The sequence below is a fragment of the Magnolia sinica genome, chromosome 8 (genome assembly GCF_029962835.1).
Source record: "Magnolia sinica isolate HGM2019 chromosome 8, MsV1, whole genome shotgun sequence".
NCBI classification, from domain to species: domain Eukaryota; kingdom Viridiplantae; phylum Streptophyta; class Magnoliopsida; order Magnoliales; family Magnoliaceae; genus Magnolia; species Magnolia sinica.
The window spans coordinates 90,442,766-90,514,854 of record NC_080580.1 but is presented as its reverse complement, the minus strand read 5'-3'; the positions used below and the strand labels follow the sequence as shown (position 1 = coordinate 90,514,854).

Sequence of the window (72,089 nt, the reverse complement as noted above, 5' to 3'; positions counted from 1 at the left end):
AATCAAATACTCAATATGGTTAATTGGTGAGTTCAATTTCACTAAAAACTTGCCTTGTATAATTGTACTTTAAATATGTCATGTCAAAGGTGGGCTAATTTAACAAGGCAATGCCAGCCGATCTGATGCCAATGCTAGACGCTCTAGCCAATCTGATGCCAATGCTGGACGCTCCACCCGATCTGATGCCAATGTCAGACGCTCCGGCCGCACTCGATGAAGCCCCTGTGTACGATATCTTCCTTCTTTTTGTTGTTTCAGAGAGAGGCTCATCTGAATGAAGTCGTGTCTATGGAGGAAGAGGAGCATTTGACTTTCTAAAGAAACAACTGCATACAGATTCAGACGACTCTGTAAAGGAACAAAAACATTGGACTGGAAATACAAATTCCAATGAGTGAATGTAACACAAATGTTTTTCTTCTTAATGGCACATGATCTAACCTCCATCGTCACCCATTGTGGCTCACACATGATGAGATGGTCTCATTCATCGCTAAGATGTGGTCCCAATGTGCGACGACACATGATATATCATGCATAGCATATATGCTAAATAAATATAATTCTCTCATCCTCTACCACATGATCTACATCACTCTCCACTCGGAGTATCAGTGACGGGTGACTGCTTTATTTTTGTGCATCTTTTTTATTTTGTACAACCCACATGGTTTTGATGTACTATATGTACATATGGATGTTACGATAAACAACTTGTTAGGCCATTCATTGATATAATGTTGAAACTTGGAATCTAATCCTGCACCTTGGTGGTAAATAGTAGCAAGAAAACTATCATTTTTTTTAAGTTGTAAAAAGACATTAATAGTTCATTATATTAATATTTTAATTTATCTCATAGTTTTATAGTTATATGATGATTCATATAATGAATTCTTAAAAACAAATAAATTATGAAGATCAAAATGCTATTGAATTACCATTGCATTAGCTTTTTTCAATATCTCAAATTTTATGGGCGCCAGTTATCAGAAAAAAAAGAAAAAAGAAAAACCCATTCACTTAAAATCATGTGACAAGCTGTAATGTATTATATAATTTCTATATAAAACCAAAACAAGAATAACTGAAGAACATTGGTATGTGATGTTCAAGCAACTATTATTTTCGTTCACTCATTTAATGTGTATGCAAAAATTATTTTCGATAGCTCATCATAGAATGTGCATGTAAATGCGAGAATTACATGAAGAAAAAAAAGGTAGGTAACACATTAAATAAATAAGACTTTATAAAGTGATGGATGAATGTCCAATTCTATGTGGACCGTATACCATGTACTTTTGGAAAATTTATGAAAACAAATATAAAAACCCATTTAATATGGAACTTAAATTTTTGAAAATTATATATATATATATATATAAAATTAATTTATGATTTAAATTCTGTTAATTTCAAGAGAGGAAATGAGTCAGTGGCTAGGGTGGACCCCACCATGAGGTTTATGTAAAATCCACCCAAACCAACATGTGTGTGGCTGGATGGTTTTGATGCAAAAAAGACAAAATGGGATTGAATTTCCACTCATAAGGAGATCCCCCGTGATCCCTTATTGGAAATCACCCAGCGACGATGAACCAGTATGCAAGTCGGGATTGAACTTCGGGAGAGATATGTCCACCTTTAATTTTTACAAGGCCCACCAAGATAATTGTATGAATTCCACTATAATTTAGACCCAAGTCATAAAAGTCAAGCCCGCACCTATAATTTAGACCCAAGTCATAAAAGTCAAGCCCACACCTAATTCGGATGTGCCATACCAAGAGAGTCAGTTATTTTTGGGACATTAACCTAACATGAGGTGACACACCTTGTGGTCTGGGAAGATTTTATATAAACATAATGATAGGACTCACCCAATTAGTGGACCCATCTACTCTCACGCACACCCAGCTACCATTAAAGAAATGACACACAAGTTATTGGAAAGATAATTATATAATTCATAAGATAGTGTTTGAAAACCTTTTAGAAAATTATAAAAAAAAAAAAAAAAAGTACCAAATATCAATTCCATATTAATATGATTTTTTTTTAATTATAAAAAACTACCTTTAAGAAGTAGAAAGACATCAATAATTCAGTATACCGATATATTAACTCATATCATAATTTTATAATTAAATGGTAATTCATATGTTGAATTTTTAAAAATAAATAGAGTATGAAGAAGAAAATACTATTATTGCTATTCCAATGCATTAGTTTCTTCCAATCTCCCAAGTTTTATAAGACCAAGTTATTAAAAAACCCATTCACTTAATATCACAAGCTTGTAATGCATTAAATAATTTTCTATATAAACCACACCAAGAACAATTAGATAAACATGGATTTGTGATGTTCATGCAAACATTATTCTCATTTGCTCATCATGTAATGTGTATGCAAAAACTACTCCCTGTTACTTATCATTGAATGTGTATACAAAATCAGCAATTACACGAAGGCAAAAGGTAGGTAGCCCAGATTAATGAAGAAAGCCTTGCAAAGTGATAGATGTAGACCCAATTCCATGTGAACCTTCAAATTGATCATAATAATGATCAGCTAACAGTTTTACGTTTGAGATGATATGTTGCCTTAGGTCCATCTCTGTTTGGCCACTGACTTCAAACACCTATTCTTAGGTTTTAGATGATATTTTGCCTTAGGGCCATCTCTGTTTGATCTCCAACTTGTAACACCTATTTATAACTCTGTAATATAAGTATATAACAACGAATAGAATAAAATTATTTTACGAAATCATGCATGAGGCCCACCATTTGTTTATATGGCATCCAACCTATTCAGAAGAACGGCCATGCTCTAAAAATATAAGGCCAATCCAACTATCATGTGAACTAACTATTTTCTATGGTGTGCCCTGCTTAGTAATTGAATAGGCCTGATTTTTTTTTTTTTGTTTTTTTTTTTTTGAGCATCCTATCATTTTAGTGGGGTCACTTAATATGTGGGTTGGATGGAGCATATGTAACAAGTAGACTTGGCGCAAGTATAAGCATTTGACTAAGCAAGTGAATTGGTGAATGGGCAACAAGAGTAAATTAGTTACCCAGGTGACATCTTAGTGGGTGTTACACTGACCATGGTACCCACTTTAAGGCATGTGTTGTATGTCCATGCCATCCATCAATTTTTTTTTTCTATCTCATCTTGGGCATGGTCCCAAAAATGAAGCAGATCAAAATCTTAAATGAACCACACGATAGGAAAGCCCACAACTAAAAGTTTCCTAGGGTTCATAATAATGTTTTTATTTGTCATCCAACCTGTTGATAAGGTCACACAAACTTAGATGAAGGAAAACACTAATATCAGCTTGATCCAAAACTCTTGTAGCTCTCAGAAGTTTTTAATGTGGGCATTCAATACCTACTGTATGGTCCACTTGAGATTTGGATCTACTTCATTTTTTGGACCATGCCTTAAAATGAGCTGAAAATACTGATGGATGGTGTGGATATACAACCCATACATCAAGGTTCCCTAGGGTCCAGGAAACACCTACTTAAAACTTAATCCACTACCACAGGGGAGGTGAAAAGAATTTTAAATAACTTTTACACTCATGTTAATCGGTTATAAAATAAACTTATCTGCAACCTGGGTTCAGGTCAACCCAAACCTAATTGACTCAACCTCAGTTCTGGTCAAGTTGTTAAGGTCCTCAGGTTGGAAAATGCTAACCCGATGGTTCAGATTAGGAACCTCAGGTTGGAATTCCGATCGGGTCGGGTTAGGTCACAAATTGGATCCTATAAAGGTTGGATTGATTTCACCCTATTTGCACCCTTATTATCTATTGGCTCTTAGAAGAACATGCCTCAAAGGATCTATGATTAATAAAAATTTGTGACTTATTTTTTGAAAGATGAATAATTTATTTATCAAAAGGAAAACAGCCTAAAGGGGAAAACAAACTTCCAAAAAAAAAACTGAAAACACTAGAAAAATTATAATACACGAATTCTATTATATATATATATAACCTAGAAAGAAAACTTAGGGAGCCCAATCCCTAAACAGCACAAGCACTCATAAGAAAACTTCCACCGCTGAAATTCTCGAATTTCACATGACCCAACCATCCACTTATGGTCGACAAGCGAGCCTGGTCGTGCCCCATATTTTAAGTGGCATCAGATAATAGCTTAATAGGTCAACAAACCATTGATTAATTCATGTATAAAAGGATTAGTGAGCCACTTTCATGAGCTATAGCCAAAAAAATGTACAAATTCTATGTTCATAATAACTAATTAATCACTTTTTTTTAGTGGGAGAAAAGGTTGAATAATCAAGAAAAAGCTAAGGCCATTTTTAAAAATCTCGTTTTAGTTAATTATAATTATAAATTAAATATCATATTTTAGAACTTTGCTAAGCTCACATGAGTGTACAATTCATCTAATACACAAGCCACCACATGCACTAGCGTGGTACACAAGTGAAATACCTAAGCTATCCATCTAGTGGACCACACCATGCAGATATTGCTGGTAAAAGATATACATGGTCCTTAATGATTATAAAACTAGTGGAGTAACTTGATTCTTGAGATAGAGAATATACTAGTGGGAACCTTTTGAAGAATTGCATCTTAGATGATGGTCTGAGCTGGTCATATTCTCATTATTGCCTTATAGAAACTATGATCTATAATCATGATTCCTTAATGATTATAAAACTAGGTCAATATTTTAAATTTATTTTGAATATGATCTTAGACTCATGGTTACTTAATTGACCTTTTGACTTTTGAATTTTGATATGATTTATTTTAAATACATCGGTTGATATTTCAAATTAATATATACATGAGATTTATTTTTTTTCCATATAATTAGCCACTCAAAATTATTACAAATATAAATATCTCCCCATACTAAATAATTCCCATTATTTCAAATGATTTTTATTAATTGAATATAAAAGTCACATATTTACTAGCTATTAAATTGACATAAAAAAAATCAAATACTCAATATGGTTAATCTGTGAGTTAAATTTCACTAAAAACTTGCCTTGTATAATTGCACTTTCAATATGTCACGTCAAAGGTGGGTCACATGATGATGGACCCATAATGGTAGGCCGCAGACAATAAATGGTCCATATAAATGGTGGGACCCACATGATGGATGTTAGACATTGGAGGTGGACCCAAATAATGGACGATTGACATTGAAGGTGGTCCCACATGATGAACAACCTATATTAAAGGTAGGTCATGCAAGATGTATGATCCACATCAAAGGTCCACAGGATGGATGGTGGACTTTGAAGGTGGGCTCACATGATAGACCGTTGACATTGAAGATGTTCTCGCATATGAACGACCCATGTTAAAGGTGGGCTACACACAATAGATGGTCCACATCAAAGGCGGGACCCACTTAATTGATGGTGGACAGTGAAGGTGACCCACATGATAGATGGTTGACATCAGAGTTGGTCACAAATGATGAACAACCCAGATGGAAGGTAGGCCATAAATCATAAATGGTCTACATCAAAGTTCATGGCAGACATTTAAAGTAGGCTTACGTGATGGACGGTTGACATCGAATATGGGCCCACATGATGAACGACTCCAATTGAAGGTGGGCTCCACAAGATGAATGGCCCACAACAAGTTGGTTGCACATAATGTACATTTTACATCAAAGGTGGGGCCCATATGATGAATGAACCACATCAAAGTGTGGGCCCCCATGATGAACATTTTATGGGCCACACCTGATGAACGGTACACATCCAAGGTCTTGCATAATGGTTGACACATATCAAAGGTGTTCTAGGTGGCCCAACATGATGGATGGTTAACATTGAAGTTGTGCCCCACATGATGGACGATAGACATCAAAAGTGCACCCCACATAATGTATGGTGCACACCAAAGGTGGGCCACATGATAGATGGTCCAAATCAAAGTTGGGCCCCACATGATGGGTGACCCAACCATATCAAAGGACGGTCCCACCTTTGGCTGCATGATTTTAGTTATTCAATTGATAGGTAGAAAAATGAAAACTGTAAAAAGAAAAAGAAAAAAGAAGAGAGGCAGAAAAATAAACACCAACATTATATAGTGAAATTGTTGTATTTTTATGAAAATGATGTCAAATATTTTTTATTTTATTTTTTGAGTTTTTATTTGAATGTTTTACCAGCTTATTTCAAATAAATTTTTTTTTTTTTGTTATGAAAATATAATTTTACTAAATAAAATTATTACAAATTATTTATTTGAATGTTTTTTCAAATATACTTATTTTAACTAATAACTTTTTTGGTTATGAAAAAATAATTCTACTAAATGAGATTATTACAAAACAAGAGATAGAACAAAAAGTCATATTTCTCTCTCTCATTAGAGTAAAACTTATTATATTAAATGAGTACAATTGCCAAATAGGCCCAAAGAAAATATGAAGTCATGATATAACAATAATCCAATGAAGATTAACTGCACTGCACCAAAATCTGGTTTAAGATCACCTCCAGCTGAAATGTCTCAATTAAGACTCATATAATTATTATTCTTAATAATATTCCCGTTTGACCTGGAACGTCTTTTATTTATTTTTTATCTCGTCGCTCCTTATCTATAATAATATGACTCAAAGTTCTGACAGTGCTTGGACAAAAAGTTGTATACACATCAGACGAGGATGATGTAAGCAATAACTTGTGATTCGATAGATTCTCATAAATAAAGAATAACGAAGGAAGAATCGTCCCAGAAGTCCATGAATTATTGCACCAATCATCTTGATCTTCAAGCCTCCTAGAGTTATTACACCAATCATCTTAATCTTTTGGCATCCTCCAATATCTTAGACAAATATACATATTAATTGATAAACTATACATAGACAATAATAGAATCAATATGTTAGAGAGAATTTATATAAAAGACAGGCGAAAGTAGGTAATAAACAATGTTGTGTGTGAAGGAATGGAAAGCAATGATATGCTAGACCCAATCATACATTTGTTGTGATTTCTTGAGTTGTTTGGTGTACTTTGGCATTTTCAGATCATATCTTACATTGCAAAATAGGATTCCATCTGATTGGACACCCAGAGCTAATTGTTTTTTTTTTGTAGGTAATAATGTGGTGAATAGAATTAATTTGAATTATAAGGACAATTGATCTCTTCTTCTTCTTTTTTGTACATAATAATATATGATGATGAGAACTAATTTGAATTATAGTGTCTGCTCATCACTTACAACAAATAAAATAGGATGGATTTTGACTAGTTGGGCCCGTAATTAGGGAATACAAACTGCTGATATGATGAGGCTCTTAAGGGATGGGCACTGAAATGTTATGTTTGATCCCATCACTTCAATGTTTCTCCCCTTTTCTACTTAATGCGGACAGTTGCTGTGTTTGTTTTACTCAACGATCCTATTTGCATGCCCCCATATCAAAGAACTGAGATCTTCGAAATGGGATGATTCTGGTGTATCCGTCATTAATATATGATGAGGCCTATTAAATTAAGCATTTTGATCGCAAAACCACAGCCCCCACATGAACAGAGTACAATTCTCAGCAAACAATTTACTTGTTGATGAGGACGATACACAAATCATCAGGTTTTGCTACAATATGATGTGGAATGTTGGAACTATATAGTCATTGGATCTTGGATCATATTTTGATAATCTGAACCACTGATATGACAAGATACATAGCTTATGGTGGCTGCCTCAAAAATCTTCAAGATTTGATAAACATTGTCCACTGAACATTAGTTGAAGAAAATCCAGATTGGAAAGGAAAAGATTTAAATGATCAAAGGCTTTGAAATATTCCAATCTTAGAATTCTTTTTTCTTTTGGTATCCTCCATCCATGTTAAGACCAAATCAATAAACAGCTTGATTCATTGAAACATGACCCCAGATCCCCCAAAGACTACAGCCCAACTTATTCTACAAAAATATATTCATTCAGTTAGATTACCTTGACCCAACTTATTCCATAAAAATATCTTCATTCAGTTAGATTACCTTGACATTCACATTGGCAAATATCAATATCAATTTCAGCACTCAATGATCAACTTAAAAATACACCGTTACATCATTAAGAAGGCTATGATTGCTCATCTACTCTTCTTCTTCTTCTTTTTTTTGGGAGAAGCACTAGTCTAATCTTTTTCACTACTATAAGGTATACGACAAAACAATTACCACAAGTCTACAATGGAGGCAAGAAGCATATTTGAACATAATGGCACTTTATTTTTCTTTTTTTCACATTCAAGCTGCAAGAACAAGCACTTTTATCGTTCCTTGGCTATTTGCAGTTAACATTGTTGGGCTATCGCTCTTCCAACATACTGCGCTAATGAAGTATGATCCACCATCATCGTCCGTGTCGTCCATATCAGAAGAACCAAATTTATGCCAAGCTGCCGGCTTCGAGATGGCCTGTATAGCAGTCCCACAGTGTCAGTGGTTAGCCAAGATAAGGGTAAAAGGGGCCTAGTCCTTGGCCTACAGAAGTCCAATTGTAGTCCACCAGCTAGGCCGTGCAGATCAGTGTACGACCCAGTCAGGAGGTAGGCCCCACCAAGGATAAACCATGGGCGGTCCACCTCCTCTATAAAGATCATAACCATTTGAAATGGACTCAAATGTAAGGCTTGACCATTCCATGATTTTTTAACCAATTGCTGGGATCGTTTCTGGCAAATCATACACTTTGCTTATGGCCTATTCATGGTGGGACCTACCTCTTGAACTGTTCTGATCATCCATATGCATGTCCAAACTAGCAGACAACAAATTCAGTTAACAAGACAAGGGGCGAAGAAAAACATCAAAGCCAAAACACTCAAATGTCAAAGAATAGAAAAAAAAAAAAAGAAGGCTAAACACTAGACTGGTCATGCATGCAGCTCTCTTCAAACTTCACACCAAAGAATCGCAAATAGGCATGTGGGCCATTTACGACTGGAGTATGCAGGTAAATCATGGAAACCAAGTAGGAGTTTTAAAAATATTGCTTACCTTATGGTACACAAATACTTCGTTGGTTTCGCTGCCGCAAGCAATGTACTCACTGTTTACTGTGAGGCCCACAAAGTTCTTCTCGTTCATGTGGCCTTTAAATGTCCGCACCTGAACATATATTATACAAATAAACAATAAGAAGAAGAGTGGGTGCCCTTGTAAGATATTAGACAAATGGTGGAGAGAAGAATGCTAATCGCAAGTGTGGCCTAACTACAAACATCAAACACAAGCACCTCAATTGTTTATGAGATCTTGCATACAAGCAGGGTTGTTATGGACGTTGAAACCCGAGCATTAACTCCTAGAGAGACATGTAAAGCACTCCCAGACAGTTGACACTATATAGTTATGCAAATGATTACTTACTGTTAGAGTATGTCATGAAAGGAGGAATTATAAATCCTCAGCCCAGGGCTTTGCACGGTATACTTGGGTTTTCAATTCCGACGAGTAAGGTGGCCCATGGTTAGATAATGCAGACTGTTCTGTTGCTACATACCACCATCAATCAACCACACACCAAAACTTTTCCATATAAGATGATTTTAGCCATTTACTATTGGTACTTCAGTTGAATATGGAAGTATTTCTCAACTGTCCATTTATGGGCCACAAACCAAAAGGTAAGGATCGCCTTATTCAGAAGAATTTTGGGGCATGTTCATCCATAGTGGGATTCAACCACTTCTTAGAATTGAGGAATGCCTGTACATGGCTCGGATGTCCACTAGAGTGCCTAAGTTAGCACATGCAGCCATGAATAGAGGCACAGGCGGCTTGGCAATGTTCACATGAATAAATCAATAGTTACGGACGGTTAGGCTAAACATTCTCATAGACACAACACATACCAGGCAATTATCCTTCACATCCCACAACCGCAAGGTGCTGTCCGTTGATGCAGATGCAAGCTCATTGGTTGACAAGAATTTCACATATGAAACCGCTTTCCTGTGCCCACTGAAAACATGGAGTGGAACGCTAGCGTTTCTCAAGTCATAATAGTGAATATGGTGATCAGCAGAACCGACCTGCAAAAGTGCCAAACAGTGTTCTGCCTCATAAAACTGCTCACAAAGGCAAGCCACACAAGAACTAGGCTTGATTCAGTCCAGACCTACTAATGACTATCCCGGTCCATTTAATTTTTGGGCCTGGCCCACAGCTACAAAAATTCAGCCCCAAGCCCACTCCATGAACGGCTATAAATGGGTCTGGACAAGGGCTCATCACGACCTCGATCCCAACCTGTATATCTATCTGGCCCTGAATTTAGGCCCAAGCCTGGCCCAGCTGGCTTTATATGTAGCTCAAGCCCTGCCCATGTCAGCCCCACAAGTTGACAGATCAGCCCTAGAAAAGGATGTGGAAGGTAGCATACCGCAATGTAAAAGCTAGATCCTGGATTATACTTGACACAGCAAATATTCGCTTTCATGTCAATGTTGAGTACACTGGCTTCTTGCTTGGTGCACCAAACTTTGACCTGTTCAATATATATAGAGGAAAGACACACGTCGGGTTATTGATTAAAAAAAAAAAAACTTGTTCTCATTCTATATATAAGAAAGAATCATCTCCCAGAGATCATGCATATGATCCTCCGGTGTCAATTTTGTACAAGTGGGGCCCCCTCGCACAAACCGACTGGCCTACCCTGGATAGACCATGCCCCAAAAATCCCCCCAGATCAGAGGATCACAGCCATCCAAATTTCATTCCTTCTCCATTGAATGCCGACCAAAACTGAGGTTGGGACTGTACCCAAGTAAGATTCTTACTTTATGGTGTGTCCATGATGGAACCCATCAAATCAATGGTCTGGGTTGCTGTAAATCCAAAGAATGTCTTTGCTACATTGCACATATGCTATAAGTACACATGTAGAGTACCTTGCAATCATCACTACCAGATACAAGCATTGATGGTTCTGTTCGTGAAAAATCAACACTCCATGCACGCTTTTCATGCTCTTCGTATTCCATCACACTCTGGAAACCAAAGAAAGAAATTCAAAACAACTGGAAAGTATGACACCCTATAGCATAGAAACAACAAAAATGAAAACCAGAATGTCAATAAGGAAAGTTTGCATCGAAATGTGAAAAGTGTCCTGATGCACTCACACGGTACAAATCAGGCTATAGTTCAGTGATCCACATTGTTAATAGGAGTGGACCAACCAAGGATGGGGTTGAGCAAAAATCTTTCTAGATTGGAAGACCCTAGCCAACCAATATTTTGGCCTTTCTTACAGACACTCACTGGCTTTCTTTTTTCTTTTTTTTTCGTCTATTTGTAGTCCACTAATCAAATGACTTGGATCTTCCAATCGAGGAGAAATTTGGGGCATTCCCCATCCATGGTGGTGCACATCAGATCAACTGTTTGGAATGCTGAATCATGGCCCCAGTTGTACGGACTGACACGTCAGGACATTATTCAGGACCTGATGCATTAGGACCCGATACTTCCTCATCATTACCTGCCGAGTTGTTACATCCCAAACAGTAACTATCCCTTCATAATCACTACTTGCTATATGGTTCTTAGTGTACTTGTTCCAACTCAAGCAACTAAGTTTAGATCGTGTGGGCATCTCCACAACAGGGCAGTGCACATCTGCAGGTTCATTTACAACCTGAAAAAAAAAAAATTTTAAAAAAAAAAGGAAGAAAGAATAAAATATACGAAAAGATCAACTGGAACCACTTGAAGAAACTGTTTCCATATTCAGCCTATATGGGAGGATTTCTGAAGGTAAGATGCATACCGTGGAAAACTCAAAGACTTTGATGCGCCTAGAAACTCCAGCAGTAGCAAACAACTCGTCATCACGGTCAAATTCTATGCTGTATTAATAAAAACCCATCTTATAGTTTCAACAAACTTGGTTGGTTTACAAGAACAAAGGAAAAAATTTTAAGAGAAAAAGATAAATGGTAGAAACAACCCAAAGCAAGCAAGTCCCAACATAAATCATGAAAGAGAAATGCTCAGGTAATTCATGCAAAGAGAGGTTGAATAAGTGATTCCCAGCAATGTGCATGAGATCTGAGCCATTCATCAGGTGGGGCCAACCATCAGCGAGTCCATATGACAAAAATAAATGGTTAGATAAAATAACCAACAGTTCATGTTCAACATACATGCCCCGCCCACCTGATCAGAGGACCGGCCTGGCTTTTGGCCTGGGATAGGGGTGCAACTCAGGTGGGTAGGAAGGATCAACGGTCAACCCAAGCCTAAACCGACCCCAAGAGGACCCAACCCGACCCGAATTCCAACCTGAAGTGCCCAACCCAAACCCTATCCGAATTCCTCCATACTTGATCCAACCAAACCCAAACTGCCCAACCCAAACACACTCGATTACTCTGCCCTACCCGAGCCAACCCAAATGCATGATCATTCCACCCAACCTAACCGAACATGAATTTGCTCAACTGAAGCCAGCACATTTTCAAACTGGATCGGCATTGGAACCAAACCCAGGGAACTTGACAACCCAACCAAAACTTGGGTTAAGTCCATCGGGTTTGGGTCCACTCGATAGTTGCAGCCATGGCCAGGGATGTCTCCATGGGCCCCTGGGTCATCTATGAATGGCCAGAATCTGACACTGGCATGCCATGTTAGAAAACCTGCAATCCTCTCCTTGTGCCAATTGCCTTGGCATTTCCAATCATAAAACACGGAGTCCACTTCTATCCCTGAGTACTACATTTTACCCAATGCCATGGCACTATATTTTAATCACCTTGATACAATATTTGCAGAGTGAAAAAGATCTCCATGCCTGAGCTCAGCAATGACCCGCAATCGACTGATTCAAGCAAGCGAGTAATATCAGAAACAAAATAAAACTAGATGTTAAACCCAAAAATAATAATAATAATAATAAGACAGCATATTTGCCATGAAAGAAATTAAGAAGCACGGAATACATAATAAAAACTGTAATGATCTTAAACCTGTATCGAGTAAAGGTAGTGAGTACAGATTGGAAATCCTCAAGACCTGCATGATAACCTTCTCTGTTAATGGCATTTCCATCCCTTTCTTCCTGCTTATGAAGCTGGGTAGGTCCATGACGTCTCTTTTGCAAGTAACACTCTTGCAGATCGTTGAACTGATTGAGCATGTTGAGAAAGGCTATTAACCCCATAAACATTAAAAATAAAATTTAAAAAATAAAAAATAAAGAAGAAGAAGAAAAGGAAACAAACATGATAATCTACCTATGCAATATATAACTCAAGCAGCTTTTGGACTTTTTTGCCCCTGCGATTAGTTTTGTATAGGGGATAACTTTGAATATTCAAAGGATATGGAAAGACATTTTAAATGAAATCAGTAGTATTTTGAGAACTTGAAACTGTAGCTGTTGACTGGCATATGATTTAGATTTCACCTGCAAAAGGTCTACAACGGCTTAGATTTTACCTGCACGGTTTGAGTTCTTTGATGCGAATAACCCACTCGAACTTCTGTGTGTAGCCCGCACAGACCATAGTAGTAGAGAGATTGTCCAAGAAAGGCTCTAAAGGGCCTAATGTGATGATTGTGGGGAATCCACAATGTATACCAGCTGAGCCACCTCATGCCAGCCCAAAAATAAGGCATATCTAAAGCTCAAGTGGACCACAACACAGGAAAAGGTGGAGATGGGTCACCCACCATTGAAACCTATCTTTTCCTCTCTACATGTAACCTGCACCTTTGCTACAATTTCTCCCTTCTTTTCTTCCCCTTTTCAAATTTCTCTTACTTTCTCTCCTCCATCCTCTATCTACATGTGTTGTGCGTGCCACTTCCCTGATTATGGTAATAAGAGTGGCCGACACTTTTCCAAGGATAGGAGCTTCTAGATATGGTTTGTGAATTTCAACAGTATCAGTTCCTTTACAAAAAGTCAGGGAGTTGGGAGTTGGTTTAAGCACCGTTTCAGAAAGGGGCGCAAATGGCAATTGCATCCCATTTAAAAGGCACCCACTTTAAATCAGAGGCAGCCCTTGGTTTGGATGTGTGGAAATCCCATACCACAATGGTGTAAAATGAAGAACACCCATCAAAATGGCGACTGAGGGAATTTCTTTTTTTTTTTCTCTCTCTCTAAAATTGACATTTTTGCCAAATGGCATTCATTCCACTCAATGCAAATATTGGAACTCCCAGACTCATCCTTCACCAAAACCAAGGAATTTGCATTAGACCATATAGTGAGCTACAATGATTCATTAGAAAGAGTGAGGCAAACATACATTAACAATAATGGATAATGGTCGTCAGTTTACAAAGATTGCTTCACACCACTGATGCAGGACAATTAACCACTTGCTCTAAAAGCTCGAACTGTTAGAGTATGGCGAATTAATCCCTTTATCTCATAGCCCAGGCCCCACATCTCATGGGTTTGGACCTCAGCCGAACCCCCCTCGTGGGCCTCAAATCACATGAGTACCGCCTCACACGGGTCGCCCACCTCGAGTGTGTCCCCGCATCCCACAGGCTACCCCACTCGAGCCCGGTATGAAATACGCATTAATCACCCTCGGTGAGGAGTCTCGAACACGAGACCTCCCCCGTGGGCCCCGCCCACCCCGAGTGTGCCCCTGCATTAATTACCCTCGGTGAGGAGTCTCAAACACGAGACCTCCCGCTTTAATACCAATTTGACATAAGACAATTAACCACTTGCTCTAAAAGTTTGAACTATTGGAGTATGGCGAATTAATCCATTTATCTCATAGCTCAGGCCCCACATCTCATGGGTTAGGACCTCGACAGAATCCCCCTCGTGGGCCCCAAATCACATGGGTACCGCCTCACATGGGCCGCCCACCCCGAGTGTATCCCCGCATCCCACGGGCTACCCCATTCGAGCCCGGTGTGAAATGCGCATTAATCACCCCCGGTGAGGAGTCTCGAACGCGAGACCTCCCGCTCTGATACCAATTTGATGCAGGACTATTAACCACTTGCTCTAAAAGCTCGAACTGTTAGAGTATGGCGAATTAATCCCTTTATCTCATAGCCCAGGCCCCACATCTCATGGGTTAGGACCTCGGCCAAACCCCCCTGTGGCCCCGAATCACATGGGCCACCCACCCCGAGTGTCCCTGCATCCCACGGGCTACCCCACTCGAGCCCGGTGTGAAATGCACATTAATCACCCCCGGTGAGGAGTCTCGAACACGAGACCCTTTGCCAAGTGTCAACCCATGAGTTTCTAGTAGTTTTTGCTTTATTAATTATTATAGTGGATTGCAAGGGGGGGAAAGGGGAGCTGTTCCAAACATCCTTAATATGCTTGGAGTTTGGTGTGGCAGTGGCATACATAAAGTGATTTTCTACTTCACTACTTTGGCCACCCAAATCACAAGTTGACACACAAACAGGATGTGCCCGTTCTTATCTCAACACAATTTGGGCATACCACATTAGCCCTTTCTAGAGAACCGGGAACACCCAAAACATATAGAAGAAAAACCATATCAAAGCTACTAACCTGTGAATGTACTCTTTTTTTCCTTGCTACAGCAAGTCCTGACTGAGTTAAAACATTTTGTGGATCTGACCCACTGAAAGCATCCTTTCTCTGGTGTCCTTGGGAGCTTCCTTGAGCCTTTACATCGACTTTCTTGTTCTGAAAATTTCCCGAACATGCCCCACCTTGTGCACTACGAGCACTGGAGATGACTCCACTGTTGTGCTTATCAATGGAAGAGGGCCACACCTTTGTTGCCATAGGGTCGTCCAAAAGCATGCGCAATTTCACTGAGTATCTCTCCCTTGCTCGATACAACTCTATCCTATGTCTCTCGACGGTGTTTATGTCCTCCTTAATATACTGGAGATCAGTTTGTACCTGCAGAGAAGCCAAAACTTATCAATTTAGTATAGCTCTTTCATCATGTAATTTGTCATGTGATCATTTTAAGTGTAACAGAAAAAGCAGGGCAACAGTAGTTCGATAACCAGAAACCCAACTTAATTCCATGACAGGCCGGGTCAGATTTACTCAAAGACTGTCACGTCAACTCAAACATTTGACTCGAAAACGCCATGAATTGACACATGAATGAACCAAATAAGCACAATGCCTCGAGTCCAGAATAAACCCCCTTTTCAACATTTTTTTTTTTTTGTTTAACTCAGTCTGTGAAGTGCCTTGACTCGAAATTGAATGAGGAAGAGTTGACTTGGCTGAGTTCTGAATTAACTCGACATATTAGAACTGTGTCCAACTACAATTGGAAGTTAAAAAGAGGCAGCCTACTAAATTTTAAATACCAGCATTCATCAGTTCCATCCATAAACAAATTCACAAAAGTCAATCAAGGAAACAGAGAATGTTGAGAATGTTGCAAACAACGGACAAGATGACACAATCTAGTTCATGACCAGCCAACCTCGTTCAGCTCTTCAAGCTTTTGCTTCCTTAGGCAGTGCAAGAAGTCGAGCAGAATCTGCATATTCGTTTCCGCCTCTTCTTGCTCCATCTTTCTCTTTTTCTCTGCGAGGAGGGATAATAGGCTATCTAGCTCCTTGACCGACACTTCACAACCCTGTCTAAGACCCACAAGAAAGCGTCACATTAAAAGTCCTCCAAAACAGTATCTGGGCATAAAACTATGTTGCAGTAACATCAAATTGAAGTGTTTGGGGCACTTGATTCAATCATGGATTGAAATATCCATATCATATCAGCTGACGGACGTATTGTATCCATATTGGCTCCTCGATAAGATATACAATATGGGGATGTATTGGCCCCAACTAAAAGAAAAAAATGGACCATATTGGCCAATGCAGAGGGTATTGGCACCGATATGGGACCAGTATGGCCATAAAGGCCCAATTTTGATTTTTTCTAGTTCCAGTTTTTCTCTTCTTTTTTCATTTAAATCATGAAGGAACCTTAAAAGTAATTTTAGATTAGATTTAAGCCTTTCGTGGGGATTATAAAATAAAGATTTGAGTGAGATTAAACAAATCCAAGAGGAATGGACCATTACAGGGAAAAAAATGGCAATCATCACCTTCTTTTGGTGTTCTAATCTTTTTTCCTCTTATGTCAATGTAATGGGCCCTAACTCACAAAATCATGTTTGATTTGTTTTCAATTACAGCCATTTGGTTGAATTTCAACAGGTCAAATTGACAAACAACATTGTCATCAAAGAAAGATCGGATACTCATACAACAATGTATGCATGTCCAAAATACAAAATACAAAAAAAAAAAAAAAAAAGAAAAGAAAAGAAAAAAGAAAAAAGGAAAAAAGGAAAAAAAAAAGGCATAGATTCTTGAATATCACATTGTCCTCCTTTTTCTGATATTTTTCCCTAATTCTTTGCATTAAAAAGAAAATGTTGACCAATAAAGTCGATCGGGCTTATTCAATATCTCCATGGCATATGGACGAGAAATCATAATCAACCAATATAAAACAAATGGAAGAGGTCATTTGTTGGGGATTTTAAGACAAAGATATCATATTACATCAGTGGGGTAAAATCACTCTACATCACCTTAGCAATGGCAGGATCAGTATAATTGTTTAATAGAGAAGTAACAAAGAGTTTGCATGTGTCACTTCTAAAATGTTCCAGCCTCAGAAGTAATGACTGACCTGTTGCAGTGCCATACGAAGATGTTCTACTGGTGATGCAGTTTTGGCTATTTGACGAGCAGAAGTCTTCTTCAATAGCTACAAAATGGGATATGAAGGAATCGTAAAAATAATAATAATAATAATAATAATAATAATATGCAGTATGTCAATTTGGACAATTTTCAACTTGCTATTCATGTCAATTTCAGTACTAGATACAGCCTGATCAATAAACACAAACCAATCCGCCAAAATTATAGTGATTGGAAAGAATTTCAAGGTGCAAGTACAAAGTATGACTTTCATTTGATAGAGCAACATCATCACATTTGTGGATAGTTATAGGATAGAAAAATGAGAGAAAAAAATTGTCACATAGGCGAAGTTCTAGGAGCTGGTTGATTTAAGTATTTGTTTGGTATCAAAATTATATTGGAAGGACCGAAGGAGAGATGAAACAAAAACTGGTATTAAAAGCATGCTTTCTTAGCATAATTGCCACTACTGCATATGATGATTTAGCAACCAAAACACCAGTCTTTCTGGATTTGTATCAAAAAAAAAAAAGGTCTGGAAAAACTCGTATTCAAGGACCTCCCAAACAGGCCCTTAGTGGGTACTGAAACAACTGTAGCTTTGACGTGCATTTCCCAACATATATTCCATGTTGTCCTGCATCATTTTATTGTACACAAGCTCACAAGATGATTGTAGGAGATAGAACTGCTGAAAATCTTGTTTGGGACATTCCAAATTTGATGGGGGGAGTAGACAGAAACCCAGTCATATATCCATCCACAAATAACACATCAATGGATGGCCAGGATTTATGGAGAGAGAGGCTAGGAAGGCATTAGTACTACCAAGTGACTTTTGGCTTTCACGGAAGTAACTAATCAAACAAGTTCTCAAAGGCCCAAAAAGTCTACACTCACTCGGGCCAATCCTCACAATTCAAGGGTAGCATCAAATACCATCCGCCCTCAGAGGTGCAAAGTGACTTCACCACAACTGTTAATATCCCAGATACAAAAAATAAAAAATCAATCACTTATTTTTTGCAATGAGGTGAGTGACATGGCCAACTACCCTGACACCAATAGGATATGCCCTTGTACAAGCTAAACTAGTTTATCATATTCTACTAACTTTCCCTTTTCTTCTTCTAATGAATAATCACTAGCTTTCTTATTTTGTGAGCCAAGTTTGGAGTTTTGTACGGGTTAGGTTGATAGTACATAACTCTGATTTTTTAGCAAAAACTAGAATTTTTAAAAGAAGAAAGCAGCCATATTTCGGATTAGAGGCAAAGAGAAGTCATGTTTGAGTGACCCTATCATTGCTCCATCTTTATCAAGACTACGACAATCCCATTATCCTCTCTTGGGATCCTTAAGAATACAATCCTTCCCTTGCCAATTTAATTTCGGCAAGCAAAAAGCTAGATTCCGAGACCCCACTACTTCTGATGAGGCCCACTTGTAGCATTGTCAGAGCCACCTTCAATGATCTGTTCACCTTCAAAACGTGCGCAAAAGAATTGTAACCCATCCCTTAGTTTGGTTCGACATCTATTCATTCGCTTTGAGGCATCAATTTGCTAAGTTTGCACATTTGATTCATTGAGTTAGCGGCATTTCTTGTTACTGGTGAATAAGACCACCTCGATCCTTGTTCTTCGCTCTAGGACTTCGATTCTAATCTTCTAGGGCTCTAATTTTCATCACACCTGGCAAGCTTTAGATCTTGAGTGCAATCGGGAGTGGGAGTTAAGTAAACTTTTATGAATTTTCATGAAATAGAGGTAGCGTCACATGAGAATTAGATGCAAAATCATGTAAAGGGTTGTTCTTTTGCAAATTGAATTTCCCAAATTCACAGAGAATCGTAAATCAAGTTCCAGCAAATTGTGAACTAGCTCAATTCTCTCGTTTGGAGATCGCAGGAAAATCCGGCTAATTCGCAACTGTGGCTGCGGGTAAAACTATTGCTCCATAAAATTTTCAATCCTTACCTTTTGTGCTGTCCCTAAATACAATTTTCGATCTCAATATAACCAATGACTAAATGGATGCAGGTACCTATGTATCTATATGTGTGTTCATAGAATATTAAATTAACTAAAATGCCATTGAATTTTCCACAAATTCCAATATTTCAATACATACCAACAAAAAGAACGTATGATTCATATGTACATAGTGTGTTTATAGAACATTAAATCAACTAAAATGCCATCAAATTTGCCGCAAATTCTAATATTTCAATGCATATCAACAAAAGGAACCAAACCAAAATCGCCTTTCCTTTTCTAACTTATTGCAATTCAGATCACCAATCCAGATGCCCATTTCTGTAAAGAATCACACGATCCTCAGGCTCCAAGGCTGTAAGGATGGGGCCATGGTTCAGCCATCCAGACCACTTATCCGAATGGATCCAACATGGACAATGGAGGCCTCACAAAAATCTGTAGATTCCTGAGGAACGTGCTCCATTCCATCAGATCCAAAGGTCTGGATCGTCAAACCATGGGCCCCATTTCCTAATAACCACAAAATTCAGCCTGGATAAAGAAATGAGAAGATCATAACTGAGAGCGAGAACCTACCTTGTTGAGTAGGAAATTGGGGAAGAGCTGGTTGTTGGTGAGGTAATGCCCGCAGCACGGGCAATCATTCTTATTGTTGAGATGTGTCACGATACACATGTAGCAGAAGCTGTGGCCACAGGCGGTGAGGAAAGCATCCTTGATTATCTGCATGCAGATAGGGCAGAGAAAGTCCTTATCAAGAACTTCCACACCGCCGCCGCCGCCGCCGCTACTGCTGGCAATTTCAAAACCAGCAGTGGTAGCAGCGGCAGCGGCAGCACCAGTGTTGTTGTCAGACAATACTGCTGCCGCTGTCATAGAAGCGGAGGCGGAAGTTTTCACCTCCGCTTTTACAGATGGTACCAGAGCGCCTATGGAAGAGGTGTCCGCCATCTCTTTTCTCTTTTTTCCTCTCTCTTTTTTTGTCTATCTTTCTATCTTTTAAGATCTTTTGTTTTTGAATTGCATGCTTGTAATTTTGAGGATTTTTGGTGGAGGAAGAAGAGCGAAGGGAAGAGAGGAACGTGAGACTGGTGAAAGAGAGAGTTTTGGTTTTATTTTTAAGAGTCAGTTTTTTTTAAGGGTAGAAACGTCCCACGTATGCGGCGTTAGATGCTTCAGTTGACAGAAAGAAGCTATTCGCATTTCGTACCGGCATCCGTACGCGGCGCACACGTGTGTTAGATCAGAGACGTTCATCAGCAGGGTTGCTTGTGGGGTATATGTCCTGTCTTTGATATGAGGTTTTCGCTCACTTATTAGGTGGTTCGCGCACGTGTGTGCTTTGATATTGGTAATCGTATATCGGTGCACATTTGCCAATACACGTGTGGGCCATCTGATCAGTGGAATAACTGGGGTTATTGGGCTGATGAACGTCCTGCTGCCTCAACGAATGGACGTCTTGGATGTCAAACATGTGTGCCTTTCCGGCACGTGTGCGCATCTTGTGTTTATGTGGTGTCATGCGAGGTTAAAACGGGGAACGTGTTTGACACGCAGAGCTTCGCGGAACGTATGCGCGTGTGCAGTAAGGCTCATGTACACCACACATGTGCCTGCATGGATCTAGTCCATCCACCGTAACGTCACCATTATATTGATGCACTAAACCAAGTACCATGTTGATACACTGGTCAAGTGGGCCACAGTGATGCACTAAACCAAGTAGCATGTTGATACACTGGTCAAGTGGGCCACAGTTTGCAAATATAAATATAAGAGGGAAGACCAACCTGATGGATGGCTAGATCTGGCTAGAATGTGTGGTGCTGCCTCGTGTGGTATATACATCAAGTGTGCGCTTAGCAAAGCTTACAGACTCAAGGATACAATGGGCTGCATTCATGCATCTACAGATTTAGAAGTGAGACCCCATTAGATATTTCATGACCACAAACCTTGCTTATCTAAGTATACATGGATATCTACTCACAGCGTAAGAATAAAAATTTCTGTTTGTTGCATTCTAATTGGGCTATATTTCGCGTTTGCATTTAATGTAGCGGTGCTAATCATGTTAGTAGTCGCATGAACCAATTAAAAAATTTCTTATTTGTGACAAGCAAATAAATAAAGTTATTTCTATCATTGGACATTTATTTAGATGGTACTCTACGAAACCAATGCACATCGACTGTGATGTGCATTTGAAACCTAACTACTTGGTTCATCAATCACATCACTTGATGTTTAGTTAAGAGCTCAAAAATATAACAAACCTAAGTATAAAGTCGGTAACAACTCAATAAATAATAGAAATTGGACATCCAATGTTTTTAAAAAAACATCAAAACCTTTACACTACCATGTAACTTTTGGATGAAGTTGATATTTGTATCTTTTCATTATATTAGTGGGAGTAAAACTAATAGGGGCATCCAAGATAAGTTGGACTGATCTAATAAGAGATTAGCTCACTAGCACAGCCATCCAACAAACAAGATCGACTTACAACTCATATTTTTTTCTTTAACCATAGGAAAAGGATGATTGGAAAGCCTTATATACAAGTATAGGCCGCCCAATGGGCAAGACAGGCCAAGATAGTGTATGCCAGAAGAAGCTCACCACTGTATAGGATAAATGCTTGTTGGATTTCTAGGAAAACACAATGTCGTTTAAGGCAATTTTTCAAAAATTCATGTTTTAGTTTATCCTAAGATCTCGTCTTTGATAGAACTATGTTTCCATAACACTGAATTTACAATTAACTATTTAAATTGTAGCTTGAATGAAATGCATATGTTGTAGATTTCTCAAACAATGTTGATGTCACTTATCCAACAAGGTCTCTTCTTGATTTCCAGATTGAGAGAAAGCAAGAGATCCATATCAACTTCTGGATAGAGGAGAGCAATGTGTACACATCCACACAAGTGGACCTCATGCTCATGTGGAGAAGAAAGAACTTCCCTCTCATGCACTCTCTCTATCCCTAACTTGCACCTAACTCGCTTACCAACCAGGTCTCTACCCTTTGAGACAGGATATGATAAATAATAAGGGGTTTAAGGTTTCAAGGGTATTCCACATATCTGACTCCATCATTGTATAATTTTTCATAACCCATATCCATAAATTGAAATTTATAGCTGCCTTATCGTGCATGTGCTTCTGTTCCAATCATTCTGCTGTTAAGACCATCCATCAAAGATCTATATCTTGTATTGGTCAAATATTAGTTCATTAGATTTTCACCAAGTGCAATCGAAATTGTTTTAATGAATTTTTAATAGTTGAAAAAAAGCATAAAACCTTTTAAACTACTAAACCCATTAATTAAATCTCCGTCATAAATACCTTTATGAGAAACCAGTGGATTCCTTACTGGATTAACAAACCCTAATGGATACACTCAACCGCACCTTCTAATAACCATACAATGGTCTCAAAAAAGTGAGCGAGAGTCATTCAACTAAAATCTTGAACATAGACACATGTCTACGCATCTAAGGAATAATCATCTAAGTATCATGAAGTTTCTTTATAATTCAAGCAAATAGACCTTCGGACTAGTGACTTAATCTCAATCCTCCAATGCAAGTGTCCTCGTATGTGGAGATTGTCCATTGTGTTGTCCAGTGACAGTCTCCTCTACACTGGATAATCATTCCCATATCTATTTTAAAATCTATAATGTTCAATACATGAACAAGGTAATGAGATCTATGAATCACAACTCTCCACTAGTCAATTGCCATTGTGTCCAATCTCAAGCTTTTAACCAAATAAGTCACCCCCTACTAATAATGCTTAATATGTTTAAGGTGACAATACATATTAACTAAGACAGTAATACATTCATATATTAACTAAGAAATGGGAATCCATTCACCAAGGACACTTGGTTATCATAATATACAGCTAAGATCATCATTATCACATCCACACGGCTAATAAATTAGGATCTCATTGGTTTTTTAAGGCACAATTCTAACGCTGTTAGAAGCCAGAAAGTCTGCACATTAGGTAGTGGAAATAGTACATAAAACACTAATCATCATCCAAATTATTTTCCTTAGAGTCGCCCACATGAATCACAAGTGGACTTTGGTTGGAATAGATTTCATACAATCATCACAATGAACCCTATGAAAATTAAGAATCGACATCTCTCTCCTAACTATATCCCTTTGATATGGCCCACCTAAATCCAAGATCAGAATTATTTTTGGAGTTTGGACCTAGCATGGGATTACATACAATCAACGTTTTTTTACACATGCACTCACACTCTACGCATACCCACACACTCACAAACATACAATCAACGTTTTTTTACACATGCACTCACACTCTACGCATACCCGCACACTCACAACACAGTAGGATTTCACCATAGTTGGTACTCAAACACATGACCTCATGTTAAAACTCTTGTGGGTCTCCCATCGAGGCATGAGTAAGGACCCGTGATCATTTACCTAATATATTAAAAAGAAATTTCATGGGATGCTCACCCTTAACTTATTTTTATAGGGCCCACCATGATTTGCGTGTGAGATCCACTCTAATCCTTAGATGTGTCATCCTACATTAGGCCCATGGACAAAAAACCAAGCTGGCTTGTGACTAAAGTGAACCATACTAAAGAAAAAAGTTGGGAGAGAGACATCCACCCTAGGCCCACCATGATTATCATATGAAATCCGCTTCAACCATTAGACGCCACTCCAAAATTTAGACATAGGGCAAAAATGGGCTCATTTGTGATTCAGGTGAGCCACACCAAGAGAAACAATTTGGAGGGTGAGCATTACCTTATTAAGTTTACAATAATATGATCCATACGAATCATGATTGGGGTTGAGTTTTGGGTCCCCAGCATAGCAGGGTGACGTGATTGCTGGTACAGAGTGAATTTCACATCAGCATCATGATAGGGCCCACCTGAGCTGCAATCCCTTTGTCCATGGGCTATAACTCAATCAACTGTTACGGAATTGTAACGAAAAGTATTCAAGTGATAATTACTTGGATCAACAAGGTGGCATAATGAAAACAGTTTTGAAGAAGTTACCAGGATACAAGTCATATATTAATTAGGCAGTTTCTTTTTATCTTTTTTTTCGAAAGCAACGGTGGAAAACCGTCGTTCTCAGAGTACTAAATAACATATGGTGATCTTAGTTGCATCTAGACATTTTGATAATACAAACTACTGATCTAAACTGTTTATTAGGTACGATGCACGTTTCATGGGCTACCATACCAATATCACATTGATTTTACAAATATTAACCATTTGATCAATAGCCACTGTTGAAATGGACGGTCAAAATCATTTACATAGAAATAGGTCCAATGTCAGGGCCATTACGTATTGCTCAATATCTGAAAGAATTACTTTTATTGGAACATGGTAGCAATCCCATCCATGACTTGGAAAGAGGGTGGTTATTATAGAAAATAGGCCGAAAAGGATGGATTGTATTGTCTGATAATTAGTGTAAGTTTTAGATGGCAGTGCATGAAATGTCAAATCTGAAATAATGCACGGTTCAGATTAATTGATTGGACTGTATTGAAGAGATAGAACTAAGAGTAATATTACTTATAGTAAATACTCTTGAGATCACGGGAGCATATCTCTTCGGATTTGGTTTTGCGTCCGGTGCAACATACAACCGGGGCTATGTCGCGCCCAATCAGGCCCACATGATAAGATGACCGAATTATCTAAACCGTCCATATTTTGTTTGCTTCCATAAACAAGCTGTTTCCACACATTATTCACGCTTCAATGATGATCCCAAGCTCTTATTTTAAGATTGCATTCGGGTCACCTATATATTTTTTTTCATTGTTCTGGATGCATCTTCATATTGTGATAGCCACAAAAGTAGACCCAGACTGAGTGCTGGACCCAACTTTATTTGCATATGATGTGATATAATTTTATTAGATAGCAAATTTTAAGAGCCACATAAAGCATGTTTGAAATGAGTCTAGATTGCTTCATGCCACGAGAAGAGATTCCTAAGGTAGCCCATCTAATCAAATCACTATGGCTAAATTCGTTTGAGCTATGGATTGGTCTAATTGTTATTTTTTAGTAGTTCACCGTCCAATCAAATTCCACCACCTGCTTAATTTAATCCATAGCATACCATGGCTTAAAATAATATTCATATGCGCCAAGCATAAATTGCCTAGAGACTACCTGGTGACCTGACTCTATGCCCACCATGTACTCAATTTACCCACATCATCCATCCATTTTTCCATCTCATTTTATAGTATGAGCCGAAAAATTAGACGGGTCCAAAGTTCAAGTGGACCACACTATAAGAAACAGTGGAGATAATGGCACCCAAGGTTGAAAACTTCTTAAAGCTGACCATGATGTTTATTTGCCATGAAACCTGCTAATAAGGTCATGTAAATTTAGATGAAAGAGGAAAACAAATATCAACTTGGTTTGTAAAGGTTTTCAGCCGTAGGCATCCAATTCCTTCTATTTCTTGTGGTGTGGTCTACTTTAGCTTTAGATCTACTTGATTATTTTTTTTAGCTCGTGCCCTAAAATAAGCTGGCAAAATGGGTGGATGACATGGATAAAACACATATATCACAGTAGCCTACACAGCTACGTAGGCAATGACCTCGCCTCCAGGCAATTTGATGGAGACTGTAATATGATAGAAGCATCATTTCCATGCGGTAGGTTAAACCATGGATCTGGACCAAACACCTAACAAATCCTAGCATGTACAACCTATAATTGAAAGTTAAGAAAAAAAATGATGTTTTTAAAGGTTGAATTTGTTGTGGCCCTGAAAATGTTTCGAAAAGACAAATGTGTCTCTGTTTTTTTATTTGACCATACGTATGTCGGCACAGCTATACATGGGGATTCCCACTTTCCTATTTTTCATGTTATTCTCTCTTATAGTGTGTGGTCTATATACAAAAGGCACGGATGAAGAGATGTAGGCTATTTTATTTTATTCATATGTTTAAAAAAATGACTTAGTATTATTTTTTATTTTTATTGTTTTTAGTAAAGAAAAAAGCAATGTATTGTTACTCCGTGAAATAAACATATTTTTGAATTACGTAAATTACTGCGCCTATTAATGTCTTTTATTTTGGTTTAACTATTTAGCTTCTTCTTTGATCCTTTTCTTTTATAATTTGGCTTAGCCTACATTAATCGTGCAATAGTAGTTTTTTCGCAACATTATTAGTGATATTCAAATGAATGGTGGAGATGTAAAAGAGTCTACTGTTGTAGTTCAAAGAAAAGTTGAGAGAATGATGGCTTTTAACCGAGGACGTTAGGTAGACGGTCCCAATCTACTGTCGTCAGGGTAGATGGTGTAAAATGGCTCCCAATCATGAACAGGGAGTTATTAGATACTCTGGCCGGCTCTGACACTTGATGCACAGGCACTTAAAACCTGTACATGTAGCATCCATTACCTCAAAGTAAACCAACTAAATTGTGGACCTTGTTGTTGCTGTTTCCCAATATCAGATTGATTGAACAATCCTAACCTTTGACATGTGGACACTTGTTTCATGACATGGGATTATTGGATATTTTTCACTTCTAACCGTCCGATAAATGTTCACCATTTTAGGAATCGAAATCGTGACTGATGAGTCACCACGCATATGTGTGGGACCCGTAATTTGGACAATTTAATGTGGATTTTCTATATTCACATTTGCAATTTCGAAGGAATTTCTTAGTGCTTTTATCATCTTTGAATAAATCATTCACCTTTAACTGCCCAATAAATGTTCATTAAATGTTCATCTGTCCATTAATTAATATTACAACACGCGTGAGTCATGACCCATACAAAATGGGATCTGAAATTTGGAATTTTGAAAAAAAATTGTTTTGACATTTTGACCCACCTAATTAGTCGACATGCCTTTTTTTTTCTTTCTTTTATTTATTTATTTTATGGATAAGCTTCATGATGGGATCCAATATTTTCATGGCTTAGATCCACCATCGAGATTAAAAAAAGCCATTTTAAAAAAAAATCTTAGAACAACCCAACATAGAGTATATACTAAAAACTGCATGCTTTTAAAAGTTTACTGGATAAACATTTACTTTTAAATACACACCTATATTAAAAAAAATAGCTAATTTGACTAAAAGATAGTTAATGAAGGTGGCAATTATCAACCTAAAAGATAATGAGTCCGTGTCCTTTGTTTGCCACCGGTAGGAATTTCCTGTTTGTTGCAATATGATTAGGCCATATAATCATTGTCTGCATTTAATGCAGCAGTGCCGACAACATTAATAATAACATGGACCAATCACATCATAATAAATAGGAAATCCTTGCTTGTGACAAGTAAAGGACCCAAATTCAAAGATAATTTAGTTTCCACTATTTTCTTTTGATTGCACATTGCCCACGTAGCTTTGGTAAGCCAAAGTTTGGTACGGCCCACTGCGATGTCCTTATCACATCCATATCATCCTTCCATTTACCATCTAATGGTAAGATGTGAACTCAAAAACTAGGCTAATGCTAAATTGAGATACGGCTTGTGGAGGTTTCCATTCTCCCTTGTTTCCTTTGAGGGTGATCCACTTGAGTTTTTTATGTACTTTGCTCTTGGGCTCATGTTCTATCTTCAACTTAAGGTTTTTTTTTTTCTTTTATTTATTTATTTTATGGATAAGCTTCATGATGGGATCCAATATTTTCATGGCTTAGATCTACCGTCGAGATTAAAGAAAGCCATTTTTTAAAAAAATCTTAGGACAACCCAACATAGGGTATATACTAAAAACTGCATGCTTTTAAAAATTTACAGAATAAACATTTACTTTTAAATACACACCTATATTAAAAAAATAGTTAATTTGACTAAAAGATAGTTAATGAAGGCGGCAATTAGCAACCTAAAAGATAATGAGTCCGTATCCTTTGTTTGCCACGGGCAAGAATTTCCTGTTTGTGGCAATATGATTAGGCCATATAATCATTGCTTGCATTTAATGCAGCAGTGCTGGCAACATTAATAATAACGTGGACCGATCACATCATAATAAGCAGGAAATCCTTGCTTGTGACAAGTAGAGGTTCCAAATTCAAAGATAATTTAGTTTCCACTATTTTCCTTTGATTGCACCTTGCCAACATGAGCTCTGGTAAGCCAAAGTTTGGTACGGCCCACTGTAATGTCCTTATCACATCCATATCATCTGTCCATTTACCATATAATGGTAAGATGTAAACTCAAAAATTAGTCTAATGCTAAATTGAGATACGCCTTGTTGAGGTTTCTGTTCTCCCTTGTTTCCTTTGGGGTGATCCACTTGAGTTTTTTTATCTACTTTGCTCCTGGGCTCATGTTCTATCTTCAACTTTGATAGATAGAGTAGATGTCATGGAGATGTAGTGGTAGCCATGGTAGCCATGGTTTCAACAAGTAAGCATTTCCATCTCCCAATCGTCATTTCCCCTATTTGTGGCCCACCTTAGTTTTGGATTACTTAAGAGTTGGCAAAATTGATAGTCATGGTGGGCCTTGCAGAGCTTTGGGTTACAAGAATTTTATATTATGGTATTTCACAAGAGTAAATGACATTTAACTGTGGGCTGGGCATGTAGGCCTTTACAATGGCTTTTTTGTTATTTTAAAAAAATATCATATTTCGTTCTTATGAATTTCCAATGATGAGGGTTATTTTACTAATGGCTTAAAAAGTGAGTATTTATTTGACATAAAAAATTAAAAATAGGCAATTTTCAATATTTATACTAAATGATAGACAAGACATGCCCTAGTTTTTCTTCTCTCTTCTCTTCTCCTTTTTTCTCCTTAGACAACAAGGTACAATTGTTGTTTTGTCCAATCACGTCTGGATTGGGAAGTGCAAGGGAATGTCTGGATTAAAAAACATTCAAACCTTATCTTTTGATCGTAGGACCGGCCACGTATGTTGTCGAGGACACGCCACACCACTGAATATGGCTAGCAAACGAGCGTAGTCCTTATCAGTCAAAAACATTCGCGAGACTAGTGTTGGTAGGGGTGAAGAGAGCATGTTTATCACTTCCGAGGATGATTTATTTGTATGAGATTCACCTTTTTTGTATGTGACAATACCGCATTATGTGCATGAGATACCAAAAATCCGCCTAATTCAACACTCGAGTGGCTTATTGATATGACTAATGAATGAGAATCATCAACCATACCAAGTTGTATCAAACCATAAGACCAAAACATGCCCAAACACGTGCACCCAATTCAAGATGGACATTCTTCTATTAGCAATGGAAGGAAAAAAATAAAGCTCTTATCAATTTTAATGGCATATATCATATGTCTCACGTGTGTAAACATGCAATTGCACAAACCTTGACCAAAGCCTGTAGAAAAGATAAGAAAATATGAAAAGAGCAAAACACTCATATCTACTTAAATGAGTGTAGACACCTCACCAAAAATAAGATTAAACCATTCTATGGCTTTTAGCTAAGCTTCGATAAAGACATCTTTAAAAGATTAAGACTTATTAAAAAAACCATGTTACTCAAATGGAGTACATTTTTGGCCAATCATTAAAACATTTTGATGGACTAAATTGATAGATCAAAGGCTTCAACTACGCACAACATCGATCAGGCCACATTTCCCATACTCCAACAGTTGGGAAATACGAACCGATCAAGTCACAAGGATCCCCTTCGCCTTCTAGAGATAATTATCGGATCTGATCGACCCACGCTAAATAGGGTGAAGAGCATCTCAAGGCTATACATCATAGCTCCCAAAACCTTGAAAAGTCACCTTACATAGCGGTTGACGAGAAGAAAAGGCAAAATTCGCTATAAGGTTATTAAAGGACCGCCAATTCGATAGAAGGTACTTGAAGGACCGTATATCCACATGTAAGCCTCCTTTTTTACTCTCTAATTGTTGTTAATCCCGGAATTTGGAGGTCTTTTCTCTTTATTGCTTCAACCCAAAGGTGGGTTTAAATAACTACTCTACAAGATTATACAATGAAGCTTATTTAAAGATTCTATATATATAGTATATTACAACTAATGATAACTCATATATACAATATTCTCAACCCCCCCCCCCCCCTCCCAAACTGATGTGGGGTAACGAACCAACATCATTTTGCCACGAAGAAACCTATGACAAGATGAGGTCATAGTTTTTGTAAATAAATTAGCAAGTTGTAGCTCAGATATCACGTGAGAAAGATAAATTATTCCAGTTGTGTATTTTTCTCTCACAAAGTGGCAGTTAACTTCAATGTGTTTAATGCGTTCGTGAAATACTGGATTGGAAGCCAACTGAATAGTATTGAGGTTGTCAGCATATAAAGGAGTTGGCAAAGACAAATGAAACCCGAGATATGTCAACAATCCCTGAAACTAAGTAATTTCACTACATACCTCTGTCATTGCACCATATTCGGCTTCTGTGCTAAATCTAGATACCGTTGTTTGCTTCTTACATTTCCAGCTAACCAATGATTTTCTCAAGAAAACATAATAGCCAGTATCATGACTCTGATACCATGTTAATCTCAAAATTTGGAGATCTTTTTCTATATTGTTTTAACCCAAAGGTGAGTTTAAATACCCACTCTATAAGACTATACAAGGAAGCTTATTTAGAGCTTCTGTATATATAGTATATTACAACTAATGATAACCCATATGTACAATATTCTCACAATTGTCATAGCCGATGATAGCTAAAAGCAAGCCTATAAGCCGACAAACGGTCCCTACTATAGGCCACCTTTCTCTAATTACTAAGGGGGACAACAATAACCTTTACAAGCTAGTCGCATATAGGCGGTCTATGTCTATTTAAAGTTTTAAACCACACTCAATGAGCAACCAAGGTAGTTAATAGAGAGGAGTCATGAAAGAGATAATTTATGCCATATAGGATTTTTTGAGTGTGCAAGGTACATGTGCGGTGGTCAGCCAAAATCTTTACTGCTCTAAAACTATGCCCAACTCAAAAGATAACCATAAAAGAAACTGCTAAAAGTCAACAGTATAGTTGGAATCAGGAATATCATACTATCCTTTTGTAGAAATGAGTGTCCGGTCCCCTATTTTTCATCCAATATCTCAATTTAATCTCTATTAATCCACACATTCTAAAAACATCAACAACATACACCCACTTCTTCTTCTTTTTCTTCTTGCAATGTTTCTTCCTTATTTACATTATCCTTTTATTTTATTTTCCTACCTAAGATCCTAAATCCCATGAAGTAAGACTATATGTAATATAGTCATAGTTTTGTTAATTCTCCTAAAAAGTATTAAATCCCATGAAGTAAAGGCCACACACAATATGTGTAGAAAGGGTGCCCAATCCCTTTATTTTCGGTCACCGAGTTCCTCACTCAAAATCTACGGCTACATATCAAATGTAAGAGTCACTTGAGTTAGGGAATATCACGATTCCCTAACCTTTTAAGTGATTTTATAATTTCTAGCTAGTTATAGATTCTAAGTTTCATTTGGCTAGTAGTGAATCTAAGTCAAATGCATTACCATATTAGAGTCAATCTCACACTCACACAGCTCCAAACTAAATAGAGAAATAAAGTTGAGAAAGTGAGGGCATCCACGCTTGTCACGACACCATTTACAACAAAATATAAGTAAAATAAACTAAAATATATCCAAAAATAAAAGAAAAAAATCATAACTTGAGAAGAAATGCCATCAAAAGATACTTTTGTGGACCCAAAAGTGTACCACGGGTGCCAAATGCATGGTTTATTGATGGATCTAAGGATTTTGGTCTCATTGTATAAGGTATTTGGGCACATTTCCACACTCTAATTTATGTTAAAACTCATCGGTAAGTAAATCAACCCAATCCATCAATATTAGGTTGTTTATGTCCTCATCGTCCTCCTCGGGTTGGAAAGGACTCGACCCCAAGTCTGATCCGCAATCCGCTACCAATATTAAATACATTAGAAATGTTTAGTCTAGGTGGTACCTTAATGCGATAGGCGTTGTCATTAATTTGCTTCAAGATCTTGCATGAGTTTTTTTTTTTTTTTCGCTTAACTTATTGTAAGTGTCGGCCCCGAACCGTTTTCTTTTTACGTGGACCCACACCCTATCTCTCTATTCAAAAATCACATTCCGATATTATTTATCTACCGCAAATCTTGCATAGGACAAAAGGCTAACATTCCCATGGTTATAGATTTCGCATGGACCCCTTTTCTCATGGGTTTCAGTACTATTTTCTAATTATCTTTAATGAATATATATGTATTTTTCTACCATCGTGAATTATTCACACAATCGTATTTCCATGGTCAACCAAATAATACATGGCATACGTTCAACCCTTAGACTACGTTGCATCACGTATTGTCATAATAGGTTTTACCAATTGTGAAATAAACAAAGCAACGACGAGAAACCTTTACCTCACCCCCTTCTTAAACCAAGTAAATTTATAAGGAACTAGATACTTCTCAGTTCTCAATCGGAGCTCTTCTACTACCTCTTAATATATGACATTTTCATAGCTGCCACAATCAATGATGACTTGTAGACTTTGACATTCACTATGCAACACATGTAGAAGATATTAGTCTATAACCAATCATCTTCCTTACGTGACTTTGGTGCGAGAAGAACCTTTTAGATCAATAACATTTCTGAACCATCACTATTTTATCTCCATCATCAGTATCATAATTTGCACTATACGTTCTCTCTATGGTCTCACCTTCATCATTAACTAACTATTATCCACATCTGCTTTGGAGCTACCAACCAAATTGACTTGTCGCTGCATACATTCAAAGGCCATTTCGTTGCATCTATCGCACTAATAGTTTTCTAACTTATTTGTACTACCGCCCCATCATTAAAAACTCATGACCTAGGCGTTAGAGTAACATTTTTAACTCGACTCGAACCCCCTATTGACTTACTAATACTACCCACAATAATGGTGAATTGATTAGAAGCTTCCATGCAACTATACTTAGTTTTGTTCCTCTTTTCAATTAAAGTAGCTTGTCTGCATGCTTCTGTAATGATAAACATTAGCTAAATCCCCAACTGATATGCAATAGTGGGCTACAACCTCCCCTTTTTTTTTCTCAACACACGCACACACACCCCCACACACTCACGCCAGTGGGATTTCACCACCTATGGACACTCGAACCCTTGACCGGGTGTTGAAACTCCTAAGAGTCTACCACCGGAGCAAGAGTAAGGATCCGTATTTTTTTGAAACTCAGGAGCTGAGTTGTGCTCGACCCCCAAATTTCAGGACGTTACACTTAGATAAATTATTTCAGGCCACCGGATTATGGAACTATTCCACATACTCCTATATAGTCATGTCCCCATGTCGGATATGCTATAAATGTTGAAAAAGATATTATACATAGTTGATGGGTATAGAGGCCTCTTTTACGAGAGACTTCATTTTCTTCCATTTTTCACTTTAGACTTTTCACACTTGTCTCAAGTGGCCTTAACCTATTCCTACCACGTTGAAACTATGCCTTTCAATTTCATGGCGATTATTTTCACTTTTATTATTATTTTTAAAATTTTTTTTTTTTATAAATGCTTTGTCCATTTCATTGTAATCAAAGATCCTCTATATAGCATCAATCCAATTTAGAAAATTATCCCCGCGCATGCTACTGTAATATTCAAGGATTTCTACCTTCACTTCTAACTCCCTACTTTGATCATGATAATCATTTCTTCCCGCTCGTGCTGCTCAACCAATGATGCTTCATGATGGAATGGGTTAATGCCATTCCTACTCAACCTATTATCATTATTTTCTTGAGTTGATGGTTCATTTCTTGCTAATAGCATGGTGAGTTGTTGGGAGATGGTTTACATTTGCCTCTTGAACATGGAAAATCTCACTTCTTTTGGATATACATCCTCCTCGTCTACTCGTCTTGCATCCTAGCTTTTACCTTTATGCGACATCATTATAAGAGAAAAAGCTCATGCAAGAATGAAATAATGGCATAAATGGAGGCTCTAATATTAAATATGGTGTAGCTAACAAATGAGAATCGTTAACCACATGGAACTGTATTAAACTCTATGACCAAATTATGCCCAAACACATCCAATCCAAGATAGATATTCTTTTACTAGCAATGAAAGGAAAGGGATGGAAAAACCAATGAATAATCAAAACTCTTACTAATTTTGATGCCCTAAATAATAGGCCCCATACGTGCAAACATAAAATTGCACAAACTCTGGCCAGAGCTTGTAGAAAAGATAAGAACATGTCTCAAAAGTTACCAAATAATTTTTGTTATTGAGTTTTATATAAAAGCGAATAAAGAAAAGCCCAATGACTAATTTTAACCTTATGTAAAGTATAAATCATTAGTTAAATGTTATACGTTTAACTTTACAATCTTAATTTAAAAGAAAAAGACTAAAATATCTATATTTACTTATGTGAGACATAAGCAAAATAAAATAAATAAAAATTCTTTTTAAAAAATCATAATTTAAAGAAAATGCAATTAAAAAATACTTGTGTAAATTCAAAATTATATGACAGGTACCATAATGCATGGTCTACCGACGAGTCTACAGATTGTGTCCATTTTCGTGCTGTAATACATGCCAAAACTCATAGGCAAGTAAAATAATTTGATCTATTTTGGATCATTATCTAAGGATAGAAGCCAAAAAAATGAGGATTATAATAATTTAATACTCACCATTTAGAACTTACAGGTCCGCTATAATGTTTATTTGCCATCTAATCTATTGATGAGGTCATATAAATTTGGAGAAGTAAAACACAAGTTTTAGCTAGATGCACAACTTTTATAACCCTAAAAAGTTTTTAATGGGGAATCAATGACCACCATTTCCTGTAGTGCAGTCCACCTGACATTTGAATATGAGTAAGCTGGTAAAATAGTTTGACGGTACAGATAAAACACATACATCAAGGTGGGATCACATAGCACCATCTGGTAGTGTCGGTATGCCATAGGCGTCTGTTGCAGCCTCTATGGTCCCACTGTGATGTATGTGGTAAATCCACTCCATCCATCTTTTTGGCCAAACAGGTCCAAAGCTCAACCAAACCACACATGAAAACTTCGGGGATTAAATGGCCACTGTTAAAAACTTCTTTGGTGCTACCGAAGTTTTGGATAAAACCAATGGTTACATTTTCACTTTATCCAGGTCTTACACAATATGGACGGGTTGGATCACGTATATACATCACGGTCGGTCCTAGAAGATTTGAAGGGTAGGCAGGGAGTGGATTGCCTGTGACCAGGGGTGTACATCCAGTCGAATCGAGTCGAGCTAGCCTCAGCTGGACTCAGCTCGGCCACTAGCCAACCTCAGCTTGAACTCGGCTTGGCTCGGTCCTCGAGCCTGACTGACCAGCTCAACTCGGTTCGTTCAACACCTTGGGCCAGCTCGGGTTGAGTTCGAGCCAAGATCGAGGCGAGTTCACCATTGAAGCATTTTCACAAACACCTGGACTGCACCTTCCAAATCTCACTGTATTTGAGATACCAAGAATGGTTTTACAAGTATTTTATCAAATACCTTCTAAACAACATAAAAATTAAGAAAAAAAAGAGTTTTGGTTTCCTATACATACTTTCCTTGCCACCAGCCATACTTATTTGAGTCATTTCATCAAACACTTGGTGAGCAACATTAATATCAACGTAACCGAGTTACCAAACTGGTTTGATCCGAGTTCGAATTGAGCTGGGTTCAATCCAAGTCGAGTCGAGCTCGGGCCAACTCGAACTCAGCTGGAACTCATTTTCGAGTTCAAAAAATCAGCTCAACTCGGCTCAAACTCTGCTCTGAACCGAGATGATTCGAGCTTTTCAAAGTTCAGTCGAGCTAGGTAGCTAGCGCAGTTTGTGTACACCCCTACCTGTAACCTGGGCACATAGATATCTGTGTGCCCGGGCTGTGTGGAGTTCACAGAGATGTCCATGATAAATCCACTCCGTCCATCTGTTTTGAAAGACCACAATGGAATAGGATTATAAAAATAAGACAGATCCAAAACTCAGGTGGGTCACACCAGCAAAACACTAGGAACAGCAACGTCCACCACCGTTGAAACCTTATTAGATCTGTCCAGGATGTTATATTCCATCTAAACCGTTCATAGAATTATTACCACTCAGATAAACGGTGGGAACAAGTATAATCTGATTCAAAACTTTTGTCACCGCCATGCATTTAATTTAATCCTTTCAATCCCTGTGATTTTAAAAATCCTGTCTTATGGTGGTCTTTCAAAATAGATGTACGGAGTAGATTTAGGCTGTGCTCGGGGCGGCAATCCGCTCCCCATTTCTTATCCCCACTGTTCTTGCAGCGTGGTCCATTGAGCTTTTGATATGCCTCGTGATTGGGTACATATCCTGTGGGGCCATCGTTATAGATTTATCTTATCTAACGCGGTCCATCTATTTTTCCCTATGATTTTAGGGTAAGAGCTTAAAATTGAAGCATAATGAAAGCTCAAGTGGACCACATGGGAGGAAACAGCGTGGGTTATAAATCTACAGTTGAAAACTTCACTACTAAAGTTCGTGTTTTGCCTTCCTTCCAGCCAATGGCTGGTGTCGGTGCTCTGTGGGCCCCACATTGATGTATGTGTTTCATCCATGCCGTCCATTTATTTTTATAGATCATTTTATGGTATGAGACCAAACATTAGGTATATCCCAATCTCAAGTGGACCACATTACAGGAAACGTGTGTTGATTGAACGTCGACCATTAAACATTTTTTGGGGGCCATAAAAGTTTTGGATCAAGCTGATCTTTGTTTTTTTCCCTTCATCTGGGATTGTATCACCTAATCAACAGATTGGATGTAAAATAAATAGTACAGTGGGCCTTAGGAGGATTGCTATGGTGTGGTCCACGTGAGATTTATATCCCTCTCATTTATTTGATCAAACCCTAAAATGATCTGCAAAAATGGATATAATTATCACTACGGTTTCAGGTGGTGTGGTCCATTTGAACTTTGGATATGCTCATGACCTAAAAATGAATCTGGTAAGACGGATGGATTGCGTTGATAAGACATATACGACACGTGTGGGTCTCACAAAGTTGACACCGTATGCTAAAGGGTATGGCGCAAATCCGGCTTTTATTCATGTGCTGGAAACCTAGGTGGGGCCATCGTGATGTTTTTAATAAATCTACCCCGTTTATCCGTTTTCTGAGATCATTTTAGGAATGAAAGAAAAAAGATAAGGATCCAGGACTCAAGTGGGCCGCACTAGAGGAAAAGGTGGGTAAGGAAATTCCTATAGCTGAAACCCCCTGGGTCGAAAGTGATGATTACATACCATCCATGCCGTTCATAACAGCATTCCTGCAGAAACGGATTAGTTACTCCCCCTGCCACTAGCCCTGTGGCTGGTGGTCGGTACTCTGTGGGCCCCACCATGATGTATGTGTTTCGTCCATTCCGTTCATCCAAATTTACAGATTATTTTATTACTTGATCCAAAGAATGAGAGGGATATAAATCTCAAGCGGACCACACCACAGGAAAACAATGGTGATTGGATATCCACCATTAAAATCCTCCTAAGGCCCACTGTACTATTTATTTGACAACCAATCTGTTGATTAGGTCATACAGACCCAGATGAAGGGATCCAAAACTTTTATGGCCCCCAAAAATTTTTTAATGGTCGATGTTCATTCAACACTTTTTCCTGTAATGTGGTCCAATTGAGACTTGAATAAATCTAATTTTTGTTTACATACATAAAATGATCTATAAAAATAGATGGACGGCATGGATGAAACAAATACATCATTTTGGGGCCCACAGAGCACTGAACACCAGCCATGGGCTGGTGGCAGGGGGAGTAGCCAATCCGTTCTCCATTCCTACTGAGATTGGAGTAGGAATATTTCAACTGTGTACGTTCAATACTCACGTTTTAGGCCCACTTGGGTATTTGATCCAGTTCATTTTTGGCCCCATGTCCTAGAATGATCTAGTAAAACGGATGGACGGAGTGGATTACTCACAAACATTACGGTGGGCCCCACCCCACCTAAGTTTCCAGCGCAGGAACTTCCTGCGAAAGCGTCCTATGCGTCCATAAAAATCTGCCAGAGGACCAAATAACTTCGCGGAGTTTTTCTCAGAGAGAGAGAGGGGAGGGAGAGAAGCATATGGAGGGGGAGAAGAAGATAACAGCGGAGGAAGTGATAGCCAAGCTCAAGGACGACGGCGATTTCGACACCCTCCGCCTCAGGATCATTCGCAAGCTCAAAGAAAACGTATCTCTCTCTCTCTCTCTCTCTCTCTCTCTCTCTCTCTCTTTCTTCCAGCATCTGGATAGATGCTGTACGGCACCATACGGTTTTCAGTCAGCATAAGCTGGGCCCATGCTCCTGTGATCTCAACCGTTGATGTGGTGGGCATTGCTGTAGATGGGCTAGGTGCCCGAGATTTCCGGATTTGAAGATCCCAGCTTTATAATATTTTGCCATTTTCTTGGATACCCTGGAACCATTGCGGTATTGCATTCTATTACAGGGTTGGGATTCTTCAAGCACGGAGGATTTTTTAATTTTAATTTTTTATTTTTGAGCAATCTGCAGCATGGCCTACAATGTCAACCGTTTGGATCGCTGAACTGTGGGCCCCACTTACCCCACTTGTGCAAAATAAAGGACCGAACGGTACAGATACAAACAGGCATCATTCGGTGAATCCCGCCATTGATGGAGTATTCCACAGAATTCGAAGTTCCCAGCTACCAATGTCAAGGACCTTTCCTAGTTGGATATGGACCCTTGGTTGTTTATGTCCACATGCCACAAATCGGATGGTTGAGGTTGTCTTTTCAAGGAGATTTTTGAGGCATAGTCCATCCATGGTGGGACACAACAGATCGATGGTCTGGATTAGCGAACCGTGGACCCACTTGTCAAAATTGGTAACCTGTGTATGCTTGTTAAAATGGGAAACCTGTCTATACTGTGTAAAGATGCAGGTTAGGTTTTATATCATATAAGCCCAATTGTGCAAGTGCCTGTTCTTCAGTATTCCAAACTGTTGATTTGATGGGCCCTACTGTGGATGGTCCATGAACCAAAAAATCTCTCAGATGTGATGATTCAATTCAATAGGTGGCTGAGGCTAAGCTTGTTGAATCAGTAGAGTGGTGGTCTTTACATCCTTCAGATTGAGCTTGTCGAATCAGTAAAGTGGTGGTTTCAACATCCCTTGGATCAAGCTCGTCGAATCAGTAGAGTGGTGGTCTCAACATCCTTGGGATTGCGTTTTTCGAATCGGTAGGGTGGTGGTCTCAACATCCTTTGGATCAAGCCTGTCGAATCGGTTGAGAGGTAGTCTCAACATCCTCGGGATTAAGCTTGTTGAATCAGTAGGGTGGTGGTCTCAACATTCTGGGGATTAAGCTTGTTGAATCTGTAGAGTGGTGGTCTCAACATCCTTGGTTGGGATTAAGGTTTTTGAATCAGTAGAGTGGTGGTCTCAACATCCTTGGGATTAAGGTTGTTGAATCAGTAGAGGGTGGTCTCAAAATCATTGGTATCAAGAATCAAGATTGTTGAATCCGTAGAGTGGTGGTCTCAACATCCTTGGGATTAAGCTTGTCGAATCGGTCGAGTGGTGGTCTCAACATCCTTGGGATTAAGCTTGTCGAATTGGTGAAGTGGTGGTCTCAACATCCTTGGGATTAAGCTTGTCGAATCGGTAGAGTGGTGGTCTCAACATCCTTGGGATTAAGCTTGTTGAATCGGTAGAGTGGTGGTCTCAACATCCTTGGGATTAAGCTTGTCGAATCGGTAGAGTGGTGGTCTCAACATCCTGTGGATTTAGCTTGTTTAACCAGTAGAGTGGTTCCAAACTAAGTTCCTTGAGATAAATGAGGATTTTCGTTGTAAGGATTGTTGGATTTAGAGAGCAACATGGCACGGACTAGACATTTGCAAGAGGCTAAGCCTGGTAGAAGTATGTAGGCTGTAGGGATCTCTAGAAGTTTTTAGATTCCTCTAGTGGGTCTTCTAGAAAGAGTTGTGTAGAATCATTTGGAGGAGTTCTAGAATATTCTTGGCCATTGATGATCACCTCATGGCTTCATCCTACCTATCCATGTAAAGTTGGTACAAGTTTCCTAGCCAACATAAGAAGGGCTCCCAATTTGACCGATCTCAGAAACCTCGAAAGTTTTATGATCTTGAGTTCTCCAGTGCAATGCAAATTCTCTTACCTTCAGGCCTCTCTTGTGTGCTTTCTTCTATTCCAAGTAGCTTAGCTACACTTTGTGTAGTAGGTTGACTCGTCCACAAAAGGGATTGTGAGTAAAGTATTGCATGGGATACGCTTGGGGAAGCGCATGTATGCTGTGACAAATGGCCAACTTCGCTAACTAGGTAAAAGAATGGTAGTCCTTTGAACAAATGCACAAAAGAAGTGGGTATTCTACTAAATGGTTGAACCCCCTCGGCATAAATTGTGCTTGAAACACAAAGGATTACTGCCCATAATGGCTGTGGATTCCTTTGCTAGTACATGGCCATCCGGGAAGAATCTTTATTCAGTTGAGAAGTGAGGTGAATCTTGAGATGTTGAAGGTTGAACATTTGGACTATTCTTCAACATGGTCATTCTATGGGGTATGTGATTTTCCATCATCCATAAAATGGACGTGGTTACCTAATTTGAAGAAACTGGGTATCATAAGTCATTATGCTTTCACAAGTTGGTCCAGTGAGGATGCACCAAGCCCCTAGCAGCCAATCTTGTAGAGAGAATCTGTCATTCCTCTGTTTCTTGTATAATACTTCGATTTATGGGTGAAATCTGTACTTGGACATCTCTCTGAAAAAAAATAAATAAATCTGTACTTGCACATTATCCATGCCATATATGTGCATGAGAGACTTTGAGGTTGCCGTGCGTCTTGAATGGTAGAAAGCCTTAACACATAAGGTTGTGCCATCCAACTCAATTCCACTTCGTAGATGCTTCCTTTTCCATGACGTTGATGAATGGAAAATTGGCCGTGAAGGATTTTTTAAGACGATTTTTTTTGGAATAAGCTAATCGCTCTTGCAGAATCTTGTGTATTTCCTTATGCTGAAATACATTGAAGTATATACAAACTGTTGATGAAAGGGGTCTCATTGAAGTGATATCTTCTCAGTTAAGATAGACTCAATTAAGGTGGATGTGATGGTGCCTTGAGAAGGATGATGAATATTGTTGACTTTTGAAGGCATCCTAGTTTTGGAAATCGTCTCCAAAATGCATTTGAATTGGCACCATCGAAGCATCTCATAACTGTTTAGATTGTCTTCTATCATTGAGGAGATCTGTGAATCAACATACCGTGGGTGGCAATGGGTCGAGTTTGGGCTAGGTAGGTTAGGCCCGAGGCAGGCCCACCACTTAAGAACCAAGGCTTGAGGTCGACTGAAACCCGGCATGGCCTAGCACAGTTTCCCAGGCTTGAGCCCTAAAAAAATTGGTTGGGCCCAGGCCTAACCTGATCTGGTCTTGCCTGAAAATTGATAGGATACCTATTTCGCACTCGGATATTCCTAATTCATCTGTTGATCAAGTGGGCCACACATGCACAAAGAAATAGACGTCTTAGAGGAATGAAACCAACGTTTTACATTTGAATGGATGGGTTGCTAACAAAGGATTGGAACGACATCTGTAGGATATAACACGTACATATAAAGTCAGGCCAAGCCAAGTTGGGCAAAAATGACTTGAGCCCAGGTGTGACTTGAAAATTAATCAAGCCATGCACGCGAGGCCCAAGCCTAGGCCACGGGCCAACCTTGTAGGTCCGAGCCCTACCCAAAGTGGGGTTGGGTGGGCTGCCTGGCCCATTGCCACCCCTAAGCATACTGGAAAGACATTGCTTTTGGTTGTTGGTAGAGAAGCAAATGTTATTGCAGACACTATTGGTCATGGCTTACGAGCAAGGTATCCCAAATCGGTTACGTATTGGCCGTAACGGCTGATACGTAACGGTAACGGTGGGATTCATTACGCGATACGGGGTCGAAACGGCCGTTACGGAATTCTGTGACCGTAACGGCCGTTACGGGCCATAACGGCCGTTACGGGCCCTAAAAAAAAAAAAACAAAAAACAAAAGAAAACATACCTTTTTTTCCTTTCTTTTCTTCTTCTTCTTCTCTTTCTTCTTCTTCTTCTTCTTCTTCTTCTCGAGCAGCTGTGGTTGTGGCTGCGGCTGCGGCTGCAGCTGCGCCCTGCTGAGTGCTGCGGCTTCTTCCTCTTCTTCTTCTTCTTCTTCCTCTCTCTCTCTCTCACTCTCTCTCTCTCTCTCAATCTCTTCTTTCCCCCTTTCCCTCTTTTTTTCTTTTCTCTTCTTTCCCTCTTTTTTTCTTTTCGTTTCCCTCTCTCTCGATTTTTTTTAATTTGCAGCAGCTAGCTGCTACTGCTGTAGGTACGTGTCACGCAAAGACGAGCGCTGACAGTCCTCGAGCTCCGAGTTGTACGAACGGTTCAAAGGAGATCAAAGTTATTTGGGCTCCACAGTGATGTATTTATTACATCTACACCGTTCATCTATTTTCAGAGATCATTTTAGAACACCACCCAAAAAATGAATTATATCCAGAGATCATCTGGACCACACCAAAAATAGCAACAGAGATAATGATTTTCACGGTTAAATAATTTGTAGGGCGCACGGTAATGTTTATTTTCCATCCAATCTGATCAGATCCGAGTGGGCCCCACTATGATGTATATTTTTTATTTATATCGTCCATCCATTTTGCCACGTCATTTTAGGTCAGGATTCAAAAAATTAATAATATCCAAATCTCAGGTGGACCACACCATAGAAAATAGTGGTTATAGAATGCTCACCATTAAAATTTTCTTAGGGCCCGTTTGGCCGGTCGGATTGGAAGGGATTGGATGGTATTGGAAGGGATTGGAAGTCAAATCCTGGGATTGGCCTGACGTGCCAAACAGAGTCGGTGATCTGATCCCAATCCTAGGTATCTCAAGACAATCCGCTGACATCACCATCATTACATTTAAATCCCATCAAATCCACCCTAATCCTTCAAATTTGCCTGGGACGTGTTTGGTCTGGGGGATTAGAAGGGATGAGGAAGTTTAAAACCGGGATTGGCCGGGCGTGCCAAACAGACTGCATATAGCAAACCAGGGATATATCAATCCCATGGATCTCCAGACAATCCATTGACAACACCATTATTACCTAGAAATCCATGCCATCCACCCTAATACCATTCAAACCCTTCCAATCCACCCGGCCAAACGGGCCCTTAAAGTCCACTGTAATGTTTATTATCAATCTAACCTATTAATTGGGTCACATTGACGTGGATGAAGGGAAAACACACATGTCAGCTTGATCTAAAACTTTTCTAGCCCCAATAAATTTTAACGGTGAACATTTAATTATTGTTGTTTTTTATGGTGCAATCCACCTGAGCTTTGGATGTGCCTCATTTTTGGGCTCATGCCCTAAAATTATTTGGCAAAATGGATGGACGGTGTGGATATAACACATTCATCACGGGTGGGGCCCAAAAAACTTTGACACGTGTGCTGCACTTTACATCTGAGTCCCTCCTAATTCAAGCTTTAAAAAATTGTACACGAGACATATATTAACTTAAAATTTGACAATTAAATTATGGACTGCAATTGCTAACTCACAATGCCAAAATCAAATTATTTGAATAGTTTTAATTGTTAATTTGTGAGCTTTTATTTTTTAAAATAGGGCCTTTTGATTTTTTATTTTTTTTTTATAATTCATTATCCAATAAATGTCCACCAATTTATAAGTGGGATAATGACAATAAATGACATGAATTTGAGGCTGATTTGGAGAATAGATTGGTCCTCCAAGTCAGCCCCAAATTGGCAACGCCATCTACCTGAATTTAATTTCATTTTTTAAAAAAAAACTATGGGGAGAAATGATATCAAGTTGTTAAGTATATAAATTACATATTTAAAAAAATTAAATATATGAATTTTGTAGTCAAATTCAAGTTACCTGGTTAAAAAATTAATCAGATAGTCCGATACAACTTCTCACCAAAGAGTGGACCGTTACACCATCATAAACATGTTCCAATTTATAAATGAATGCATATTTGGAATGCTTAGAATATTCCGGATTTAATCCATATTTTTTCATATTTTTTTGGCAAAAAAAAAAAAAATTGCGCTATTACGGGCCGTTACGCCCCCGTATCGCCGTTACGCCCTCGTATCTGTATCGGTTTCGGAGGGCACCGTTACGCCAACCGATACCGATACGGGACACCTTGCTTACGAGGGCATGTAGAGATTGGGTCTTTGATGGGGACATCTCGTGCACACGCAGTCCCCCCTTACACACGTACGCAAGGAGGAGGGCCCCACCTTCGATCTGGATCGATGACGACATCCATGGAGGGCCTCCTAGTTAGAGTACTGTGGTTTGGTTCCTTGGGGTGGACCCGATCATCATGTGGATCCCATCATTGGATCTCATGATCGTGGCCCACTACCTTAGGTGACCTAGGACTTTGAGTTTTACTTATCACCGTTATTAGGAACATCATGAACGGTTTAGATTGCATTGATTAGTTGTTATTTTTTATTACTTCGTCTTTAAGTAATAGTATGCGCACATGACGTGGCTTTTGGGGTATAGGTTTTTCTTATAAATAGGCAACCCCTTGTAGGATTTTTTTGATGGAAGATGATTAATAAAATTCTGCGTTTTCCTACTTTTCTAATTCTCTGAGTTGTGGAAACCTAATTGGGTGCGAAACCGTCCCTTCCTCGAAGGGCTAACTACCGTGGTGCGAAGCCACACCCATCCCAAATCGCCCCCATCTCCTACCCTTCACATTCATCATCTCCTACAGCCATCCCCTCATCAAATCCACCCACGCTTGCAGCTAATCTTTCCCTGCAACAGATTTTTCAGAATCTGGCCTTGCAGGAGGGATGAAACAGTGGAGCAGTGTTCAAACCGATCATCCGTTTGGCCTAAAATTTGGAGGGAAGGTGGCCCAATCTTGGCTGACCATGCCCTAGTTGACCGATTCCAGAATCATGGGCCCCACACACGTGCGGGCCGCCATCAACGCACGTGCGTCAGGCCGGTTTACTGTCCACACGCGTGGGCTGATCACAGGTTCCCTCTTGTGTCTATTTCACTCCTCTCTCGCATTGTTTCTAAAACCCTAACCCTAGATCATCTCAAATCCCCAAGTTTTATTCCACTTTTTCAACTCTAGGGTTTTTTGAATTGAAACATGTGAATCCCTTGGATTAGGGAAATATTCCTATGCATGTGTGGATGAATCTATTATCCTTTGAACATTGTTTGGTCTATAACTTTAATTGATCCAACCCTAGCATGTGTAGGCCTGCATCCGCATAGATTCCTGTTGATTGAGTGCTTGACTTTATGTGGGATGTGGAATTTTGTGTGATTGTTTTGAACTAGTATGATCTAAAGCCTGGAATCTCGCGTATCATGTTTAAAATTTCATGTCTTGCATCAAATTTGGTATCAGAGCTTAAGGTTCTTATAGGGGAATGCATTGCATGTTTAGGGTTTAGTCTACTCGCGTTTATTTTGCATTAAATTTCATCATATAGGGTTATTTAGGACCCCTCATTCACAACACAGACTGCTGAATTTTCTATTGTTAGAAACTCCTCAATTTTCATTGCTGAATTTTCTATTAACAAACTGTTTGGACAGTTATGTTGCTGGAATTTTAGGAGCGTTGCGTAATTTCTCTCATATAGAGTCCTATAGGATTATTTAGTCCCATTTAGACGCCTATAGTTATGTAGAGGGTTTTTAAGTTGAGTTAGTAGTTGTATGCCCACACGTACAGGTTGTGGTTTTGACTTGCACCCTACACTAAGCATGGAGCAATTGCAAGAGTCAATGAACAAAATAACCCAATAGTTTGATTATTTGGGTAAGCGCTTGGAACAACGTATTGACCAACGCTTTGAACAACTTGATGTGCGCATTACCCAACTAGAGACCTCCGCCAGGGCAAACCCCACCGTTGGGGAAGATGCTCAATCTCAGGCAGGTGGTTAGGAGGATAGACCAAGGAATGGAGGTTGCCAAGGAATCGGTTATAGGCGCGCACCCGTGCACCCACCCTGTGAGGGACATTAAGAGCACTATGACCCTGATGCGCAACTTTTTAAAGGAGTTAGAGTAGATGCCCCCACGTTTGATGGCCACTTGGACCCTAAAGATTTTCTACATTGGTTGGCAGACATTGACCACTATTTTGAGTGGTACGACATGTACGGCTTTGTAGCTAGAGAGAGTGCACCAGAGGCTAGTGTAGAGTTACCCACTGAGGCCATTCCGGTAGTCGATGAGTTTCGTGATGTCTTTCCTGATGATCTACCACATGAGTTTCCCCCTATGAGGGATATATAACACATTAGGACGTGGGACACCATACTACCTATGACAGAGTTTGCGTTTAATAGTTCTGTCGATAGGTTCATAGGTGTAAGTCCTTTTGAAGTCGTTACTAGTTATAAACCTACGAAACCTATTGATCTTGTCCTTATGTCACTGTCCTATAGGCCATCAGAGTCTGCAGAGTCTTTTGCGCATCACATTCACTCATTGCATTAAGAAATCAGGCGAAAGATTACTACTAGTAATGAACATTACAAAATTTCTGCAGACCAACATAAATGATTCAAGGAATTCAATGTAAGGGACTCTGTGATGGTCTGCATTAGGACAGAGCGGTACCCTCAAGGATTCGTTCATAAATTACACGTGCGTAGCGCTGGACCATTCAAAATTATAGAACGAAACGGTTTCAATGCGTATGTGGTAGATCTTTCACCTTCCATGGGAATTAGTTCCACATTTAATGTAGAGGATCTAGTTGCATTTCAGGGGACCACTGATACATTGTCTAGCATGTCACCTAACCATCCTGATTCCCCAGACATTTCCCTTGATCCATGGCTCCCTCTTGACCCATCTTCCCAGCCTCTACCTCCCATACCTACCATTCCCACACCCAGAGAGGAGATATAGGATATTCTGGACCATTAGATAATATCGACGTCAGACGGTGAATTTCAAAAGTTCCTGGTCAAGTGGAAGTCACGCCCAGCTTCAGACAGTACGTGGCTCAATGAAGAGAAGCTTTAGAGACTTGATCCTGACATCTTGGAGCTATTCAGGAGTTTTGTTTCGCCAGTGGCGAAATCTTCTTAGCCGGGTAGAGTTGATGGGGACATCTAGCTCACACGCACGCCCCCCTTACACACGTACTTAAGGAGGAGGATCCCACTTTCGATCTGGATCGATGATGACATCCATGGAGGGCCTCTTAGTTAGAGGACTGTGTTTTGGTTCCTTAGGGTGGAACCGATCATCATGTGGATCCCATCATTGAATCTCATGATCGTGGCCCACTATCCTAGGTGACCAAGGACTTTGAGTTTTGCTTATTACCGTTATTAGGAACATCATGAACGGTTTAGATTACATTGATTAATTGTTATTTTTTATTACTTCGTCTTTAAGTAATAGTATGCGCACATGGCGCGGCTTTTGGGGTATATGTTTTTCTTATAAATAGGCAACCCCTTGTAGGGTTTTTTTGATGGAAGATGATTAATAAAATTCTGCGTTTTCCTGCTTCTCTAATTCTTTGAGTTGTGGAAACCTAATTGGGTGCGAAACCCTCCATTCTTCGAAGGGCTAACTATCGTGGTGCGAAGCCACACCCATCCCAAATCGCCCCCATCTCCTACCCTCTATATTCCTAATCTCCTACAGCTATCCCCTCATCAAATCCACCCACATTTGCAACTAATCTTTTCCATACAGCAGATTTTCAAAATCTGGCCTTGCAGGAGGGCTGAAACTTCGGCGGAGTACCGCATTCAAACCGATTATTCGTTTGGCCTGAAATTTGGAGGGAAGGTGGCCCAACCTTGGCCGACCAGGCCCTAGCTGACGGCTGACCGATTCCAGAATTGTGGGCCCCACACACGTGCGGGCCACCATCCACGTACGTGCGTCAGGTTGGTTTGCTGTCCACACGCGCAGGCTGATCACAGGTTCCCTCTTGTCTCTATTTCACGCATCTCTCGTCTTATTTCTTAAATCCTAACCCTAGATCATCTTGAATCCCCAAGTTCTATTCCACTTTTTCAACCTTAGGGTTTCCCGAATTGAAACATGTGAATCCCTTGGATTGGGGAAATATTCCTATGCATGTGTGGATGAATCTACTATCATTTGAGCATTGTTTGGTTTATAACTTTAATTGATCCAACCCTAGCATGTGTAGGCCTGAACTCGCATAGATTTCCCTTGATTGAGTGCTTGACTTTATGTGGGATGTGGAATTTTGTGTGATTGTTTTGAACTAGTATGATCTAAAGCCTGGAATCTCGTATATCATGTTTAACATTTCATGTCCTGCATCAGTCTTTGTATAGGGGATTTGTTCTTGTTTTCTTATTATTGTCTGATTGTCTTCTCTCTGGAGTTCTTGTTTATCAAAAACGGAAAATGGTAAACCTTTTACATCATGGAGGAATGCTACTATGAAAATTGCTGGATCTTCAACTCCCAAGGCTCTTGGATTGATAACCCAGTGGACATGGGGAAGGAAGCTTCAAATTTCTTTAAACGCTTGCTATCCACTGAAGGTTCAAACGTTGATGGAAGTATCTTTAATGTCATACCCAACTTCGTCACTGCTGAGGATGACACTGTGCTTAACCGAATACCATCATAGGAAATCAAAGAAAGAGTTCCAGATGTCTCCTGACAATGCACCTCAAAAGTACTGTGCAGTTCCTTGCTGAATGTACACATGGCAAACAGGTCTGGTGATCTAGGTTGTTGTTCTGATGGGGCACCACCACGTGGACAGACCATATCCCAAAGCAAGGGAATTGGACTGTCATAGCCATCCCTGTATCAGCATTCTTCCTCTCGATTTATCTTCAACCAGCTGCTAATCTGATGTGCATGTCTAGTCTCTACATGTGAACCTACATGCAGATACATGTGCCAATTTGTGCCGTTTGTCCATAAAGTTGCTCATCAGGAGACCAAATGTGTAGAAATTGGCCTATGATTCAGCCATCCTAGCTGTCGATAACGGTACCAAAAATCTCCCAGATGGAAAAATCCTGAACTCCCAATTGTTGGTCAGAAAATAGACAGCTTAGAAAGAAAATACAGCAAAATCCACATTCAGGCACAGTAAGGCCAAATATTCGAGGACTAGGATCTTCTAATATGGGGTGCACGAGTCATCCATGGTATTGCCCTTGATATTAACGTTCTGGATTACTGAACCATGAACCCACTTGTAGAGATTGAAACTGAGTGTATCTTACATACGCTTAGCGTGAACATTATATGATACCTCTAACAAAACATCACCATTGGCTCATGTGTGTAACCCACCTGTATATAAAGTACAAACACAGACCATCCATAAAATAAGACCATACAGATGATGTACGCTTAGCTGTCAGTCTTCAAGATTGCATTCAGCTATGTTTGGAAGTTCCTGGTTTCCAAGGCTAACATGATAGCCTGCCACCTAATTGCAAGTGGAGTAATTCCCATACATAACTCACTTGTGATTTGCTGTGTAATGTTCGAAAACAGAAGTGGGCCTAATGCAGGCTCCTTTTTCTGTGTCTCCCCAAATTTGGACTCACCTTGTTGGCTTGGAAGTCCTGTCACCCACTATTTGGCGGTACATATTCCAGACTCACTCTAACACTGCCATTTACAGGAAAATGGATTGTGGCAGTAAAATTGTTTGTTGGAGAGAGGATCAGCCCAACATTGAATTGCTTCAGAACTCTTGCTCTCGTTTTTTCATTATATTTAAACAGTTGAGTCAATACGTCTTTGCTTACAATGTTTTAAAACTGGATCGGACTCAACCCATTTTTGTGGGCAGTTCGGTCGAACTGCCAAGAACTATGTGGCCCATTTGGCATAGAAATCTACTTCATTAACAAAAAATAAAAACGAGAGAATTAACAACTAGTCTGCTGTTAGCCCAGAGATTACTGATTGGATTGTAAGTAGAAGTGGGTTCGAGCTGACTGACTGTAGTTGCATCCTTTACAAAACAGTATTCCCATAACTGACGGATTTTTCAAAGTGGCTGGGACCATTTCAGTGGTCGTTTTCAGTTGAAACCAATTCGTTTACCTCGTCCATTCTGGGTTTTAAAACATTGTTTTCTTATTATCAGTTTTTTTGAGTTCTCAGACTGCAGCTTATATTCATGAAGTATATCTTGTACTAGTTTAACACTCAAGTGCATTCTACCACAGGAAGATTTGCGTAAGAGCATTATTTCGGCCGTGAAGCAGTCAAATGCTCTCAACCGTCCAGGAGCTGAGAACTTGAAACCAAGGCAACTTTCTGATGCCATTCATCAAGAGATTGGGTGAGTTTCACCTGCGTAGGCTTTTCTTCTCGGTGTTTATATATGCCATTGGTGGAGGGTGTGAGTGTTTCAAGTTTCTACTTATTTAGGGACTCCCCAAGGGACTTGTGCCCACATGTGCAAATGTATCACACGTGTATGAGATCCAAACCTTTCATCAGACAGCTCTCATCTCATACGTGTCCTGTCCCAAAAACCGGGCTGGCCCACTCATTAGGAGGCTGGACTTGCAAAAGTTTGATTGCTCAAAAAGACCAATGATCCACGATCAACATGCACATGTATCGCACTCTGTGAGTGAACTGGCCTGTGTTCTGGACCTGGGCACATAAAAGGAGGAGCCTGCAAGATGAATGGTCTGAATATAACACATGAGTACCCCATTGCCACATATTGGTGTGGCTCCAGAATCCAGATGTATGAGTTCTGTTCATCGTTGTTTGTTGGTAGTTATTTGATACCCTGGCTGCATAAAACTTGATACACAGGCAGTAAAAAATTGTACATGTGGCATATATTAACTGAAATTGAACTGCCTAAATTGTGGAACCTACTGTTGCGAAGTCACAGGCCCAAAATCAGACTGGTTGAGCAATCCTAGCCTCTGATTTGTGGGCACTAGTATGTGGAAACAGAATGATTGGATAGTTTCATTTTTAACCGTCCCTTGGTGTCCACCGACTCAAACAGTCAGATAATGAAATAATCTTAATATTTTTATTCATGATATATCTCAATTGAGACCCATGCTTTGGACAGTTTAGTTTGATTACTTGCATGCCACGTATGCAATTTCTGAGTAATCGTGCCTGTGTATCATCCATCACACTCTTCCAGAGCATCAAAGTTTTTCTCTTCTTTTTGTGTTGCTATCATTGGCATGACAAAGGAAAATCAACCTTGAAATGATTTGTTCCTTTACACTTAGGCAATACATTTCAACTAAAACACGATTTCTTTTATTAATCTTGTGTAGGAGCAAAGTGATGAGTCAGATATCAGATGGGGTGTGGGCGGTAATCAGATCGACAGATGGCATGAAAAGTGAAATCACAGAGACGGTACAATCTGTGTACAATAAACTAGTGAACCCAAAAGGGAAGGAAGTGGAGGATCATTCATCAGCCACCCCCAATGATCCACAGATCAGCAACAAGGAAACTGACGGTTCTCTAGCAACCACAGCCTGTGACCAAAACCCACAGAATGAGAGTGGACCAACAGAAGCATGTGGCTCATCTCCGTGCAATAATGAGCGAGCAAATGATAGTCAAGCTGAACGTAAGGAGTTGCCCGTAGAGCCACAGGCCAGTGGTGAACCAACCGAAGAGCCCCGCGGCCCACCTGATGTTACGCAGCCGAGTAATGATCAGCTGCCTGACATTGCTGCTGCATCCGTTGAGAGTGTACGAAGAGTTGATGCTGGTGATGAGGACCCAGATGTGCCTCCTGGATTTGGGTAAGAACATCGGTGTTACTGCATTTCTGCCTGTGATTACTGGTGGAAGATTTGAAGCTCAAATGCACAAATACTTTAAAAGGAGAGATGAATATTTAGTAACTTTCAAAAGTGAATCATATACAAGCCTAATAGATTTCTTTCTACTTAGGAAAACAAAACGATCAATATGAAGGATTGCAAGGTTACACTAGGAGAGAGTCTAACCGTGCAACACAGGTTAATGGTTATGGATGTTTATATTAAGAGATAAAAGAAAGGGAGTGAAATTAATAGGTGCCTAAAAACTAGATGGTGGAATTTAAAAGGAGAGAACACTAATGTTAGAAATAAATTTGATGGAAGAAGGAAAGTGGAATGTCGATGAAGAAGTAATGTTATGTGGAACGATGTACAAAAAGCTATTCACGAGAAACATTCATGTTTCAGAGCTTGATAATGGACTAGAAATGGTGAAAATTTTGAATAATATAGAAATGCCAAAAAGGCTGTTAGGTAGTAAGAGAGGCTAAACGTAAGGCTTATGAATTATGATGATCTTTACAATATATTGAGAACAAGAGAAAGTGAGAAAGATGCCTTCAAACTTGCAAAAGTGGGAGAGAGGAGGGGAGGGGACCTAGGTCATGTTAGATGTATTAAGAGCGAAAACTAGAGGGTCGCAATAAAAGATAATGAGATCAATGAAAGGTAGAGGGGCTATTCTAGATCTTGTTAAATGACTACCAGATCATAGGGATAGAAGGATCCATAAACTCAAATGACATTGGATATCATAAATACTTTCGTAGGATTGGGATATTTCAAGCGAAAGAAATTTTGAGAAGAATGAAAACAAGAAAGGTCTTTGGGCCAAATGGTATATCAATAGAAGTTTGGAAGTGTATAGAAGTCAGTGTGTTATTTCGCTTGACAAAGTTGTTCAACAACATTGTAAATCAAAGAAAATGCTAGATGGAGGGAAAGTACCATAATACCTATATATAAAAGCAAATGAGACATATAGATCTGCACTAACTATAGTGAGGTTAAATTGATGAGCCACAGTATGAAACTTTTGGGAGTGAGTTGTTGAGCAAAAACCAAGGCATGAGACAATGCATTAGAAAATTAGTTTGGTTTTGTGCCTGCGATGTGTACCATTGAAGCTATTTTCCTACTCAGACAATCACTAGAGAAATATATGGAGATGAAAAAGGATCTGCACATGGTCTTTATTGACTTCGAGAAAGCATACAATAAGGTCCCTAGAGAGTGTTGGGAAAAAAGAGTCTCAAGAGGATATATTGATATGGTCAAGGATATGTATGGGGAGTTGTAATAAATGTGAGAACTCCTGTTGGAGAGGGAAGTGAGTTCTCAATCACTGTAAGCTTACGCCAGGGGTCGACGTTAAGCCCATACCTTTTGGCATTGGTTATAGACAAGTTAAGGGAGCATTTGCAGGAGAGATCCCATGGTGTTTGTTGTTTGCAGATGACATGGTTTGATTGACAAGATGAGGGTGTAAACACAAAGCTAGATTTTTGGAGGGATGCTTTAGAATCCAAAGGATTTTAAATTAGTCGGGCTAAATCAGAGTGTATGGAGTGCAATTTTAGTAATAATAGGTGTTAAAACAAGGAATTAGTTAAGGTTGTTCACCAAGACGTTTCCTAAAAGAACCACTTCCGTTACCTTCGGCCATTAATTCATAAGAGTGAGAGAGATTGAGAACGATGTTGCCCATAGAATTCAAGCGCATGGAAGAAATAGAGATGTGCCTTTGGAGCTTTATATTATCTTCATGTACCACTCAAATGTTATTTCAATGGCCAATAACAATCATAAGTAAGAAATTAATTTACACAATATGAGCAGAATATATAAAAAGATAATAATTAATTAATTAAATGAAAAGAATCAAATAAACAAGAATGAATGCACTTGATCTAGTGAAGTAAAATAGGAGAAGAGAATGATGTACCCAGCGGAGGTGCGCAATTAGGTCGTTTTCTTGAGGATGATTCACGCATATATCTCAAACTAAATGAATGGTCTAGATGCCTTGCTGCGACCATGGTTCTGAATGACGGCCATGGAAAAATGATACGATCTGACGTCACGTATCTGAATCAGGCCTCGTATCGGCTTGTGTTGGTTAGAAATTTTTTTTTTTTTAAAGCAAATAAATGTGAAAAAATGTCAGAAAATAGGATAAAATGAGATATTCACGAATCTATCCTTCTTTTTTTTTTTTTTTTTTTTCTGTATTTTGACCATGTATTTAATGGTGTATTGGACCATTCTTTGGTAAGAATGTTGTCCTGACGGGTTCATCTACTGTAAGTTCTGGTGTTCTGGTGTTGATTTTTTCTTTATATAAACTATTGATATATGTCATATATTGCTAATAGTCTAGTATGTCCAAGAACTTAAGAAGTATCACTACTCAGTACTCATTAGTCACTAGTCTATTCACTAGTACGTACATGCTTGCTTGGAGAATATGTGTCAACTAACAATGTAAGTGTAGAAATACTGAGTACTTACCAATTTTCTTAAATGTGAATAATCTCTAAAAAAATTACTCTCAAGTCTTAATAAAAACTCACCAATATTTTTTGATATTTTTTTCGAAATTTCAGAAATCTCGAAATCCTCCCCCGCCCCCCCCCCCCAAAAAAAAATAAAATAAAAAATAAAATAAATAAATAAATAAATTTTATTTATTATTATTATTTTTTATCAAATCTGATGTAGATCTAATAAAATATGCATGGCCTTTCCAGATTTGTGATCCGAAACATCATATTAAATTTTTTTTTTTATGGAATTTAGATAATTTTTGACAGATTTAATAAATTTTTTTTTAATAAGGTCTACATAGATCTGATCGGAAATAGCTGGAGATAACAAATCTGAGCTTTAGATTTTTTTATTTTTTATTTATAAAGATTTTTGAAAAATATATATATAAAAAAATCGGGTGTAAATGCCCAAAAAATTTAAAAAAAAACTCCAAAAAAGCTCAAATTGATCTTCAAAATTGATAGTTTTTGGTAGATATAGGGGTCTAATAAACATAAAAATGGATTAGAAGAAGGATCGACAACAAAAAATGGAGGTTTTTTTCTTCTTCTTCTTTTTTTTTTTTTTTTTTTTTTTTTTTTAAAAGTAGCCCCAAAATATTTTGATCCTTCAAATCGGCTGAAATCGGATGTTTTGATCCTCCAAGTTGTTGCTAATGGCGTCGAAAATCACTTAGAATTGATTTATTCTAGATATTCGAGAGATTGGAGGAGAAATGAGGGAGAGAGAGATCGAAATAAGAAAGAAAGGCCAAATACATGTATCGGGCCTGATCGACATGCCTTCAAGATATCAGACTCGATAGGGGCAATACAGTGCACACGTTACCAATACGGTCGATACAGGGCCGTATCGTGTATCGTATCAAGCCAATACGGATACGATACACTTGTATTGGCCGATATGATACCGATATTATGATATATGGCTACGATTACCTTTAGGATACAATATTTGATTGGCGAAAATGATCGACTCCACTACAATAATTGATGCTTAATATATGATAATAATATAATAATCAAAAATAAATGGTTAAAGATGAAAATAATGGAGGGTTAGGAAATTTCTTATGCATAGGATGAGAACAGAGAGAGAGAGAGAGAGAGAGAGAGAGAGAGAGAGAGACGATTTGTTTTTTTTTTTCCCGGTGAAATTAGGTTTTCTAGAAGAGAATATATATAGAAATCACAAAGCACACGTGGCTAACACATTGTGTTGAGGTGGCAGTCAATGTGTTTAAATGGTTGTGTAAATGGTTACTACACTGTTACAATGACGTGCGACATGGAACCGTAAGACTGGGTCAAAGCAAAAAATAATTTCGGAAAAATCAAAACTGATCATGTAGATAAACCTAAGCTCGAGCCTGGCCCGACACGCATGACACGACGCAATGCGGCGGGTATGTGTGCGTATGTGGTATTTGGCATACCATTTCCAAGAGCTAATATAAAAGCTATTCACATGAAACCATATATAAATGAGACAAAAATCTTATCTAGTTCCAATGTGGGACTATTCCCACAAGCACTTTTTCAAAGAGTTTAAAAGATCATTCTCTCTCTCTCTCTCTCTCTCTCTCTCTCTCTCTCTCTCCCTTATTATTTTAAAGACAAAGCTAAACCAACAAATAGAATTTGATAAGTGTGTGCACTATAGTAAGGCTAAAATCATTAGAAAACCTTTCAGGTCAGTTGAGAGGAATATTGAACTCTTAGGCCTAATTCACTCAAATATTTGTGATCTAAAAGAAACACAAACTAGAGGTGGTAAAAGATACCTTATCACATTTATAGATGACTAGTTTAGTTTTGCTTTGTATATCTCATTAGGTCTAAGGATGAAGCCTTGGGGCTTGGACATGTTTAAGATTTTCAAGGCTAAAGTAGAAAATCAGCCTAGTCGTAAGATTAAAAGCCTTAGAAGTGATAGGGGAAGTGAGTATACCTCATTGGCCTTCAATGAATTTTGTGAATCCCAACGGATTATACATCAATACACCGCTCCCTATATCCCTTAGCAAAATCGAACCTTGATAGACCTAGTAAATGTTATGCTTAGTTCTTTAGGCATACCTAATAATCTGTAGGGAGAAGCTATTCTTACAACCCCCTTTGTCCTAAATAGGATTCTTTCTAATAAGACCGATAAATCTCAATACATGCTATGGAAAGACAGGGCCCCTAACTTAAACTACTTTAGGACTTGGGGATGTCTATCCAATGTTAGATTAGTTTACCCTAAACGACCTAAGTTAGGGGATAGAACTGTTTGCCGTATATTTGTTTGATACGCACCTAACGGTAAAGCTTATAGATTTCTAACCTTAGATGATTCTTTTGTTATAGAATCTGGGGATCCTGACTTTTTTTTAGGATACTTATCCTTACAAGTCTGACATTGGTGGGGGTGATCCTTTTGACTCTGGGACTAAAATTGTCAATTTATCCAAATCCTTTGGTTCTAATGAATCTGATGTCTTACCTAGAACTAGTAAGAGGGTTAGATTAGCACAGGATTTTGGACCTGATTATTTTTTTTTACTTATAATGTAGAAGGTGATCCAGTCTCTTTCAAAGAGGCTAAATCATCTTGTGATGCCTCCTTTTGGAAGGAAGCTATAAATACTGAAATAGATTCCATCATGGCTAATCATACATGGAATCTAGTTGACTTACTCGATGGTTTGAAACCACTAGGATATAAGTGGCTTTTTAGAAAGAAGATAAAATTCGAGGGTTCTATAGATAAGTACAAAGTTAGACTAGTAGCCTGGAGGTACAGACACAAGGAAGGAATATGTTTCTTTAATTCCTATTATCCAATCTCTAGGATCGCATCCATTAGATTCCTGATAGCTATCATATCTTTACATAATTTGATGATACGTCAGATGGATGTCAAAAATGTTTTTTTTGCATGGAGATTGATGAAGAGATTTACATGGAGCAACCCGAAGGGTTTGTAGACCTTGCTTAACCTCTAAAGGTGTGTTGATAAGTCAAATCTCTAGATAGTCTTAAACAAGTTCCTAAGCAATGGCATGCTAAGTTTGACTCGATACATAGAGATAATGGCTTCAGAATAAATGAAGTAGATAAGTATATATATTATAAAAATAATGGCTCTACGAGCATCATCATTTGTTTATATGTTGATGACCTACACATATTTGGGTCAAACACTGCCATTATTGATCAAACTAAGGCCTTCTTATCATCCAGGTATGAAATGAAAGACTTAGGAGTGGCTGATGTGATCCCAGGGATCAAAATTATCAGGAAAGTGGACGAGATAATTCTTTCGCAGTCTCATTACATAGAGTCCATTCTTTAAAAAAATACCATATGGCAAACAACAAGCCTATCTGCACTTCTTTTAATCCTAGCATTCATCTATATCCTAATAAAGAGACAAGTGTGGATCAAAATGGATATGCTAATATTATGGGCAATCTTATCTATGCAATGAACTGCACCAGACCAGACATAGCTTATGTTGTGGGAAAACTAGATAGGTTCACTAGTAATCCTAGTGAAGAGCGCTAAGAAGCTGTTCATAAAGTACTTGAATAATTGGAAATGACTTGTCACTATGGTTTATACTATGATAGATATTCAACAGTATTGGAAGGATATTCTGATGTTGATTGGAATTTCATTTCTGATGGTTGTAAGGCAACCGGTGGTTATATCTTTCTCACAAGTGGAGCTGTAACTTGGAAATCCAAAAAATAATCTATTTCTCTAACTCTACTATGGAGTATGAGCTTATAGCTTTAATCTCCACTATAGAAGAAGTCGAGTGGTTATGAAATCTTTTGTATGATATTCCGTTTCGGAGTAAACCAATTCCTACTATTAAACTAAATTGTGATAGCAATACAACTATCAAGCGTGCAAACAATGCATAATACAATGGTAAAAGGAGACCGATACGCAGGAAACATAGTAGAATTATAGAACTACTCAAAGGAGCAGTCTTTATAAATGAGATTAGATCGTTAGAGAATTTGGCAGATCCTTTGACTAAGGGCCTTGCAAGGGAAAAATCTATAATACCTTTAAGGGAATGTGACTTAAGTCAATTGAGTGAACTACCTGTGATGGTAACCTAACTTGAATGACCGGCGATCCCAGAAAACAAGTTCAATGGGACAAATGAATTACAGAGTAGTTCTAGGAGGCACTGAGTTTAGGAAACCGAGTTTCCTGTCCAATTCCTTGAACCAGTGCTACTTGTGACAGATTGGAGGATGACGTCATACCTCTTAATAAGCTACATAGTCCTTATAGATGGGACACATGGTTATGAGTGACTCACCTATATGAGTCTGAATGTGTGGTCGCCATTTATGAGAACCTAGCTAGTTTTTAGAGCACTCATGAAATTGGTATTAACACATGGCTTTGAAGTGCATAATATTCATATGCACCAAAGAAGTGACAATCTTACATGTGTGAAGTACTGATCTTACTGTTCAATAGCTTAGTTTTGTAAGGCGTTGTATACTAAGTCTATAGTAAGGGATTGCTTCTCACTATGCAAAAGTTCGTCCATGTGACACCTTTGTTTGCACACACTAGATCTGATGCTCAAATATCTTTTCTGTTTTAAAAGATAATGGTGGATTGTTGGTTTGACTGTCTTTTTTTAAAAATAAAAGAGAGAGTGATATTTTAGACTCTTTGAAAAAGTGTTTGTAGGAATAGTCTCATAGTAAAACTGGAAGAGATTTTTTTTCATTTATATATAGTTTCATGTGAATAGCTTTTAAATTAACTCTTGGATATGGTATGCTAAAACACTACGCATGCGTGCGTGCGCGCCCACTGTGGTGCAACATGTCGTGCGTGCGTGCCGGGCCGAGCTCAGAATCAAGTTTGGGCTTGTCTACACGATCAATTTTGATTTTTCCAAAGTTATTTACTTTGACCGAGTCTTGCAGCTCCACGTCGCATGTCGCTGCAACGGTGTTGTGGTAGTTTACACAACCGTCTACACATGTTGGCTGCCACCTTAGTGCCATGTTTCAGCCACGTATACTTTAGAATTTCTATATATATTCTTTTTTGAAAAACCTAATTTCACTGAAAAAAATAAATCGCAGTCTCTCTCTGTTCTCTGTAGAAGAAATTTCCTAATCCTCCATTATTTTTGTCTTTAACCTTTGATTTTCGATTATTATATAATTACCATATATTGAGCATCAACCGCTGTGGTGGTGGAGTCGACTTTTGCCGATTAGCTATTGTATCCTAAAGCTGGTTGCAGCAGGGCATTTGGACCATTCATCTGGTTCGGGATATAGGTGTGAATCGTCTTTAGGAAAGCGACGTGGTCATGCGCCTCCACTAGCTACGTCATTCTCCTTTTTCTTTTTCTTTTTTTTCTTATTTTACTTCACTGGATTAGGTACATTCGTTCTTGTTTATCTGATTCTTTTTATTTAGTTAATTATTATATTTTCATATATTTTACTCATATTGTGTGAATTAATTTCTTACTTATGATTGTTATTGGCAACTGGAATAACATCAAATTGAAAGGAAAACTTTATGGGATGGCTATGAGACCAATTGTGCTTTATGAAATGGAATGTTGGGTAGTTAAATAACTACATCTTCATAGGATAAGTGTAGCTGAAATGAGGATGTTGAGATGAGTAAGCGGCATGATGAGGAAAGGATATAATTGGAAATGGACATGTTCAAGGGAATATAGTAGTACCAACAGGTAATAAGATGAAGAAAGTAGACTTAGATGGTTTGGTTATGCACAGCGGAGACCAAGAACCGTGTCGGTTAGGAGTGCGTTGGTACAATTTGAAGGCTTTAAATGGCAAGGGGACAGCCCAAAAGGAAGTGGATGGAGGTAGTAAGAAAAGACTTAATGAGCTATGGTCTAATTGAAGGTCTAGCCCTTGATCGAGTGGAATGGCGGATTAGGATTCATGAAACTGACCCCAATTACTTGGGTTAAGGCTTAGATGATGATGATGTTGTGGTCCGCCCAATCTGATGAGAAAGAAAATGTCCTGTGCAATTACATGCTCGTCTTAAGTGGTGTGCTGAAATGAATTCGATGGTCAATCTTCAGTTATGGTTAGCGTTTGGAAGTGTTTTTGGTCAAATCATTTGGTGGGATGACTTCTCCTCATGAATTCTTATTTTACCAAATGGTGCCTTGACTAATGTGATGGCCTGGGTAAGTACTTTTGCGGTGTGAAACGACCTAGATACTTCATTTATTTAGTTATTTCAAAAAAGTGATCAGATGATCCAAAAATCAAGTTGATGTAATTAGGTGGTTGACACATGAATTTGGAGGTTTTTGGGCTGTTATTTTTTTCCCTAGTGCAGCCCATGTAATGAGTAGAGTGGCCTAATTTTTTGTTTTTTTCTGAAAATCATGGTGAGCTGCATCTGTTGGATGTCACAGCGGGCCCATAGGCCTCCATTTTTAGGGGAAAAAGAAACGTAAGCACATTTTGGTTATTGCCCACCCCAAAAGGTAGCAACTTGCCTATAACCCAGTGTTACAAGAATCCCTAATAACCCTAAGCTTTGTGGGGCCCACCATGATGTTTATGTTGTGTCCACTACATCCATCCATTTTGGCATCTCGGGACATGAGCCGAAGCAAAAGGAAGATCCACAAATCAAGTAGGCCACAACATAGGAAATAGTGGGGATAGAAACACCCACCATAGAAACCTTCCTAGGCCTGCCATGATGTTTATATGCCATCTAACTTGTTCATAAGTTTCCCACAGTTATGAAGGTAAACAAAAATATCAGCCTGATACAGAACTATTGTGTCCCCCCAATAAGAGGTCGTTTGGATGCTTGTAAGTCTCTAAGTTGTGACTTTCACTTGAAGGTGACTTTCGTGGCCCCCAAAATAAGGGCAGGAAGTGACTTCTCATCCCCAACCCCATTAAGTTTTGATTGTGACTTACAGTTTGTAAGTGGCTTGCAAGTGAATTTACTCCCTCAAACACCACTTGTAAGTCACTTCCCACTTACAGAACTTACAGGCATCAAAACGACCTCTAAGGTTTCAATGGTGGGCATTCAATTTCCACCATTTCCTTTTGTGCGGCCCAGTTGAGTTTTGGATCTTCCTAATGTTTGAGCTCATGTCCTGAAATGAGCTACCAAAATGGATGGACAAAGTGGATATAACACACATTGCAGTGGGCCTCATAGAGCTGGGGGTTATAGGGGATTCCCATAACCCACAAGTTGCCGCCACACCAAAAAGCACTTTCGGGAACTTAACATAAAGTAAAAAACACTGTTTGCTAAAACCAGAATTATTGAGGAATTTTGTGGTAAAACCACCAAAAATAATTCTCTGTTCAAGTACAGTAAAGCTTTCTGTGCTCTGATTCCCTAGGTATTGTGTTCTTTCGAGTATTTATACCTGAAATCTATAGAACTTACCAGTGTACATGCTTAAAAAGCTAAAGAAGCCAGTTGCGTTGATTGATTGCTTTCCAAACCGCTTGCAAATTTTCAAATGTGTATTATATTTCCATTGATGCATGGCAGATGAATGGATTGGATGGCATATGGACATGTTTGCTCTGGACCACCGTATCATGGATACATATATTTATGTCATGATTTTGTGGAGCACCATAATATTTTGGGTTGAATTTCCACACTTTTGCATGCCAATCCAAACAGAAGGGAAACGAAAATGCATTTCTGCAACATATGCTACAAATCAAGCAGGTGGAAGGGAAATTGAAAGCAGTTTTTTCAATAGGTAATCCATGATCTTAGTTTAACCTTCCCCTTTCCCCTCTCAGGTTCACTCTATCCAAACAGGTTAAACCAATTGTTTGATTGCACTGCTTCTGTTGGTAGAGAATCATTATTTGGTGCAGACAAGCGTTTTAGATCCCAGACCATGTGGTGGGACCGGAACACCCACAAAAATGGCAGTGTGGGGTCACCTTAAAGCTCAATTAGTTATCCCTTGATTTCTTCTTGAAAACCTGACATTGGGTCTGCAACTTGGGTTTGGCCGTTTGGGTTGAACCCGATTGACCTAATCCGAGTTTGGGTCGTGTTGTCAAGGTCCTCGGGCCAGGTTTGGGTTGGAAAACATTGGGTTGAGCAAATTCGGGCTGGGTTAGATCAGGTTGGGTACCATCCACATATATCGGGGTAGGGTGGGGCCGGGTCGGGTTGGGTCCTTGGAGAGGAATTCAGGTTGGGTTTGGATTGGGCACCTTGGATGAATTCGGGTTAAGTTGGGTTGTGGGTTTGGTCCTCTTGAGATCCAACCTGCCCAAGTTGCACCCCTACCAGAAACTGTCAACTACTAGTAGCAGGTTAGCTGTTAATTCTCCGTTTTATTTTATTTTATTTCTATATGAAGGCATGAAGCAAATTTCTGAAGTAAATTAGGCAAATTGGCCCAAAAAATGGGTTGAGATCCGGTCCGGGTTTTAAAACATTGGTGTGGATTTACGAGCATGGTCATTAATCTCTGATATGTTATTACCTGAATAATAGATGCTTTAGCTCCCTACATGCTCCAGGCAATGCCAATGTGGCACAGGTTTGCTTGACCCAGATCTTATATCAGGTGGACCCCTTAGCTGCCCCAGTGACAACAATCAAACTGGTTCACTCAATGGGTGGGGCACAGTGTTGGAGACAAATGGACAGTTAAGAAAGAGTTGTCCAAAGGTTCATCTTCATTGCACACGTGTCAGGTAATCTGATCATCAAGTGACCTCACATGTACAAAATAATAGAAGGTTAAGAGACTGAACACAGGTCCACTTACAACTTATGTATGTTGCCCACCAGTGGGGATGGTTGCCTTGCTCTTGATGCAGTCCATCTTAATGGAGGGTCCGCCAGATGATTGGAGTGGATCTTGCTTGCATGACATTTGTGAGATACCAAATGGTTGGAACGCGGATAGTGTCTAGTGAGGTGCTGGACGCACCCTGTCCAGCGCCAATGAAAAACTGCCATGTGTGCATAGGATAACCCAACTTATAAAGCAAAAATGGCAATCTTGATTCCTTGCTTAGGTATTTGCCATAGTTCTAGAACTCAGCAGATTGACTTGAAACTTAGCTGAGTTGACTCGATGAGATTTCGAGCCAAGTATCTAGAAAACTCAGTCACAAGCATGACCTAGTGTCAAGCATGAGGTGTTTATCATAGTTATAAATTAGATGGCAATCGATATCCTTTTACCCGATCACCCGACACATCCAACCCGAGAAAATCGGATTCGAATATTGGTTTTTTTTTACCTGATTCAACCAGGTTACCTGATTACCCGACTTGTAAGTGGGCTGCATACATATATTACCATCACCATATCCAATTACCTGATTACCCAAGGGAATTTTTACAATGTACATAAATAATAAACATGTTTAACTATTGTTAGACATCTATTGGATTGTTAAAATGAAAAATATCGAACAGTTCTAATTTAACATGTTCTTGTTCTTGGTCTTGTTACTGCCTTATAGGAGCTATGATCTTTTAATCACGCTAACCTTTGAATCTTGGATATGAATATGTGCCATTAAAATTCATTTTTTTATTTTCTGAATTCATCTTCATTCACAATCATCCGTTGAACAAATGTTCTTATGATGGTTCTTGTAGCATAGAATCGAGAATATAACATTTCAGATCATCATTATCAAAGATGCAACTCGGGGTGAAACCTACCTCTACCTCGTTACCTCGACGGCTGCTGTATCCTATTAAAATTCAAAACCTGTTAATCAAGGTGAGGATTTACATGAAACAAGGGGATGCGTGAGTGTGGTCAACCTGTTCATTAGTTCCCAGTGCATGGGGCCCACCTTTACATGTTAGTGCAATCAGGCCCTTTTATTAGATGAAACCCTTTGTGTGAGGCCTATACTCTAAATTTCAACCAAATCCATAACTATAGTCTAAAACTTGGTGACTCGACTAGAAACTCAATCGAGTCAACTGGAATTGATGAAATTTCAAGTTGAATTTTCAAGTATGCATTCCACTTCAAACACTGATCATTTATATATTGAATTATTTAGACGAGTCAACTTAAGACTCAGTCAAATCTTCGAGTTGACCCAACCCAACTGGAGTTGAGTTTTCAGGTTATTAATCTATGACTTTTACACATTATTTCTCAGCTCTAATGATTTAATCCTCTCTTCACTATTTGATTTTAAAGAACAAATTATGCCTTTAACAAGAATTTGTTGCATATTTTCATGCATGTACTCACTAAATACGATAGATCGATGAGTTGTTGAGAGACAGATATTGGTGATGAATGATGTCGTCACAAAGGTATAAGAATGTTTTCTCTTTTTCGTGTATTTTGTTTTCCTATGATATTTTATTGTTTCTATTAACTTCATTGTTAAAGAAGAAGAAGAAGAATAAGAAGAAGGGCTTTTTGTCTATTGTTTTTCATTTTACAGTAACATGTAGCTGTGTTGACATTAATATAGAACTATGAATCCAAATAGACATACAAAACTTGAATTCTCAGATACCAAGTCAAGCTCAGGTATTGGCAGCTATCAATTTTCTAACAAGAAGGGTCACATTTTACCAGTATATATTTATTAACATATTGCATGGCCAATTAATTGAGGCCATCCATCTTTCTTGACCCACTTAAGAAGGATGACTGAATGAAAACATGAAACACAGACGTGGACTTGTTTTCTTTTTGAACTACCCATTTAAAAACTGCTCGTTAGACATACGATAGGATTGCCTAGTTGACACAATATTTGGACGGCTGTCCATCAACTATGGGGTTTCCAAATGGACAGACCAGATGATCTGTCCATTCTTCCACATGGGCCTGGTCCAGCCCATTTTCACCCATATGTGTGAGTCGTACTAACCATTGATTAATGGTCTGAATAGCCTGATAAAAGTGGTTCTTACACATGGAGATGGCTATCTTTTCCACATGAACATGCTACATGGAGTGCAAATATTACCAACGCTGATGGAGAGAGAACCATCAAGAGTTTAGAAATAGAAAGAACCCAACATTCTATTCAGCCCAAATGGACAATCATCCAGAAACCTCTTAATTCAAGTCAGTGTTTTAAATAGCGAACAGCGTGCAGCATAGCTTCACCCCTTTGAAGCGTAAGGTGTAAGCGACATAGCATGTGGAGTAAGCTACACACAACTTTAAGGTGCTTGATTGCACCAATGCCAACAAAATGCAACCGAAAGTAATAGAAATGGCAATGATTAAGTATATAGGTAAAGAAAGAGCAATGAAATTGATTTAGTATTGTTATTTATATTATTTTACTAAAAGCATTAAAATGGTTGATTGATTTTTATTGGAAATGAAAAAATGTAACAAATCATTGAAAACCTCATGTGAGCTACATAGCATGTAGTCTACGGAGCATTTAGCATATGTAAATTACAATGTAGCATAGGCCATGTGTGATTTAAGCTATTTTCATGAGCTGCATAGTCTTAAAGCTATGCTACGCTGGGTAGCATAAGCTACATGCCACATAGCATAGCTATTTAAAAAACAAATTCTAGTATTAAGAAAGAAGTCAACATCCTATTCAGCCCACGTGGTTAGTCCGATTTGTCAGCATCTTGCTTTCATGGTTGGGCAACCGTTGTTTTGAATGGGTTAGATGTCACAAATACAAAGCATTGGATCCACCACTTGAATTAGGAGGTTTTTGGATGATTTGTCCATTTGTTTCTATTATTTCCTATGGTGTAACTCACCTGATGATTGTATATATATAGACTTAGTTTTTTTCGGAAATCCTGTCATGTCATCATTGTAAGGCTTACTTGATGAGCGAATTGTGTGAAAACAAGATGGTGGACCCTACCATAGAAAACAGCAGACAACTACCTAAAAGCCTCCAATTCCTGTGGTGGCCCACATGATGGTCGGATCGGCCTAATTTTTTAGGGTTGCCAATTTCATTTTTTACAGACCCTTCTGAGGGGGATGCCATGAAATCATCATGGTGGTCCCACGATTAATCTCTGTAGAATGAGCTAATTCTACAAATATTGCAGAGGATCCCGAGAGGAGGGAATTTTGCATGGAGTCAGTTTAGCCACTTTGGTGGAGACTTCATATTACATCGTGGCCGCCCATTGATTCTCACATGATCAGAGCCGTCCATGTTATCAATTGTTTGCAAACTAGGATCTACTAAGATACCTATGTGGAATGGATGATTGTCACCACTAATATCTCTAGATTGACATAGAACCATGGAAAAAACAAACAAACAAACAAACAATGGCTTGAATCGAAACTCTAAAAATCAATGATTTCATCAACTGCTTGTGATTATAAGCTATTGTTGAGGAAATGGACAGTTCAAATCATGGGACCATCTCAGAAAGTGTGACCCATTCGGTGGTGACATATGCTGGATCCTATGCTAGGAGAAATGCAGAATAAGCTAGCCATATGTTACATTGCCCACCTGCCTTTTCAGCAAGGAGGTCGGTTGCTCTGGAACTACGAGTCCTCTGGTAGTATAGGGGAAAGTCCAACACTAGCAGGGTTGTGTCCACTGCCCACTTCTAACCATTGGTGTCACATGGTTAGTATTTTAAATGGGCAAATTACTATTTAATGTGTTTAGGTCAATCCACACCGTACAAATTGTGGACCCCATAATGCATGTTTGGTAGCCTAAAAATCACGCAATCAGGTTATCTGATATTTCTGACCCTATGGGATTTTTTTATTTTATTTTTTTATTTTTTTTTTTTTTCACTTAAAAAAAAAAAAAATTTATTATCGAATAAAATTTTGAAGTTTTTAAATAAATTCTGAGCACTGCTAATTTTATTATTTCTTAAAAACACGGTAAAAAACAAGTTACGAAATTCATCATTAATTTATGATATTTTTTTTTTATTTTTTATTTTTAATGATGACAAGGTGTCCCTATCCATTTAAGGCGAGATTATTCTCTACAAATGCACGCAATCACACACCAATCATGTGCATTGGGTAATCCACGGGGAGGGAGCAAACCCACGACCAAAGCCGTTAGTCCAAACGGTGACAGGTATGATATGGTAATTTGTGCCATCCAAACATGAAATAGCGCTATACACACGGGTCCGCACCATATGCCAAATATGCAATATCATTGTAGTAGTAATCATCATATGATAGCCACACTGATAGTAGAGAGAGAGAGAGAGAGAGAGAGAGAGAGAGAGAGAGGATATCCAAACAGCCGCAGGTAGAAGCAATAAAAATAGATAGAAAGTACAACGGATATAGAAGTGTCTACATAAAATACATAGTGAGAGATGATCATTAAAGGTATTTAAAAGGATGTGTAAAATACTCAATGAAATCATCATCCATCTCTTCGTTTGACAAATTGAAATCAAAATCTTCATATTTTCTCTTCTTCCATGGGCTTAGACTTGTGTTATGCAAAAGCAGGGGATGAATAATCTCTGAATATGTGTCACGGTATTTAGCTACTGTGAAGTGCACATCAAAGTAGTCATACACATTACATCCACTGTATCAGATAGCAACAACAGCATGTTCGCAAGGGTGCCCATGGACTTGCCAGTCATTACATGAGCATGTTCACTGTTCAAGATCCACCTTCACTACATCTGGACCGTTCGCATAACAAACCTCCAACACTGCTGCATTATGTGACACGGAAAAATGCACTGAACATGTCTCTACTGTGGGAATAACATTTTCCATTCCAGGAACCAAGATTGTCTCCCAGTTCAAACTATTTTTAAACCTTTCTTTGAATGTATCTATCATATAATGGTGGAAGTGTACCAACACAGAAGTGATAGGCAGGTTTCTCCATCCCTCCAACTTACCCATCCAACTGACCATGAGGTCTAATTCATAAGTATCACAAACATAATAATGCTTCTCTTCAAAGTGAGATGTGGCCCAGTACTTGGGATTAATATCCTTCACAAAATCCCATTCTTCTTTGAACTCATCATGAATTTGACACATGAAAGCATCGAATTCAGAATGAACCTTTGTATAAGTTGCACTCTGAAAAAGCACCCTAAAATCCGAGCATTTGTACTTATGCCAAATTTCTCTAAGCAACTTCCCATGAGAGTATCGAAGAGATGCGTGTGGAAAAATACTGGTAAGTACCTCAAGAATCCCTTCCTGTCTACTTAATATAAGTGTTAATTTAGGTATCCATCCTAGGACTTGAGCCAACTCACCACAGAACCATTTCCAACTCACTATGTTGTTTGATTCAACGAATGCAAATGAGACCGGGAACCCATCATTTTTTGCATCAAACGCCATGGCAAAGAGCCATGAACCTATGCATTTTCCTTCTATCTTTACATGATCAAGCATCACAAGTGATCGGCATGCTTGTCAGAAACTGCAAATGGTAGCTTTATATGCAATAAAAAGCCTTAAGGAGTTGTCTGATGAACTGCTAAGCTTTGCTGTGCTTCCTGGATTTGTTCTCGATTTCTTTACAAAGCATCTTGAGAGCTGGGACAGATTATTCTGGGACGGATTGTTCAGAGTGTATCTCTTTTAGCGCAAGCTCTTTACCCCTCCAAACTTTGTCATAGCTTACTTTTATCCCATATTCTCGACTAATCTCATCGACAATATTTTTGGGTGTACATCGCAATTTTTTTAGAAGTCGGTCCTTGACTAAACCAACAATCCATTTCCTATTGGCTTGTCGATGCGTTGTTGTGATTGACATTGTTGATTCATTTGCAGCTTTACAAGTATGGTTACCCTTCAAAGATTTTATCTTGTATGTAGGCTTGTCAGGAAGCTTACATGCATTTATGCGCCATGAACAACCATCGTTACTGCATTTCGCCTGAAAATGGCCATTGCCTGACCTGGTTCGCTTGTATTCGAAATATGAACGTATGCTGTACTCCCTCAAAGCCTTGTGGAAAGCATTTGCATCTACAAATTCTTGGCCACCTTTTAAAGCCAATATCATTTTCGGCATCTCATTTACAACCATCCCACAAGGCGGTTCTTGATTTTTCATCAACAAGCCATCCATTTCATGCAACTCATTTGATGCCTTTGGAACATCATTGTTATTAGAATTAGTATTATGTGATAAAGGTGCCAGTGTTTCATTGCTTTCATGTAATTCCTTCCACAATGCTTGATTATCTCCATTATCATCATTCTGCAATAGATTACTGAAGAAACAAAGACAAACAAGAGAGAGAGAATCAGTGAACTACATAACTGTGAACACAAACAAATAGTAATGAAGTACCTGTGAATCGTATTGGGGATTGAAAGGTTTTGGGCACAAAAAACAAAGAGCTGAATAGGCTCGCTGCTTTGAGGAAATGCTTCTATCATATTTGATACATCGTTGTCATTTTCAATCGGCACAAGTGAATCCAAATCTAAACAAGGATATTTGTATTCGATGCTGCTAATGTCGTTCGACTTACAAATCCCACACACTTCAGATAAAATCTTGAGGTAATTGACCGCTCGATCAACATAAACAATGCGGTTTTTGCCTCCCTTGTAATAAACCTGGTTAGATTCCCAAATGAAGTCACCCCCAAATCTACAGAGTACCAGCACCTTGTTCGTGGACATCATTTGCTTATTTTATAACTGAACACCTGTAACAAGAAAACTGTTATGAAGAAGAAGCTCAAGAACAGTTTTAACATTTATGTTTGGAAAAGAAAAGATCTAGGTTCTTGTCTCCTCATTATCCTTTTAATCTAACATCAGTTTCAATGTAATTATATCATAGAAGCATGATTTGATTTTCAATAACATGGACCTCCTGCACCTGAACGTGAACGAACCATGCTCCAAAAATTTCCCAGACTAGAAAATCATAGTATCTTTAGGCTCAAGTCCACTATGACCACCCGATGCTTCACCCCATGCTAGGCTCAAGTCCCAAAACTGAGCTCAATCCATAATTCATACATCGACCAAACAGTTGGAAACAACGCACAGGACAATGCTCACCCTTTAAATTGTTTCCCTTGATGTGACCTGCTTAAATTATGGATGGGTCTGATTTTTGTGCCGCACATAAAATTTTTTTATGACATTTTAGTTGGAGGAGATTTTATAAAATAATCACAGTAGACCATATAAAAATTAAAGGTGGACATTTCTCTCCCAACCATTTTCTTTGGTGTGATCCACATAAGTCAACTTGATTTTTTTTTTTTAGCCTTGAGCCTAACGTGGGATAACATATCTAATGGTTGGAGTGGATTTTACATGAACATCAAGGTGGGCCCCCGCCAAAAATAAAGGGCAGACTTCCTTGGCAATTCTTAGAAAAATATTTAAGAAAAAAACTGGAATTTTATGGGACGCTCAACCTATTTTTTTGGGGGGCTGTCATAATGACCATGTAAGATTTATTTACTCTGATCATAATAATAATAATAAAAATAAAAAATAGGCCCATTTGTGATTCGGGTGTAGACCCCCCCGCAAAATAATAATAATACTAATAAAAATAAATAGGCCCATTTGTGATTCGGGTGATCTACACTAAGAGAAATAGTTTGAAGGATGAGCATTGCCCGTATTCTAATATGTGGTCCACCTAAATCACCGATGGAGCCAAGTTTAAGGTCCTAAGCCTAGTGCGGTGAATCATCTAGTAGGTAGTTAGGGTGGATTTTACATAAACATGGTGGGGAGGCCTACCC

The 72,089-nt window shown here is 38.7% G+C and overlaps 3 protein-coding genes across 5 annotated transcripts; 1 reads left to right on the top strand and 2 right to left on the bottom strand.

Moving 5' to 3' along the window:
- Positions 1–8,028: 8,028 nt before the first annotated feature.
- LOC131253673 (E3 ubiquitin-protein ligase COP1) lies at positions 8,029–20,834 on the bottom strand. The gene is made up of 13 exons (XM_058254783.1): positions 20,307–20,834; positions 17,714–17,791; positions 16,491–16,646; positions 15,587–15,946; positions 13,050–13,207; positions 12,836–12,901; positions 11,849–11,927; positions 11,561–11,716; positions 10,968–11,066; positions 10,457–10,561; positions 9,927–10,106; positions 9,070–9,180; positions 8,029–8,487 (listed from the first exon to the last, which is right to left on the bottom strand). The coding sequence occupies exons 1-13, from the start codon at positions 20,679–20,681 to the stop codon at positions 8,317–8,319; spliced, it is 2,094 nt and encodes a 697-aa protein (XP_058110766.1). The 5' UTR covers positions 20,682–20,834; the 3' UTR covers positions 8,029–8,316.
- An 18,080-nt stretch (positions 20,835–38,914) lies between these two features.
- Positions 38,915–68,469, top strand: LOC131253672 (uncharacterized). Of its 3 annotated transcripts, XM_058254781.1 has the most exons (5): positions 38,915–39,105; positions 51,211–51,326; positions 52,303–52,785; positions 65,432–65,497; positions 65,641–65,897. In XM_058254781.1, the coding sequence occupies exons 1-4, from the start codon at positions 38,998–39,000 to the stop codon at positions 65,487–65,489; spliced, it is 765 nt and encodes a 254-aa protein (XP_058110764.1). In that variant the 5' UTR covers positions 38,915–38,997; the 3' UTR covers positions 65,490–65,497; positions 65,641–65,897. The 3 variants fall into 3 exon arrangements, with proteins under 3 accessions (XP_058110764.1, XP_058110763.1, XP_058110765.1); XM_058254780.1 differs by lacking the exons at positions 65,432–65,497; positions 65,641–65,897 and adding an exon at positions 68,317–68,469; XM_058254782.1 differs by lacking the exon at positions 65,432–65,497.
- Positions 68,470–68,629: 160 nt separating this feature from the next.
- Positions 68,630–71,758, bottom strand: LOC131253671 (uncharacterized). Its single transcript, XM_058254779.1, has 2 exons — positions 70,664–71,758; positions 68,630–70,583 (listed from the first exon to the last, which is right to left on the bottom strand). The coding sequence occupies exons 1-2, from the start codon at positions 71,002–71,004 to the stop codon at positions 69,908–69,910; spliced, it is 1,017 nt and encodes a 338-aa protein (XP_058110762.1). The 5' UTR covers positions 71,005–71,758; the 3' UTR covers positions 68,630–69,907.
- Positions 71,759–72,089: the final 331 nt, after the last annotated feature.

Excerpts from the sequence above, each read along its gene's own strand:
- LOC131253672 (XM_058254780.1), top strand. The coding sequence starts at position 38,998 with ATGGAGGGGGAGAAGAAGATAACAGCGGAGGAAGTGATAGCCAAGCTC. Across the intron at positions 39,106-51,210 it reads TTCGCAAGCTCAAAGAAAAC|GAAGATTTGCGTAAGAGCAT; the intron begins GTATCTCTCTCT and ends ATTCTACCACAG. Across the intron at positions 51,327-52,302 it reads GCCATTCATCAAGAGATTGG|GAGCAAAGTGATGAGTCAGA; the intron begins GTGAGTTTCACC and ends AATCTTGTGTAG.
- LOC131253673 (XM_058254783.1), bottom strand. The coding sequence starts at position 20,681 with ATGGCGGACACCTCTTCCATAGGCGCTCTGGTACCATCTGTAAAAGCG. Across the intron at positions 13,208-15,586 it reads AAAAAAGAGTACATTCACAG|TTCAACGATCTGCAAGAGTG; the intron begins GTTAGTAGCTTT and ends ATGCTCAATCAG. Across the intron at positions 12,902-13,049 it reads ACTACCTTTACTCGATACAG|TCGATTGCGGGTCATTGCTG; the intron begins GTTTAAGATCAT and ends TGCTTGAATCAG.
- LOC131253671 (XM_058254779.1), bottom strand. The coding sequence starts at position 71,004 with ATGATGTCCACGAACAAGGTGCTGGTACTCTGTAGATTTGGGGGTGAC. Across the intron at positions 70,584-70,663 it reads ATCCCCAATACGATTCACAG|TAATCTATTGCAGAATGATG; the intron begins GTACTTCATTAC and ends TTGTTTCTTCAG.